Here is a 72,089-nt window from a genome sequence, read left to right as displayed (position 1 = left end):
ACTTTACTTTAATGAAATGTTATAATTTAGTCTTAGTACAATAACTATTGGTATAGTATGGAAAACAAAAGAAAATATTTGCATGTAGATCATTTTTATTATTACTCTGATGGAATTTTGTAAATAATATAACAATAAATATAAAGAGATTTTCAATGTCCTGTCCAAATCGGCGGATTTGATAGGTAGTAATTTTCAACATAATAATATCAACACATTTGTTGTGAACATATTATATTATAAAAAAAACAATATTTCACAATAAACGAATGTTGTTGAATATTTATAATATGTGTAAATTAAGGACAATACTGTCTCGGTATAAACGTCTGTTGTACATTTTACTTATTTAATATAATTTATAATAATCATATTGTTATTGTGAATTCAAAGTCCAGGCTCGCACTCGACAGTCGCACATGGATATCATACACAACTGCGATGACGGCCATTGTTCTGATTCGATAGCACATATTTTAATATAATTATATACATATATTCCACTGGATTCCACTTGGCACCAAAACAGAGCGTGCATATCATTATAATACAGTAATCGAGAACGACACGTTGTTAGTACATGCGACGATAACATGTATTGTATTATAATAGTCGAACATATTTTGGACTGTGCGTATTATATACCTACATATTATTATCATTATATTAGTTACTATGTTATAGGAGCGATAATACACAACAAGTAACCGCGTGCAGGATGTTTTAGATTTTAACTAATCACACTTTAAATCAATATTTAATTTTGTTCTTCCCTTAGAACGCATCTAACAGGTGACTAGATTTTCCATAAACTTCAATCGGTACTCGTCATGTCCATAATCGAGTACAGTATTTCTGTTTTAATTAAAACAAAAAATAAAATACTTGGATTGCCAGTGCCACTGTGGCGTCTTCCAAAACATGTTCATGTCATATTTACAAACGCCATTGCCAACACATTGGTATATATATATATATATATGTACTGCACAGGTACACTAAATTATATTATTATTGTCATGGAAAAACTATTTACATATACTCAGAAATTGTCGGTCAGTACTGTACTGCGGTATTTGCGTTGCGTGAAAACATAATTATTTAAATTAATATTTAATCGAAACGCTCAATTGACGGACACATCAGAATTCGTAGGCATAACAGCGTAATGTCTCTATTTTTTTATTTTATTTTACATTCTATTCTATTGTAATGACGATAATATAAATCGTCTAATATAGTACATACACACACAATGAGTATATACAAAAGTAACCTTGTTTGCTCAATAACGTATTGAACCCTCCACCCCCGGTCTCACCCCCTTTATTCTACGCTTTGGCCATTTAGATGTTTGTTTTTCTCTTGCCAAGTACATACTTGTGTGCGTGTGTGTCTTCTTATTGAACAAAAATAAAAATAATCGAAAACAGAGTCAAAGCAAGAGGACAGAGAGACAAGAGACAGTAAATAAATAAATAAATAAATAAATAAATAAATAATCGTTTGTGTGGTCTGCAAAACCTTTCTATAGAGAGAGAGAGAGAGAGAGATATTATTATCTATTTCATTCCTGGGCGCTTGGAGTAAACTTTAAGGATAGCATAGCTATAATATGCTTGTCTTATTATACATAATATTGCTTATGTAGACAATATCGAGCCGGGCTTATGCCTACCTCTAGCGAACCGGTGTAGATTTACTATTAACACATAACGGTGTAAAGACGAGAGAGAATTGCCAAAGGGGGAAATGATAATAAAAAAAAAAAATACCGAAAAATCGACTAACGTCGTATACGGGGTTTTTTTTTTTTTTTTGGTTTAGTTTAGTGTTATTATTTTATATATATATTTTTTTAATGCAACTCGATCCCACGCCATCATGCTGGGGCGTCCCTAGCAAGGACCAATGGCACTTACTTGCGCGCGCACTCTACAGCGTACATCAGCATTAAAATATTGATCTTTTAAATTTGTGCTCGTACACAGCCGAGAGCAGGCTATATGGATAATATATATATATATGTATAAACCTATATATATTATTTTTTTTACCGTGTACTCACGCACACACGAGAAGGCAGCACGCCTAAGTACGCGTACATACCTCCTACTTACAAGTTTTGTGCACACACAAGTCACAACACAACACACCACAGCACAGCACAGCACAGCAAAAAAAAAAATCCTACACACGATATTAAAATATAGTGTATAACATGTCGACGGTATACACAAAATATAATATCGAGTGTTTTGATGATTAGGAGGTTCGTTTTTGGGGGGGAGGGGAGGGTTTGGGATACTTAAGACCATCAAACTTAAAAACGACCGTGATCGGGTTAGGTATTAGGTTTATAATGATAATGTACTCTCCCCATCCCTCCCGAGCACTTTGTGGGTCTTGATAATGTTTTGTTGTTTTAAATAGAATTTTTATTTTCCATTTGCAAGTATATTATTATAGTTTTACACACAAAATACATTGATCATCCCCTCTTCTTTGACTTACCCTCAACTGTATATAGCTGAGCTGAAATGATGTACCTTTAGCTGTAGATGTAGCAATCTGTACAGGAATACCGCGTTAACAGTTGTAAAGGAAGTATTTATATTTAAACAAGTACTTGAATACTTTAAAAAAAATAATAATACCCATTCTCGACAAGAGGACAAATATTAGACATTTTTAATGGTTATATTCTACCCGCTTTGGAGCGATTGTTTTAGTTTGTTTATTGATGTCCAAAGTCTTCTTCAGTCGCATACAATTAATCTTGTGAACGCAACGCTTAAGTTCAGCTCGGGCAGTAAGTTTTAAATTAATTTTGGATTTAGCTGCTCCTTTGTTATTCCACCAATTCTGATACTTGAGTTCGCCTTCTGGTTGTTCTCGTCCGTTATTAATCTATCTATCAGTTTTATGTAACGTACTTAATCATAATAAATAGTTCAAATTTTGCAGCTATTTATTATGCTGTTAAATACGTTTGAACGACAAACTTAGAATGCAAATGGGTTGAGATAGTACAGTAATATATATCAGCTGTTTACGAAGAACAAATGTTGATATTTTAATACAATGTAATAAACTTTTTTGTTTTTTTAATCATTTTTCATTTAAGTTTAATGTATTATTTAAATAGATACACAATGATAGTATATCACGAGTGATTTGTTAATATTTAGATGTAAAATATTTGTGTTTATTCGTTGAAAAATACACATACATAATATAATCTTTACATACATCTCTCATAAAACATTATAATATTATTTTTTATCATTCAACCGGATGGGACTTGTTTTAATGTTATATCGGTTTGTATAAATTTTGTAAAGGCCTAAGTACGGCCAATTGGAACGGTTTTATGTATATTATGGCGTTTTTTTTTTTTTTTAATAATTATTATGTTCTTATATGCCCAACAATAATATTATACAGCTCGTTTTTATAGTATAACTTCAACTGTACATACACCCAGGTAGTACATACACTACAAACAAAGTCTTTATAGGTTTTTTTTTTTTTTGAAAACGTACCGCACAAACCGCACACAACGGATAATATATTTTTGTCTTGTGAATACAAGTGTCGTTCCGGCGTTTATGTGCAAACTCTGGTTGTACAACATAATGAAAACTTTGACTTTGTGAACCTAAGATAAAAAAACCGTTTAACTTACCCAAGGGGCACGCGCACGACAATACGGGCAACGTTAATATCGACGAAATTAATTTACAAACGACTGTTTTTAGTTTTAAATAATATTTTTTAATATTTCAACAGCGATCAATTGGAAACGTTGTTCAACCATAAAAACGTCGCCTTGGCGTTTCTCACCAAACTTGCTTACATCCTTTCTATACCTATACTTCTGTTTGCTGCTGCTATTTGTCTTGCAACCGACTCTTTAGCCAAACCCATAATATCTTCTTTCCTATATGTACTCCTACATTCCATTTGATAAGTTAATTTCTTAACAATTGCCCTGACCTCTTACTTGATTGCACCTTACCGGCACCGACCTTCTGTTTAATTCCCCGGTAGTATTAAAGGCGGCCAAATATAACACATATATATTATATTGTAGACTACCTGTATACCGATTATACTAGGTCAAATACAGATCCCCGAACGTCTGGTAAAATATTTTGATTGGGTAAACATATATTATACATGTAATACAACATGCCTACCCGTGTGTATGTATGTACAACTTGAACGCGCACTTTAATTGAACGACGCACGTCGGTAAACTTTGTACATATTGTTTGAAAGAAACAAATTTCCTTAATGGAAAGTTTTTTACATTGATCTTGTGTAGGTATGATGTATGAGCAGAGCTTTCCACCCGGCTGCATAGGTTCTAAATAATTGCACAAACATTTATACTACGGTAAATAATAATAAGTGTGCACACTAAGTAGTTTGTACAGGTATAATACAACATCAGCATTCGTGCATAGGTGCAAGTGTAACAAATAATAATAATGAAAATACACACAAGATACCGTGTAACGCGGTTTGAGCAGTACATCAAGTTTGTTTATTTTTTTCTAATGATGTGATTACAGCAGTTTGGATTCGCCAACTGTGTAAGTCACTGCAACATTTTGAAATCTTATTCAGCAAGCATAATACTATATACCTATATATACTCAACCTAAACCATACTTAGTACATGGCGTTCTTGGGTATAGACTTAGAATATGGTTTGGACCACCAGGCACAAAGTCGACCCCTTTGTTAGTTATCAACTTCTGGTTCTGTAGATGTTAGACAACTTATTAGTACACGAGACATCCGGAGCAAAGTTTAATAACTTGTACAAGTTGTACTATGTGTTTTGTATAATAATAATAATAATTTGTATTTATCTAGACATTATCCTTTATGGTATATACTCGCATAAAGTACCCCTCGAACAAATCCATACTATACTACACTAGGTATATAGACGGTTCTATCTGTTTGTTTAGCGTTTTAGCCACTGTACACATTTGATATTCTAATTGACCATTAGACGTTGGTAATGCGATAGCCAAATTGTATTTATATATATATGTGTGTGTGTGTATAATGGCTTAAGTACTGCTGTACCCTCTATTGCTGCCAGCGGTTTTGTTCCGGTTGTATATATATATAGGAAACTTCCAATACAGCTCTGGTATAGGAGTATTATTTTATAGCGTTGTATACAATACCTATTGAAGAAAATAATGCCTTCAAAACAGTATCGGGGATCATTTACACTGACTGTTTAATATATATATATATATATATATATATATATACATATGACTCTAATGCATAGTTTATTAAATAATTAAACCGACTACGTACACACACAGAGAATACAATATGAACTTTTGACAGTGTAAACAACCGTCTCCTTGTCTTTGATGGTCGGTTCGAAAAAATATCTATTTTATTATACCAAGCGGACTATATTGTAACAATATAATATGAAAACCGATAGCCATTGTACACAAACTACCCATGACGTCACATGGTTGAAAATGAAATCAGTGTGACCACACATTTGGAGCGTATTGGACGACATATTTGCATAATGACGTCACAGATTAGAATAATAATTAAAAAGCGATGATCAGTAGAGAGTTAATCTCAACTATTATCTTATACTATGTTTTCTGACAAATGTACGGGGCTCTGATCCTTATTTGGAACATTTTTTTTTTTTTATGAAAATAACAGCCTCTTTTAAACATTTATTTTGTTTGTTTGACAAATAAAAACCCCCATTAATTATGGCCTACTGGGAATTAACGTCCAAGGTCAGTCGAGAGCCTTTGCAGAGGGCTGGTCAGGGCAGGGGAGGTGCCATAAGATTTCAGCATCCTGCGGGCTATCAGGTGTTGTTTACCGTACAAATCCCAAAGTGTTATTCCTTCAGGTCTCGGAATCCATCGCCTTCTTTGATGTCATAATAGTAAAAAAAAAAAATGGCTATTACTGTCTAAATACAATCTGAATATTCTCTATTGTTTACACAACGCTTAGGCCCCAAAAATCAACAAGTCGACGCTGAAAAACCATTTCTTCAATATCAATGTAAATTTCAAGTTAAACACAATACAAGTGATAGGGTTGTTGTATGGTTGAAAAATTATTATCAAAATTGAGCTGCCCAATCAACGACTGTGAAAGTATGAAAAAGGTTAATTAAAAAAAATGACTAACACCTTTTAATAGACACTGCTTGTCTTATTCTTCAAACCGACCGGTTTAGCAGTTGAAGAACTGTGCCAAGATAATATTATGTTTTTCAATTCTGAAGGACACGGTTTTTGAATTTTCACCTATATTCTACACAAATGTTTAATTAATAATAATTATCGTTGACTTGTTTACTTACATTTCATTTTCATTAAAAAAAAAAAACGGATAAAATTTCAAGCTATTATTTGTAAAAAAAAAATAATAATTATCGCATCCATTGATACCCGTCTGTTTATTAAGGAGTTAGGTATAGGCAATTTTTTGCAAAATCTTAAATTTAAAGCTTAAATAATAATTGTAATGTGTAATTGGTGTTAGATTAGAAATAATAATCCTTTTTAGGCAGTTCATTTATTTTTCGGACTATCGCAGCGTCTATAAATATATGTTTTTTTTTAATCTAAACAACCTTTTAGAGTAAAAAAACCCCTATTATAAAAATTGTAGATGAGTACTTTTTCTGTGTTTCGGTGGGACACCAATTTTTGGATAGTTGGAGCTTTGGGGATGGAACAAATTTACACAAACGGACAAAATTACTATTTTGGTGCTATTATCATGGACTGGTCGTCCCCTTAATGCGGCACTGTAAGTGTATGTAGACATAGCCTAGTGGGTAGGTAGCTTATAGGTATTCCATAGGTATACACACAGTATACTTGAACAATTATATTGGGGGGTCCTACTGCATTATACTGTACAGGCGCTACCACCGTGATGAAACTTGAATATTATAATACATAACATTATCGTGGCGTTGTTTCATTAGAGACTCTTTTGTGCGAGCATTTGAACCAACAAAATATAAAAAAAATAAAATATAAAAAACTTCCTAATGCGCGCTTGCCAGATGCAATAACCGGCACACCACACCTGTATTTGTGTAGTTCGCCGCACGGTCTCCGCCGCCATTCATCAATTTTTTTTTTTTTTTTACTCTGGTCTCATTACCTTTGGGTGTACCTACTGCGTGAATACCGCATAGTTAGATAGAATTTGTGTTTTTACCTCTACACAAAAACGTTATGAATATTGTAAAAAAAAAAAAAAAAAAAAATGTGTATATATTATACACGGATCGGTAGCCACACAGAGGTCTACGTGTCGCATCGTAACTGTATATTATATTATATTATGACAATATTACAGTACACTAGTATATTATTATATACTATTGTATTAGGCGCAATAATAGCAATAATAATAATAATTTGTCGTTTAACACCAGCGAGCACGTGCCTTTTCTAACCGTGGGGGGGTGCGAGAACAATACCCCGGTGGTCGACACACAAAATATGCCAAAGGGACGGTTTTCGGTACAAGTGAACGCAGGGCCTGTATAACGCTTATAATATACCGTATAAGCCGTTTACTTTTGCCAGTACTTTCAATGTACATGTCATACATACATACATACATATATTGTACACGATGAAGTGCGTAGGATTTAGGGGAATTACACATGTGGGGGCCGACAGCAGGCAACTCAAAAATTGTATAATATAAAATATTCAAATATCGTCGGCGAGCAATAGGCTAATGATAAAACCATTTTACAACACACTGGTGTTGCCAAAAAGTAATATTGTTTATAAAAAAAAGTACATCCAGCACAGCGAGGGGGAAGGGGAGAACTCTGATCTAAAGTCCTAAGGGTTGGGTGGAAAAAAGAGAAATAAATTAAAAGTTTCCACCCCTTCCGGGCAGGTAAAAGGGTTTTATTTATTTATTTATTACAATAATGACGCCCCTTGGGGCAACAGTACAGACACGTTTTAACAACAAGTTAATTAATTAGTACAAATAAATACTAGGAAAGAAAAAAACCACAAACAGATTCAAGCTGAGTAACTCGAAACAAGCAAGCGTAAGTCAGAAATAATTCAAATTAAACTCAGGACAAACGAGAAACCCATTTAATAAATGAAAAAATACATGCTGTACCATCATATAGTCTTCTAGTGGCAAGAGAGTTAAACAATTGTACACCGATTAAACATCATTCTGGGCATTATCAGCTGTAACAAATGTATGTCTTTAAAACTTTCAACACTTATCTGAATTTATGCTTAAACTATTTAATCTATCCCAAATTATCCAGTTCATCTTGGAGTAATTTACAATGGCCAACTGAATTAACTGGTAAATAGAGTTTAAGATCATCAGCAAATAATACGAATTCGCAATGTTTTTAAAAACCGTAGATACCTCGTTAATAAATAACAGGAATAACAATGGGGATAGGTGACGATCATGATGGTAGTTAGGCTGGTAGATGATCAAAATAAAATTCTGTATCCCAGTTACTACCATTGGATGGGAAAATGTATGTTTTGTAGTATCTTTGTATGCGATAATGCAATTTTACTGTGAAACCCTTCGACCAGCTCCCGGGATGACCCGTATGATTTCAATTGAAACCATCCTGGACACACACCTTATCACAAACAAGTACACTATAATGTTGTAGTGCGACTGGCTATAATCGCGGTTGTTGTGGTACCGCTACAGAACTATTTTCGTCGAGTTTGCTGTTGGGTGTAATTATTGTTTGATGATAATCACGTTGGCGACGATTTAAGGTTAAATTATTCTAATTATTGCTGCAGAAGCTCAGAATTTTGCACACAATGACCACGTTTGCGGCCCAAAAGAGATACTCAGACACACCGAACAGACCGGTGCAATCTTCGGGTACACGGCAACCCTGAAGCGTTATGGGTCGACGGACAGCATGGCAGCGTGGTCACACAACAAGAAAGAGAGAGCGGGTTACGCTTTGAGAAAATTTGCCGAACCTAACGAACAGAAGCCCCCGGAGTATATTTGCCGGCAAAAGCTAAACGAAGCCTTATGCAGAGATGACCTTGCCTTTGAGTGTCCGCAAGCACAAGACGAGTGTTCGCAGTTTCAGAAACCGACAGACGCCTCCAGAATGGAACAGATGCGTCGCAAAATCCAGGTGCATTAAAAAAAAACAATTCACATTTGGTTAAGTTTGAAATGTTTGGAACACATTCATGTTGGGTGAATCAAACAAAAAGCTAAAAGATCTTAAGGAAAGAAGGGCAAACTCACTCTTACTCAAATCATTTTAATACACATATCTTCTTCTTCATCTTCGCTTTACACTCCTAACTACGTGGGTTTGACCAACCTAGTCCTACACCTCTATGACCTCGACCTCCTACATCTCGTTCAATCACTTCAGCTATCCACATATCACTCCTTATTCTGTCCATCCATCTTTTTTTCGGTCTTCCTCTTCCCATCTTTCCCTCTACATTTATCTTCATACCATCTCTCACTGCCTTTGCCTCATCCCTTCTCATAACGTCATGACCGAACCATCTAAAATTATTCTTATTCATTTTCCCCACAATTGATACAATTCCTAGGCTCCCCCTTATGCATTAATTTCTTATTCTAACTTCTTCTAGTCACTCCACTCTTCTTAGCATTCATTTTAATACATTTATAATTCAAGTAAATCGTGTTTATTATTATAGCGAAACGAAAATTGCCTTCCTTCAACATATTCCTAACCCATCTCAATGTTAATTCTCTCCCATCGTTTCTGCTATTGGCGCGTCTTCCAAACTATGCCTCGCGTCCATACAATGCTGTCTAACTTAGTCAGTAGCCACTCAACGCATCTAATTGATTCCTTTATTATCTTGCATCCGCATGCAAAGTTGCTCTACTCTGTTGGCCGCTTGCTCTCCAAGCAAAACCGTTTTTGTACATCCTTCAATTTTCCCCACATTGACATCTGCCATAGCTCTGTGATTTTCTTTATAGTCTTTATAGTCATCCACCAACAGTTCATCGTGCTCATCCCTGATGCACTCTGCTCGTTATTTTCAAGCAATTATCAGTGATATGGTTTTAGGACCAAGAAAAACAACTCAAATGTTGGCGGCTGAAGGAAGAGCGCAGGAATATCAAGAAGTCGATCACCAGAGAGTACAACCAACTGAACGAAAAAATGTCGTCCCTCAAAGAAGAAAGTCTAAGGGCGCTCGCTTGTGGCGGTAGCGATTCCGCGTCTATTGGCGATTGTGTCGACCAGAATTTGAACGAGCTGACGGCATTTTTCGAGTGCCACGTGTCGCAGCCCATATGTCCCAAATCCACAGAATCTCTGAAAAGGAAAACCATGATTTTAGAACGTTTGAGCAAATTATTACATCATAACTCTGTTCAAATGGACGATTGGGTGAACGCGTTAGTGTCCGCAGAAATCGACTAGCTAATATGATAATACATGCAAGATGACGGTCACACAAGTTGTTGATCGTCAACCCAATCGTCAACATTTTATAGGAGCGTTGTTAGGTGTATTCATTCGTTCAAACAGTGTGCAACTTTAGTTTTCCGATCCGGTGGTAGTATAATAATTATTATATTGGTTGTGGCTAATCGTACCGATGATGGTTTCTATTGAAACGTTTGGACAAATTGGGTTAGGTTAGGTCAGCTAGTAATGGCGCCGGTTGGAGGAAAACAATTGACAAAAATGTCATTATAAAGCTTAAAACGTTGAAGCGTTAATATATTTTTTCAACGGCTATTCTTCAAGTTATGAACAATCCTATACTTATATTCAAATCCCATAATTGATCGATTGTCGAGGTTAACCGAGTATCGACTTTTGATATCACTGATTCCTTATCGGTTATCGCTTATCATTGATTTCTTATCAGTTTTTCCTTATCAATCAACATTTTCGCCTAAATGATAACAATACAAATTCGTGTGTTTATAATTAAAATATTCATAATAAAATTGAATTTATTAAAGATTCAGACCACGGATAAGGTATTAATACATTTGGCAGCTGTCGTTGGTGGGTAAGGGTGATAAACACTGGCAATAATCATGTTTGTTTCGATTTTATTTTTTTCCACCGTTCGACCGACGCAAAGTGTAATGATAACAATTATCGTTGCCAATATAATAACATAATCATTGTTGTCCTATCCTATTATAGGTACAGACTACATTGTACCAATATGTGTGTATGGTCGCGCAAACACACTAGACACGATGATAATAGTACCTAATATTAAAATAGTACAAACACGTTGATTCGCCGTTAAATTTGGATATATATTATGGATATTATTATATCATTGTTGTTGTTGTGTGTAACAAAGGTAGGTAGGTAGGTAGGTAGGTGGTACTATATACGGTAATGTGTCGGCCAGGGGAATATTAGTGTTGTATATAGGTAACCCGCTGGTGTTTTGTGTACTTGTGCGCCGTTGTACTTTTCAAACGGATGTTCTTTGCCAAACATCAATATTTGTCAGCAATAAACCAGAAACGAACCGCCCCTCGCTCGCCTCACCCTCGCACATTGCAGTGGCAAAGTATGGCAGCGCCGTGTGTGCATGTGCGGGCGAGGCAAAAATAATGCGCCGAATTACCCTACGACCCACCCCTAACCCACCCCTCTGCCGCCAACAGGGGTGGATGGGTGGTTGATTCTTTAACCGGGAAATACGTCTTTTAAAGGGCCGCCGAAATGTGAAAAAAATTAGGTTTTGCAAAGACATAAAAATTTCAAAAACGAATAAATTTCCTAGCGCTACTTCTCCAGTGGCAACGGTGTAGGTATTCGATGAATAATTATTGTGTGACAAGCACAAAGCATATTATAATAATTGAGCTTATACTTACTTTAGGAATCAGCCGTTTATTCTGTATAATATTTTATTAATTATGGATTTTCAAAAATGGTATATTAAATTACACAAATTGATAACACTATCAGACATTTCTTTATCGAGCCGGTTTTGTCATGTGTTTGTTAATTACAGTGTTGCCATTTGTAAAGATTTGTTTGGAGTAAAATGTATTACAAAAAATGTATTACCGAAAGAGTACATATAACAATAATTAACTAATGTAACTTACCTACTCGAGTAGAATATAGAATTAATATATATATATATAACTATAACATTATATAACGCCCAACGATGCAATCAAACGGCCGAACGACAGTGTGACCACTTTAAGCGAAAAAATAAATCCTTTTTCGTGTAGGTCGTTATAGACCGCACACACTTTGATAATCCTCATCGACGACGGATAAATTCGAATTTCATATACGATGTGACGGTATTACAACCGAAACAAATATGGAAAACATTCACCAGAGAAATGTAGTTTCGCGTCGTTGCGGTCACACTGCAGCTAGTCTTTTCGAATACTTCAAGATATTTGACTTAAACGGTCACCCCGGGTGTGTACACATCCGACTTGTTTGCCTACGTTAATATTATACATCCGCCCGCGGTTCCTAAACCAACTGGCCATATCTTTATCTGTATATATATATATATATATATATTAAATGAATGTGTATTATTAGAGCCGTCCCCTTAACTGCGCCGTGTGTATTTTATTACCCATAACGCGCGCCATTGACTCGATTTATTGAGGTTATTAATTATTATTATTACACAGGTACAAACCGTGTATGCAACCTTGTATCTGTGCCGCCCCCCGGGGAATTGGGTCTGAAAATTGGTGTCAATATTGTCATTTCTCATTAATTAAGGCCGCGCGGTTTATGTCAATACTTCTTGTTAAACGATCGGTTGCTATAGTATTATGTCGGTAACGGGCAAACCCCAATGGGGAGAGCTGTTTTAATACCAATTGCCATTTGTCGGCTCGGCTGGCTAATGATAATATTTGGAAAATAATAATTGACAGATTAGATTCGACAAATACTGTTTATAGAAAATAGCGAGCATAGCGTGGATATGGATTCAGTTAGAAAAACTAGTCACTATATACTCTGTCTATGACTTGATTTGATCAACAAGACCATCTTTCCCAAAAATGTCTGGTCATAAAAAATGTGTTTTATCAAAGCCAAGCCCCCCCCCCAAAAAAAAAAAAAATTACACTAGGTAAGGTAAATTTGCACAGGAAATTGATAGTCCGAAAAAAATTATGCAATTGATTGGCTTGTGAATGATACTAGCAAACATAATATTATATTATTTGTTGAAGAAGATGAACCAATCTAGGGGGGCGTGGACAAGTTTTCAACGGTCAATTACACAATAATAATATTATGGCATGTTTTTTTTTTCCATTCATTTTTATCGAACCCCACCGGACTATGTATTGTGTTATACACGTTCATTTACCGTACCCATCCCATTACACACAATAATAATATGTATCCCGCCCACCTATACCTCCTATAAGGTTACTATTAGAAGAGCCGTTTATCATCAATCGGTGGTAGGCGCCAAATCTCTTAATCCGGACCCGTGAAAAACTCAGCAGTACTATATGTAAACAAAAAAAAAAGGGGTCATCCCCTGTGAAAAAAAAAAAGAAATCCATGCTTACATCTTTGTATACCATACATCATGTATAAATATATAATATTTTGTATTGTTGTTGTCTTGTGTACCGAATACTAGCTGATAAACAATTAGCTGTCAATTATTGTTCAAGTTAAATAGTAGTATTAAATCCAGGTATACATAAATTGTATAACTCCGAATTTTTAAAATATGTACATACTTTTGTTGATAAATTAAAAATAGAAAACACCGAATGATTACTTGTATTTGCTTTCTACACAATAATTTACAAAAAGCTCGTTTATTTTATTTTATTTTTTCTAAATTAAATTACATTGAGGTAATTCACTTTTACAATGAACGACACATGTTATATATGTTATACATATATTTGATTTACTTAATAAACAAGAGATAATATAACCGGTTATTGTTTTTTTAGACTGGTAGATGCCACTTTAGATTCCTCGCTTGTACACATTTAATAACAATTGCTAATAACTTGAAAAATACAACACTTATATTAGTTTATTTTAACACGAGTCGACGACCACAATTAATGGACGTGCCCTGTTTCACTGTTTCTATTTAAAAAAAAAAAGTAGAGTCTTATTAAGTACAGTCTTGAGATTAACATATCATCTAATAGTCCCAACGAGTATCGCTCATAATCACTTTTCTTTTTTTTTTATCTTTTTGAAACAGTGTACACCTACCTGTGATTTAGATTTAAGTAAAATTGTAAAAAAACGTTATCCTACATAGGTAAAACTACCCCTTATAAACACTGTACTATATTATGGTGTCGAACTGTGTATTTCCTCTGAAAGCGTTTTCGCTCTAATAACAATTATAACGACATTTCGTTCGCTCTGTATGTGCATATATATATATATATAGTTCAGTGGCTGTTTGGGTTGTCGTTGTTGTCTTTGTGACTCAATGTCCATATACAGTAATAATAATGATAATATGTAAGAACAGCAAAACGCGGGAGAGCACATGCACAGCAAGTCGCACAGCTGCTATATTATGTCTTGGGTGCCATATATATATATATATATATTATATAGCTGGAGCACTATATAACGAGACACGACAATAACAACAACAACAACAGCAACCCCCTTATGGCACGTACCAACCACATATATAGGTAAGGGCAAAAAAAAAAGCAATATATAGGTATAAGGAGAGGGCTGGCGATGGGGATGAGACACTTTGGGCCGTGCAGTTGTTATTGCAACTTCCGATATATCCTTCATAATATGTATAACTTGTATTAGCTTATACTTACATACAGGGTGATCCGCGTATGATACAACAAGGCGCAGGGCCAGTGGTAAAAACCCAGAAATTTTACCCAAAGGGGAAAAAAATAAGCAAATTTTTAACTTGCACTTCTTTAAGTAACAAATAGTATAAAAAAAAAAAAAACGGTATCATTACACTTAACAAGGTCCTCTTCTTAACTTGTTTCATTCCACTCCCCGTGTGCGTTGCTTGTGCTTGGCAAAAAAAGAGGGGGCGAACACCAGAGTTAAGTTAGACGGGCCACGCGTTTACATGGAAGTCGTGGGGTGGTGACTTAACAACGTACACAGACACATATTGTACACAGGGAGAGTGTTTGCAAACATTCGTGCAATTGCTCTAAATGCATGCATGTATATTGTGTATATGTATATATATATATTGTACAAAGGTATATAACCGGCACAAAACACACTCATATAATGGGCGTTTGTGTGTGTTTTTTTTTTTTTTTTTACCACCGACAGAGCACCTGGTACACGCGAATAACGTCAAAACGTTTCGCCCTACTTATTTGTCCTGTACCGTTGTTCCCGTAGGAACATCCCGGATCGATCCAGATGATATACACAATAGTAAAACCCTAAGAAAAAAAACACACACAATGATATATACCTAAACGGTCAAACGGTGTGATTCACTCGCACACTGTCGCACATATAACGGCTACAATATGCACAATGAATTTGTAGATAATATTGCAATAATGGGCAAACGGTAAACACACATAACACAACACTATATACTATAATACATAATAGGTAATAATAATAATTATTAGTATAATATACCTTGTACGTTGTAGCGCCGTACAATATTGGATTTGGCAATTTATCGTTTTTCTGTCGATAAAACGGTCTGTTACAAATTTATTATATGCAGTATGATAACAACAATAACCATAGGCACGATTAGAGAGAGACAGCTTAAAAGATTATTAGCGTCCTCAATAAGTACCCTCTCTTATTGTGTATCCATTAAAACCTCTGTTTATGAAAATGTTTAATTTAATTTTAAAAAAAATATACTACTTACAAAGTCGACAACGGTATTTCTTAATAATTCACTATCGTTTATCAATTTCAGGTGGTTCTCACACTTGCCGTGTTAGTTGTACATGTTTACAAATAAACACTCTACTTAGGGTTTCCATAGGGCTGGACAGACTAGCAAGTTTGTCTATTTTATTTGCAGAACATCAAAGCGTAAAACTCTTGTTTAAATTACCTGTAATTTGTTTAATTATTGTATTAATTTTCATTTATATTTTGTTATAAACCTAATAAATATGACAGCTAAAATTTACATCTGCACACAATTTGATAGTTCTTGTTATAAAAACCTAATACTAGATATTTTTAAAACGATAAACAACATTTTTCACACCAAAAAAAAAAGAAATTGTCACTTTTTATGTAGGTAATATTTTTCATAATTAAAAATCATCTCGAGATAGGAATTTTTAATTTTATTTCTATATTGACTGTTTTGTTTACATCAAAAAACCGACAAGCATTGCAGTCATATACCTACTCAAGTTTGATAGTTTTTAAGTAACTATATGTATTTAAAAAAGAAAGCGGGATAAGGGTAACAACGGTCTAACATAACTTATGTAATAACCTAACCTAAATAACAATCCCATTAAACATACAATGTCTTTGTACAATATGTGTGTACTGATAATATTTTATTTTTACCATAATTTGTATGTTTTTTAGAGATTATTATTAATTCCTATCGTTTTGCAAGTATTTTTTAGTGACTGATATTATCTTGCTAGCTTTAGGGATAATAGCAGTCATAAGGAAGTAAAAAAAAATACATATATATTTTACTTAATTTTAAAAATCTGAAACTTACATACATATTACCTGACAGCTTTATAGTTCCAATTCAATAAATAAGGACATTTTTGGACTTTTAGTCCCAAAGATATTCTAATTCACGTTTAGGTAGCCGCTATTCCCCCAACTTTCCCTAATATTCATTTTGAACACACATTTGCTCATGTTATACCTAATCTATATTAGATAATATTCAAATTTTAATCTCCTTTATTATTTTCTATATGAATAATTTTTTCCAAACAGCGTGTCGACCAGTAAAAATTTCCAGAAAATTATTTTTAATTTAAAAAAATATATCATATCATTTCATATCATTGCTATCTGTTGATTGCTCGTAACCGAGATAAAAAATAACGTTATGTTTAATTTAATACCGTTTTAATCGCATCTTAGACTTTGGCATACTCTTCCACCATCAGATGTATTATATTGTATTGTGTTTTGATGTATTGACTAGCGTTAGCCAACATTTTTAACAATAATATAATATAATTTCTAATGCAAACACAACAATTTCGAAAACATAAATGGCATTGATTTTTTTTAAATTTATTTTCGTTACAACAGTTCTAATTACTACTATATACACTGTCAATGACATAGGTATACTTTTAGTTTGATAGGTATAGTTAACCACTTATGTGTTCTCTAATAGCCGGACGACTAAGATAGATAAGACCAAGTAGAAAATAAATACACAAAACCAAACATTAGTGGTACTAGATTAGAGTTAAGAGATGTTCCAGCTGGATGCTTGAGGTGAGGTAAGATATTAGAGATAAAACATTCGATATTAGAAAGTACCGGGGTCCTCATTTTAGCACACTCGAAACGGTGGTCGGTGTACAGCGAAGGAAAGGGCACAAAGGGTTAAAAATCAACGCCCTTTTTTTTTGGAACGCCCGTTAAGTACCCGTGTAAGTATGTATAATATTATGATGCACCTAGGTAGGTGTTCGCTCGCTTACCGATTATGATATTATTATTATTATTATGCTATTTATTAAAAGGGAAAGGCGATTCGGTACGGTTTAAACGAGGTCACTTTTGGGTCGGCCGTCGCGGTTTTCATATTTATATATTATTATATATTGTAATAATCTCTCGGTCGTTAACTGCAGTTTGATACGGTACTTACGTGTACTTAGATGCATGCAATTTACCTTTGGAGGGGAGAGGTGGGGTTGATCCTATTTCATACCCCCACATAAAGGTCGAGCACAGAAGGTTTATAATAATAATATCGGTGGTGTGTTTCATTCGCGCGCGGTGTGTGTATATACCTATATATTATGTTTAACACGTGTCCGTGGCTATGTGTGTATAGCTATATATTATACACCTTTTGTATACTATATATTAGTGAGTATAAACCCGCAGTATTACACTATGGATTATACACACCACCACACTATTTACACCCCTGTGCACGGTCAATTAGGCGATTTAACAGCACCGTTATGCGGTAGGTACGTACATTGTGTTAATTTTGTTTTTTTTTTTTTTATGAATTAATACAGCATCTATATATTATATTTTTTTATATTATCATGTATCTACTAACATCAGCGGTTGACAGAAATATGATAATAAATTTAGTTTAAAGCGACCTAAACGTACCTAGGCACAACTAGAGAGGGAGACTTAAGGGATATTATCACCCCCCCTCCCCTATTTTAAAAATAATCTATATCTAATGATTAAACGTTATGTTTATGAAAACTTTATGAAATTTTAAAAAACTTTTTACAAAGTTGACAGCAGTATATCTTATTAATTCAGTATCATTTATCAATTTCAGGTGGTTACTTACACTTGCCACATAAGTTGTGCATCTTGAAAAATAAACACTCTAATTAAGTTTTCAATGGGGCAAGACAGACTTGCAGGTTTCTCAATTTTATCTATTGAAACAGTTATGACAAATTTAATTGATTTAACATAAACATAGTTAGGTATAGATACATTTGCAGAACATCAAAGTGTATAATTGCTCAAAAAAATACTATTGACTTTATTAATTTTAATTTAAATACCTACCTGGAAAATGCAGAGCTTAAGCACTCTTCAATTTTTTTTTTTTTATTGAAATTGCGCCTATGCGCATACAAGTACACATTAAAATGTATACAGAGTAATCAAATGATTACTTTTTAGTGATTTTTTTCTGTAAAATATCATTTAAATTAAAAAAAAAAAAACAATATCAACCGAAACATATTAAATCATCAAACCTATTTCACGGTTTCGAGTCCACCGGGCAGGATATAATGAGAATGTTTAATTATCGCCAATGTACACAGTAGCTATTTCCTAGTAAACAACATTTTTTTTTTTTGTTGACACTCGTTAGTTTTAATTAGTCCAAAGGGGTAGGTCGGGCATAACAAACCCAGAGCTCATGCGGAATACGGTTAATCACCTAGTGGTAACCGGTGGCGGATCATCCCCGAAGGGAGGGTGGCACAAAGAGGATATTTACACATCCCCCACCCCCTGCGTCCGCTTAGCAAACACTTCTTTTGAAGTATATTCAACGTGCAATCGCCAAATACAACCGTATACATGCAATATAAATGTGGCGTTTTTGTTTTTTTCTCATTAAAAAAATATACACATAGTATAGCATAGGTTTGTATTATAATATGGAAAGTAATTTTTTCTTCTATATCCAGCAGTTAAAATTATAGTAATGAAAATAAAATGATTGTTGAAATTTATTGTTGTGTAAAGATATAATTTTAGGAGAATCGGCCATGTGGTAGCAAAGTTATAATTACAGTTATTATTAACCCGCCACAGATGTTAAAAAAAAAAAAACCAAACACAGTCCTCGACGAGTTGGCGAAAGACTCAAAAAGCAGAATTAATTTAACATTATAATATTTTGGTTATTTTTTTATAGCTATTTTATTATAAATATACAATTTTGATTTCTAAACAATGTTTGTTCATTTTTTAACAGTCGTCACTTTCTTAGACTGATATTAAAGTATTTAATGCTCCACAGCAACATTATATTATTATAGTTTGAAAAATAGTATTTTTGGAATATCGGAAAATTACTACTAAGCAACGTTACAGATTTCATCTAAATCATAGTCCCTTCTCTGCCTATAGAAGGAGTGGAAACTCTGTATGTATTTATTTAGGTGAAGTTTTAGGACTTGAGGTCTGAAAATTCGATTATTTTCATTAATTTGTTAATTATACGATATACGGTGGACAACTATGGCAATAAATCATTACAGACAGATGATCGATATTCAGCCTAATGATAAAAATACATTTTCAAGCACATTATTGACATAACGCGCAACGCTTTTATCTATATCTGTACTTCTACCATTACAGAAGCGTTTATTTCAATGTGATTCAATCACTTTTCAGACCTTTGACGTCCCCCACCCCCTTCCAATATGATGCGTTCCCGCAAAATGTAGTGTTTGAGTGATTTAGTGGCTTTTTCCAAAAACATGATCCCGGCGTGAAGTGTGAACTAATACTAAAATTTACTGCAATTTTTTTGTAATTTATTTCCAATATGCCATCTTACTTGCACTGTGTACTAAGTAATTTTTGCCTGGCGGAAAATTGTTTTATATTTTTTAAATCCTGAATACTTGCTCTACAATATACCTATGCATTGGCATGATGGTAAAAACGGGTAAATGCAGAGTAACACCCTAGAAAATCAATAAAACATGGGAAATATCTCATACTGTTTCACCACCACTCGAGGTCAGGTCGTTTGCTTATCTCTCGTGTACCGAGTGCACCGTACCGATTATTATTCAACAATGTATTACAGTGGCCGGCTTCTATTTAGGTGGCACAATATTAGGCGGCGGTATTATAACATGTATTATTATCAATTATTATTATTATTATATACGGTCGGTTATTCGTTATGGGTGGCCACCGCGGCGGTTTAACGCGTGTTTGGGTTCACACTCTATATTATATATAATATTATCATTATAATACTCTGTGATCTACTCTTTAGCACTAATCTGCAGTACGGTTTCACAGTCATGGATCCTGGCCTCATTGTGTAAACCAGAAACGACGGCATCCGTCAACCGCACACACACACACACACACCCTCGGTGCTCCACTAGCTGCGATATCCGTATATATTATATATACATATATACTAATATGATATAAATTATGTAGGTGAGCCTTCTTTTGACGATAAGGAGACTAATCACGGCCGTGTTGTAAATACAAGGAGTTTGTGACCGTTGATAAGGGCACACAAGGCACTACTGCTGGGGCTCTGTATCTCTCTGTCTCTCTCTCTCTCATCCATCATCCCGGTATAGCGCACCCCGGTTCCCGCATAATGTGTGTTCGGTCGCCTCCCCTCAACGCATATAGTTATAATATATATATATATATATATTATAGGTAGAAAAGGGGCTGCGCTTCCCCAATGTTTACCCGATGATTCACATTATCTCGTCGGCTCACCAAACACACACACACGCGTGATTAGGTGGTAGGTGGGGGTGGGGTGTGTGAGTACACATAGCAATGATAACGAAACTAAAAAACCGAAAAATAAAATTGGTAAAAACAAAAAAAGAACTACCCTCCCCTAACGACCCGTCTTCCCCTCCCCACCGACCCGATTCGGAACGATACAATGTACAGCGATAATAATTTTTTTTTTACCGTACCTGCGGGGATTAAAGGCCTGACGACCCTTTTTTTTTTTCTGCATTTTTTACTTTAATATTTTTGCACATTCGTCGATTCGGGCGCGCGAAAAAGACAAAAATATCGCAATATGAGTGGGGGCAAATATAACATGGGCGACATTTGTAACGTTCAAAAAAATTAATTTAAAAAAATGAAATATGTGCCGAAACAGTGCTCCTCTTTACGGTTGTATTGCTCGTGTTTGCACTGCTGCGCGGCAGATTTATCAAGGCTTAGCGCTTTGGCAAAAAAGTTGCGTTAAAAGCATTTTGAATTTGGGGGATTTTTTTTTTTTGTTGAAAAAAAAAAATTATGGTTGCATTTTTTAGCTTCGGTGCGATAGCTGAAAAGGTAATTGTATCATTACAATGATGTGTCATAGTTTGGGTTTGTGTTAGATAAAAGTTAGACCAATAGTAAATCTGGAATGGGGCTATAACATATACAATTTCCTCCAAAAACAATTAGTCATCATTCACCAATGAATACAACAATAGTCTATCCTTCGAAATAAATCGAAGAAGATGTGCCGAATCCCTAAAGAATTGGAAACATCTAAGAATCGGGAAAATTCGAATGCCATGTACTTATTTTATAGTAAAACTATAATTTAGCCTAATTTATTACCTTTTAATGGGTTGATACAGTTATAAAATATTAATTTTAATTTAGCCACAGGAATTTTAAAAAAATTGGGCCTTTCTTATAATCAAAACTTTTAAAATTGAAAGTTCATATTTATTTAATGAAAAAAAAACCCTTGTTCTATGTATGAAAATATGTAACATTTTTATTTTAAATCATGCACAATATTATACTAACGTTCTTAAAAAGGAAGTGTCGTATAGAAAACAATATAAATTTGAGAATATTACAACGCTTAAAAGTAGTTATCATAATATTTTACTTTGTAGGACTTTTTTTAAATCACAGTTGTACTATACACTGTTGATCTATAAAAAAACACTTATTAGGCCCTTTTTAAAATAAAATAATTTTTTTTATTACAGTATGCATACTGGGCCGATTTTCCACCGCAATATCAAATAAAAAATTAGTAAATACATTTTTTTAAGAAAAAACCCATTTTGTAAAAAAAAACTTATTGGTCCCTTGTTTTTATACAAGTGTCCCAATTACCAAATGGAACTGGATAATTATTATCCAAGAAGACAAATACTTTTATTTTATATATGCATTTTATTTTTTTAATTGTAAATGTGACACATTGAAAAATCCCACCCCTTGCAAAAAAGAACCGGAATTGGGCCCTATAAATTAAGTTAGGTACATGTGTAACTAAAAAAAAAAGACTGAAATAAAAAAAAATCTAGTTATCAAGTAAGAAATGTAGTCTTGATTATAATATTTTGATTTGCTGAATTTTGTAAGCTTAGGTCTTAGCCATTGTTTCATTGCTAAATTACTTGATTTCTGGGCAGTTAGATAATCAATAAAAATTGTAATTAAACCTTATTTGAATTTTTCAAATTTTTAATACTCACTTCGTTGGTCCTTTTCAAGTAAATAAAACAGTTACTCAAAAATCTACTTCCACAACAACTTGGCAAAATGGTCGATCAGCTAGGCGTAGTTTTGTCCGGCCTTTTAGGTCTAATTTGCTTTCTTTTAGGAACAAAATGTCTTTGAATCGTAGAAAACGTTGTATAAGTTAAAAGTTATACCCGCTGAACCTTATAGAAATTAACCTGAAAATATGCTGACACGGTCAATGAGTTTTTTATTAAAACTGGCCCTTAAAAAACCATCCGCTTTCAATGCCTTTGAGTGGGTAATAAAAGAAATCTTGAGATCGAGTAATAAAAATTCACGGAACAAAATATATGTTCAAATAATAAAAAATCAAGCGTAAAATTATTAAATAAACAAAAATAATAAAATACAAAAAAATACCATCGTGGATTAGTTGGATTTTGTATAACTTGATTTTGGAATGATTTCATTAGCTGATTGCTTGATGTTTAAGCAACGACAAATCGAGTAATGAAATAATGGCTTTATCGAAGCGTTGCCTTGAATGCGATTCCCCCAATTCGCTGACCATCTCCAAGACATGGTTCTGCTGGTCGACTTATGTTGTACTTATACCGGTGAAAAGTTCTTACAAAATTACTTAATGAAGGGTTTTCACTGCGTTTTTAAACTTCATAATCACCTATACAGCTGCATTTGTAGCTATTCTACTAGTTTTTCAAGTATTGTACTCTCTGTACTTGCGAAATTCCTTGCTTCCCCGTCAAGTTAAGAGATTATCAGACCAACCTTTTAGTTTTAATATGAAGTTTATTCTTTAGAGTGCCATGACTAGTATTCATATTTAACATATTACTATGTCCGACATAATCTAACAACTGCTGTAAAACTGATGGAGTTGTAGTGTTTATTAAAAATGTTCTTTCTTGTAAAAACGTACACCTACGACTCTAAAAACATGTTTTATAAAATGTTAGCCAATCATTATTATGTCTATATTAAGTATTACATATTATTATTTATCAATAGAGATATTAATATATTACCTTTATTTATCATTTTTTTTCCACTGTAAAACGCCAAACACGACCTCGGTTGAAAACAAAAATTTTTTATTCAACAAAAAGCAAAAAAGACAATTGTATTCGTGTATTAAAAGGTTTAAATTATAATATAGTTAAGTATAAGTTTTTACTGCTAAGCGTTTGAGGTAACAACAAAGGCTCGAACAAGGTATGTTATCCAATACCTATTTGAATTCCTTATACCTAACACCATTGACTCAATGAGAGTTAAATGCTTACTAATAATGAGAGTACATTTATATGTATACAGAATGATCATTTTATCGTGAACCACTCAATAACCCATAGGGTTTAATAAGAAATTAAATTTTTTTTTTTAATAGTGTATAAAATACAATCTCAATTTTTCACATTTTTTTTTGGCTTTTTATCCCCCTCCAAAAGAAGTTATTTTTTTATCAACTTTTGAAAATTAAATGGTAAACTATATAGTTTATTAACTTTTTAAATTAAGAATATTTTGCTAACAATTTTGACTGGTTGATGACCAATTTTGAAAATGTATTTTTAAAGTTATAAGAATTTAAAGTTTAAACCATTTAAGTTGCATTATTTTCAATTAAAAAAGCCAATGAAATGTATGCGTTACCGTTTATGTTTCAAAACTGGATATAGAAATAATTAGTCTGGGAAGGAGTTAGGAAAATAAAACATTATGGAAAAAAAATGCCTTTATCAATAATTCCACCCAACCTAACCTAACCTTGTGTACAACTGTACGTACTCTGTCTCACGAGAGAACGGTACCGGGTGCATAGGATATCATTATAAATGTAACGTTTGTTTTTGTCGGTCATTTCTCTGCGAATGCATATTTTTTTTTTTTTTATTAGCAGAGCGAGTGCAGTGTACCTATGTGTGTGGCGTGGGTAATATTCTTGCTTTCTTATTATCATTATTACTCTTCTTCCTATATTTTAAACACCAACAACATCCGCAATATGTGTACGCTGTTACTGTTATGTGTGTCCTTTGTTATGCCGGTCCGGATCCTTTGACGTGCCACGTTATTTATCATCTCATTGTTAATATTACCAAATTTGTATTGCCTCAGCTCTGATGCTCTGGTGCTGCTGCTGATCGTGTCCGGCTCGCTAAACCATTGTCCGACACGGGATGGTAGTTTAGACAGTAGATAGACGGTAGCTATACCCGGTGTAACCTGGTGCGGTATAGTAACACACACACACACATAATATAACAATAATAATAATAATAATAATAGTATAATATGTGTCAGTGTACAGGGGGGTAATAATCGTACAACGACGTGTGTAACCTTCCCCTGGGCGTTTACAATTGACCGTGAAATTCGTACCCATTGTGACCGTTAAGCTGCGTTTATAATCGCAATACACGTGTAATATTGTATAGCCTGCCTACCTACCTATATACCTATTCTAAAATATACAAGCTGTTATGCGAGGAGTAACAATAATAATATATTATTGGCGACAAGAAGTCATTCGTCCATCTCTCTCCGAGTCTCTGCCTTTTCCCCTGCAATAGGTGCTACTGTTGGGATCACAACTACATAGGTAGGTACACGGGACTATACACCAAAGGAACGCGTTAAATTTTTTTATACATATATATATATTATTATATTTTATAATAATATTATATTATATATATTATATTGTACTTTCCGACCGCCGCCACTGCCACTGCCACCAGATTAACTACTAAACGACGGTGTATACTTACACTTCTTTTTTTTCTTAATCCCTAACACTATAATATATCATATTGACGGTAACAAACGCGTCACCGCAACAAAACTATATCATAAAAAAAAAAATGTATAATATTCTCGCGGTTACCGTTTTGCCAGGTGTCGCCCTGGCACATGAGAGGAATGTATAATATATATATATATATATATATAGGTACAAGAGGATTTCCGATGTACGATGCAATGTAGGGTGTAATATTATATCATTTGATTGTTATGTTTTGCTAAGAAAACACACATCCACATCACACAGAAGTATACACTACAATAACTGTAAATCAAAACTGATGGACGAAAATTATTATTCAAATCATGTTGATTTAATACAATTTATATTATAAGAAGAAAAATCTAAGTCTCGATTGAATTTGCAATAGAATTTAGAGTATATTTTACAGGGGTGGCCTAAAGCGTAATGTAGTTTGTGTGTATATTTTTCAAAACAAAAAAATCATTTTGTTCTGATAAAGTTTGATATGACTTTCAGATATGGTTTTCATCAACTACTAAATAATATATTTATATTTATTTTTTTTTTAGAAAATGTCTTTATTATATTGAATATTTACATCTATTTTTATATTTATATTGATAAAAACTAGAGTATTAGACTTAACTATAGAAAACTAGATTAAAAACTATACTAGATTCACTATAAACTCTCAATACCAATGTACCTAACAATGGACGAATTGTCTTGAAAAAATAAAAAGTATGCGAATGCCACTATGTCGTTTAACCAAGACTAGGACTTGCCGAAAAAACACTGTCGTTTGTACTTATTTACCGTGAACCATATTGCCTAACCCTCTGTCTATTACTCTAATTGATGGGGTGAGAACCAAGAGGGTACACGTTTTTTCTTTTTTTTTTTGACGTTTGTTGATTTTCTTCAACATTCCTTTCAGAAATTGATAAACAAACACGGATAGAAATATGTTTCATTCATTGACATTGTAATGATCGGAAACTCGTTACAAAAAAAAAAAAAAATGACATCTTGTACTATTTTCTTTCTCATCGCTTCAATTTAGAAATTAAGGTTCAACAATATAAGCCACTCTCTGTCCCTGGAATAACTATGTGTGTGTAGTAGCTGTATTCCTATACAACAAAAAAAAACTCACTATGACCTCATAAATATGAAAAAAAGTAGATACAATTGTTTGCTCAAGATTAAAATAGCACTAAAAAAACCGAAAATAGACAACAGTATGCCTACAAAAATGTTAAAAACAATTTATTTTTAATCATTCGTTTAAAAAAAAATTAATTACGTTTAAAAATTGTAATAAAATAGTTTAGGTTAGGTTAGGTTTTATTTGCTTATGTACTATACATTTACATATACCTATCTAAAATAGTTTTATGTCATTTCCAAAATAGTCCAGTACAAATCTAAACAATTACCTACCCCTCTTAGTGATGGTATTGATAAAAAAACCAACTCATTTTAACAGTAATTTTGGGGTTTTCAGAAAAGTAACTAAAACTGGATTTCCCCAATTCGCAGCAGGACAATTTTAACTCAGTCGAATGTGTAAATTCCAATATCTGACTCGATCACACTGTACATTTTTCTTTCGCCATGACACTTTTTTCTTCTCCGCCTTGTTATTCCATACAAATGTGTACGGCTAAATCCTGTCCCTCCACAAATACATCTTCACCAATTTTCAAATTCCCTTCAACCGCTTGTTCGTCTCTTAATCGCAGTTCAGATAAAACCAGACGGTGCACTCTCCCCATTAAAACAATTCAATTCTTTATGAGAAATTACTGGTGTAGAACAGCTGGGAAACACTGAATGTATTGATTGTCATCACTGATACAATATATTATAATTATTCTATACCATATATTATGGTGAAATGTTTTGCACGATAATTTCATTTTTACAATGTGGTCACACATTAAACTGAGGAGGGTTTCGGTTATCAATAAATGACATAAGTGCACCATCCAAATTCATCTAGGCCAATCTATCTTGCCAGCATATTTTGGTGCAGTACAAAGTCAAATAAAACATGTCTAGTGCACTATAGTAGTAAATTGAAAGAGCTACACTCTTATACCCAGTCAGGACTTGGGTTGTAGTAGTGAAATGTAATTCGACTAAATTCAATAACGATTGTTTTACGATACCCACGGCTGTATTAGGACCTTTTTTAAAAAAAAAAAAATATATATATATACATTGTGTGTACAATATTGCACAACGCTAGAAGGCTTAAGTATAAGTATACACATATACCCGGCGCTTGAGCAAACAAACCGCGTGTGTCCGTCGCTTTTGTTTCCATATTATTATATATTATAGGTTTAAAACGGTATATTATGATGATGATATACTAGGTACCTATGGTGTATACTACTATGGTATATTATAGCTGTTGCAGTAATAAAGCATTTATTATTTTAATGCAAACCTTGGGGACTGAGCCGCGTAACCGGCGCATCACTGGGCCACGTGCCGGTCACGTGCGTTTCCCTGAGTACCGGATATTAAAAAATATAAAATGCCCACTTGTCTCTGTACAAATGTCATATTATAATATATTATAATAATTTCGCGTACCGTATTGAGTCTCCACATTTGAGTGTGTTCGGCCGCCGTTGTTGATCGTTAATAACGATATTGTCCGTTAATTATTTACCGCAAGTCCGCCAAACCCATGTGCGTGTACGAACAATTAAAGGAAGAAAAAAGCTAAAAAAAAAAAAATTAAAGCGTCCAATTATAAAATGTACCAATTGTATTAGGGACAATCACTATTATTGCACTTGTCACGAGGGTTTGTGCACATACATTATGTTGGGCAAATCGCTTGGATATACGAGGTGATCAATGATCATGTTATCGTGAACCACTCAAACACTCATGGGGTTTAATTAGTAATTGATCTTTTTTTTTCATAGTGCTAAATTTTCCACAAATTTGTATGTTCCTAACTCCTTCCAAGACTAATAATTTGCAAAAACTCTTAAAACTTTAATAATAGTTATTTTAAAAACTGGTTATCGACCAATCAAAATTGGAGGGGGATAAAATCCAAAAACGTTTTTGAAAAATTGAGATTGTATTTTATACTCTATTAAAAAAAAAAATGTAAATTTCTTATTAAACCCTATGAGTTATTGAGTGGTTCACGACGAAATGATCATTCTATATACATATACATGTACTCTCATTATTAGTTAGCATTTAACTTTCATTGAGTTAATGGTGCTAAGTATAAGCAATTCAATTAGATATTAGATAGCGTACTTTGTTCAAGCCGTTGTTGTTACCTCAAACGGTTAGCAGTAAAAACTTATATTTAACTATATTGTAATTTAAACCTTTTAATATACGAATACAATTGTCTTTTTTACTTTTTGTTGAATAAAATATTTTTTTTGTTAACTGATGTCGTGTTTGGCGTTTTACAGTGGAAAAAAAAATGATAAATAAAGGTAATATATTAAAATCTCTATTGATAAATAATAATATTTAATACTTAATATAGACATAATAATGATTGGCTATCATTTTGTAAAACATTTTTTTGTTGGGAATTGAAATATCTTTGGAACTAAAAGTCCAGAAATTCCGTTCTTTCTTGAAATCGAACTACAAACCTGTTATGTGTTATGTATATGAGATTCAGATTTTTATAATTATGTTAAATATTTTTTTTTTTACAAGTGCAAATGACCGCCATTACCCACATAGCGGGGTAATACCAGTCACCAAAAAACACCTGTAAAACGATAGGGAAATATTTAAGTTCAATTTGAACAGATCGCACGTTTTGGTTCAAAGACATTGTATGTTTAATGGAAATATTAGTTAGCTAAGGTTATTACATAAGTTATGTAATAATCGCCGTTATTACCCCGTCAGTTTTGACCGTTATTATCCCTATCAGACTTTTTTTTAAATGCATGTACATATTTACTTATAAGCTGTAATATTTAGGTATATTATGAGCAAATAAATGCAATCCTTGCCAGTTGGTGATATATTAGAAACAGTCAATATAGAAAAAAAATAGAAATTCTTAATTCGAGATGAGGTTTATTTTGGAAAAATATCATAACAAAAGTAATGAAAAAAAAATTAATAATTACTTTTTGGTGAGAAAAACAACAGTTATCAAAAATTATGTGCTCATCTAAATTTTAGCTATCATATTCAAGAGATATTCCATTGACCGGTATTACCCACACACTGTATTCCCTCGTTCTCCTCTAACGTTGACAATAATGGTATATTACCATAATATTATTATCTATCGTTGATGTGGTACCTATATTAAATTCGACTCGATAATATAGTAGGGTTTTAAATTTAATAATTTTTATTTCACACGAGCGTGATGATCCTTTTTTTATGTATCCGGTGTGTGTGTGTGTGTGTGTGTGTGCATATTTAATATACATATTTTACATTATTTAAGTATATTGAAATCGTAGGTTGAAATGCTACTCGGGCCCCGGCTCGGTTGTAATTCGATAATAATAAAAAATTATTAAGTACCTGGGGGGGGGGGCCGAGAGGGGCGGGCAGGTTTTTTTTCTTTCCGTTCTTATTGTTATTAGTGAGGTGTATATTTAATATTGTACAGCCGGAGAAGTGTGCAGAGTGACTGTGTAAATAAAATAATAATATTTTTCGAGTGTCGGAGAGTGTCCAAACAAAACCGCGTCCTCGGCCGACCGTACAGCCAGACCCCACACGTCGACGGTTGCGCCGGCTTCTTAGACACATATTCGTTAAGACGTCCCATACAGGTCCCATATACCTCTGCTATATAATATTTATTTGTTTTTTTTTTTTTCGGTAGGTAATACTCACAATACCGCGCACTAACCCCCGTATAGTATAATAATAACGTATGTATATAACATTAAAATAATAATAATATATGCGCGAGTACGATGATAATATAATTTTTTTTTCATTCATGAATTTTTTTTCTCTTCTTTTCTTTTCAGACACTATACCTAGCTGGATAGAAGAGTACCTACCACCACCTCTATATTATACCCACAAGACGGCGACGATGATGACAAATGAAAACCGATTATCGCTACAAGCAAACACCGTGTTAGGGGGGACTCGGACACGGCTAGACTTATAATAATAATAATATGTAAGTATATTATACTCAATATACAGATATATACCTATAGTATAATATATAGAGTGGCCGACAACTTTTTTTTACCACGTCCGATAAACCAGAATAGGTGTACCTACCTACCGGTTTTTATTCTTTTTTATTATTCGACGAAGGCGTTCGACACTTGTACGAAACAGTCCGGAAATGAGTTTCAATAAAAAATTAAAAAACCATAATCATTATTATTATCAACGCCATACTCAACCCCCCCCCCCCCGTCAGCACAAGGGGGAGACTAACTTCAGAAGACATTAAGGACTATGTGTTGACGCTTATAGATTTTTCAATGATTATTGTGTTCAATCGAAGGAGTATATTTAAAAAAAAAAACATTTTTATTGTTATCAAAAAAAAAAACCTTACAACTAAATACTACTCATCGATTCCGCTTGATTGTTTTTAATTAGATATTTACTTTTTAGAAATAACCAACAGATACGTTCTCAAAATAGTTCTAGTTTCTTCAGACTACAGACTACACAAACCTTGGGCACATTTTTTTTTTTAGTTTATTAGTTTTAAGTTACTGTTACTATACACTACTGACAGTATGGACTTGAGGACCTGAGGTAATTTTTATGCATGTATTAATACATGTTTTAATGTATACCTACGCTACAATGATTGTAGTACAATCTCATATGTTGACTATAGTCAGTACAGTGTACAGTGTGATTATGTAATATGTCTACACTTAACACTATACAGTATTATGTATACATAAAAATAAATAATAATTATAATAGCAGTTAATAAACTCACAAGTGTAATTTATGAATTAAGCCAATACATTTTTTTTTTCCCCAAAACTTTGCTTTACCAAAATTATTTTGCGATTTCTGAACTTAGGTAAGTACTTATAGTTCCAGTAACAAGCATGTATGTATTCATATGTATGCTCTAAATTGAATGGTCTTTTTTAGATACCTGTTGACTGTTGAAAATTATACATGTTATAACTCCACTCTATCTTCAGTTGAATTTTCAAACATTAAGCCTTCAAACTACACCTAAAAAAAAAACAAAATAAATAAAAAGTTTCCACTCCTTCTAAGGGGAAAAGCTTTATAGTATATTTTTGGTTTTGTCAACGTTTATCCATTGTACGTCTAAGTGCTTACCTTAAAATAGGTATTAAACTTTTAAGTGTTTGTATTAATTGAGAAAAAATGTTTTTAGGACATTTCTAAGAAAGAAGATACGTTAAAAATTCAATTGTGTTTAAAAAATAGGTACCTAGGTACTATATTTACCGTAATAAAATAGTAAATACCTATTAGAACAAAACAAGTATTATATTATTTATTATTTTTATAAAATTTTAAGTATTTTAGGGGGCCATGTATCTTTTTGGATACAAGCAATAATTCTGGTGTACCTTAGTATATTTTAGGATACATGAGATTTTATACTTAAAAATAACTAAATAAGTGATTGAATTTATTTTAAAATTAATAAAATATTTAGACGTACGTGATCTTATTGAAACAAAGCTACTCTCTATATAATCAACTTTTGTCGATCAACTTAACCAGGATCTAGATTCTAGAGCTTTGGAAATACAAAAAAAAGGGAAATACAAGAGGGTACCACTCTAGGAAATCATTGTACAAATATTAAGAAAATGTTGGAAATCTTGAAAATCTGAAATCTGGAGTACAAATTATTTAATAGTGGTTTACCCGCTGGGAAGTATTTAATAATCTTATAGTATTGTAAAGCAACAAAAAGAAAAATGTTTTCAAAAAGAAACACTAAAAAATTGCAACTGTTTCAAGAGACATTGAGTGTCTTATCCCCAATGAATCACAGTACTGTACTATAGTAAAATAATATTGCCAAGCATATTTAAAATCTCACTCTCACAACGACCATAGGACCAGCGCACATTTAGTGGTCAATTTTTTTTTAAATTTGTTGTAATATGTTTTTCATCCTTAATATTTGATACTGTAAAAATACTATAATTGGTTGACTTCCCACTAGTTATGTTCCCACTTGTTCCAGCCACTTTCGAATTGGAGTGTCTCAAGTACCTACCTAATAAAATAGTTGATCTAGATTTCTCTAAAGTAGGTATATATTATTATTGCGTTCCAATCGTTTTGGCAAACATAATTGAAACCTTATGTAAACACAAGTAATCATACCGAATGAAACTACAAATAAAGAGTTATAATATTATTCTGATTAACAGAAATATATTTTTTCATAAAAGTTATAAAAACACTTTACAATAAACGCTTTGGTATTCGCATCGAAGCTGAAAAAATCATAAACATTTGTTAGGCATTGATAGAATTTCAAAATTTACATACAGGGTAATTCATTAAAGATAACACAGCAATTTTGTAGTTTTTCCTTTTGGAGACACTATTTAGTTATGTTGTTTTACACATTTTATACGATATTGGAATGTATACTTAACCAACTTTTTAAGTTAAGAATAATTTCCAGTAAATGTCTACCACTCATTTTTAATTAAAATAACACCTACTACACTCTGCCCGTCTTAAATTTTAAACTCAAACAATATAAATAGTACCTAATTATCCAAAACTGGTTATCGACCAGTTGAAATTGTCAGAAAATTATATTCTTTTAATTTATTAATTTGATTAAATATATAGTCCATAGTCGATAGAGCACTGGAAAATGCTAAAAAAAAAATAAACATATAGTAATTTTAGAATATTTTAAATAATAACATAAACAAACATGTTTTTTTAAAAAGAAACGCTACAAAATTGCAGTTATTTCAGTTTAGTTTAATCAACCTGTAAAAAAAAAAAAACGTAAACATTTAAATCAATAATATCAAATGTCTTAACCTAAACGCCGTTAATTATTGTACACTAAAATTTTTGGCATTTTATTAACTGCACCAATTTTTTAGTAGACAAATGCAATTCTTATAAAAGAACTTTTTTTTTTGGACAAATATAATATATTATTATTATACAACTTGGGTCGAATTCGGTACCTAAGTGAATATTAGATAACATTTTGAAAAAAAACGGTTAATGTCCTCCAAAGACAGCGATTGCGGTTTAGATTTTTTAAGGGTTGTCATTTATAACAAGTTCAATTTATTTCCAGAAATATTTTAACAATCATTATTAAGGTCTAGTATCAATAGATTCATAAATTATTGACATTTTGTAGGGGGCTTTATATTCTTCAGACAACATTGCTATTGTCCTAGGACTATAAACTAGGATGTTCAAAGTAACTAAATTTTTAGATTTTAATTTCTCATGAGAGCCGTGAGACACATGTCGAGTATGACCAATTTATCAATCTTAACTTGAACTTGCAGTGTTTCGACCTAGTTGTTTCTGGATGTCCGTCGATGATTGTTACCTATTGCTTATATCAAAATGATATTTTAAGAAATATACAAAAAAACAATGACGTTTTTATTACATTAGGTAGTATAGAAATTATAAGAAAGTATTTTAAGTTTTCATCAGTCAGTGGCACACACGGAAAAGAACACTTTTACTTACCAGGCCAACGCCATAATGGTACAACTAGAGCGAAGGAGCAAGCTGGCAAAGTCCAGTCCCTTTGAAAACTGATGATTAAAAACGTACTACTTGGAAGTTATGCTTGGCGAAAGTTTAGAAAAAATTATACATCCCCATTGCCACTGCCGTTGTACCCCATGGGCTAAGGCTATGGATAGGTTACATGTTATATGTCAGTACAATCCACCCCTTTCAGTGGGCACTTTTTCTTTATTAGCGATTATTTCTAAAACAACACCAACATGCTGAGGGCAAAACTAGGCGGATAGGTAGGTGGTATATAGTTTGTTTTCCCAAGGCTTTTTCATCTGCTATTTTTTTTCCCATCCGGTCAAGGTGTTTTTGTTTAAGTACCTACCTACCTATACCATATTTTATAGTTTAGACTATTCTTAACCTAACGGCTCATATATAAGTATATATATGTGTGTGTGTGTGTGTTTGTTGTTTTCATAGCCCCGGGGGCTGTTTGTATCCAATATATAGGATTTGTTTCGGATATCTACTCACGCAAAGACCAATATTGGCTTTGGCCAGCACTGACCACGGATTCCATTAACGGGCAGCGACTCTTTGAACCTCGAAATCCGATACCACCGCACGTACGGCACGTCCCCCGGGTCGGTTCACATGGAACCGTTTACTGTTATCTACTTAGTAAGTCAATATTTCCATAGGTTTTCGTTTGACGGCTTAGGCGTGGCCGATTATTATGGCCGTGGTGGGCAAACCGTAAACGATCCTCGAGCACCGCCAATATGCCGGTTATAACTTATATAATAATGCCTACTACCTACCTCTACACCAAGTGTTGGAAATTATTTAAACAATTTTTCAGTCCAAGTAGCCACTCCCCCCCCCCCCGCGAAAAAAATGGTTACAGAAAGTCAGAAAAATACATTTTACCAATCGACCCCACCCCCCCCCCCAAAAAAAAAACCAGCAAAAATCAAGCTTTAAATCTACGGGAAAACAAACAATTTTGTAAACAATTTACTCGAGCCTTTTTTTACCTGGGACCAAAGATATTATTCTGATTGACAAAAATATTTTTTTTCATAAAAGTTATGACACACTTTCCAATAAACGATTCGGTATTCGCATCGAAGCTGAAAAATTCACAAACAATATTTGTTAGGCATTGATAGAACTTCAACATTTTATCTCATTTGAAATAAAAACACCCTTCTAAAGCCTCTTTAAAAAGAGCTGAAATTTATAGTAAAAATACAAACCTTTTCATATTTTCACCGAGTTAAACTCCAATTCGGCTTCCTTTTCTATTCTTAATTTCTTTTGGACATTTTCAATTTGTAAAAAAATTGCCACCTTTGTCAAATGCTACCCAATAGCTAAGTGTGCATTGCGACGGCACTAAACGGCTGTACATACAGGGTGATTCATTAAAGATTACACACTCATTTTCATTTAAAACAATTGCAATTTTGTAGTTTTTCCTTTTGAAGACACTATTTAGTTATGTTGTTTTGTAAATTTTAGACGATATTGGAATTTATACTTAACCAAGTTTTTAAGTTAAGAATAATCTCCAGTAAATGTCTACCACTCCATTTTAATTAAAATAATACCTAATACACTCTGCCCGTCTTAAATTTTAAACTCAAACAATATAAATAGTACCTAATTATCCAAAACTGGTTATCGACCAGTTGAAATTGTCAGAAAATTATACTCTTTTCATATTTTATTAAGTTGATTAAATATATAGTTCAAAGTCGGTAGAGCGCTGAAAAATGCTAAAAAAAAAAAGTTAACATTTAGTAATTTTAGAATATTGTAAATAATAACATAAACAAACATGTTTTTTTCAAAACAAACTCTAAAAAATTGCACTTATTTCATAACATATCAAGTGTCTCATGATTAATTAATCATCGGTTTAATAATCCTGTAAAAAAAAAACATAACAATTAAAATCAGTCATAACAAATGTTAACCTAAACGCTGTTTATTATTACACTTACATTTTTGCAAGTAGGCAAAAAAAATGGTTACCAAAAGTCAGAAAAATACATTTTCCCACTTTTTTCATTTGTTTTTAAAAAAAGTATCAAGTAAAGTTATAAAAAAAAAAAATTTTAAACGCTACCCCATTGATAAAGCTGTTTCTCTCTATACATTGTAAAAATTTGGTAAATCATCAACTGGCCTCACATACATGTCTTGCTCAAAGCACTTTTGATGAGAAAAAAATTGTTATTCATCCAATAGAAATTACTATGTGATAGTCTGACAAAAAAAAATATGACAATAAAGTGTCTTCATTACTGTTATAACAAGTATACATACGGTACAAGTATAGTTGAACTCTAAATTAAGATTTTTCGAAAAATTGCCTATACTTTACTCCTTAGAAATGGCCTGGTTAGCGTTGTCTTAAGTACAAAATATACAACCATTAACAGCAAAACAAGTTTTGTGTCGAACAAACTTTACAGGCCCAAAGTGTATTTTAACCAGAAATTGTTGTCTTTATTCTAAACTTGGGTTTTAAAAAATAGTGCACTGTTCACCTAACACATGAAATATTATAAGAAAAAAATTTCATATTTTTGTAAAAAAAAAAAAAACCCAAAACTATATTAAAACGGTTTTTTTGTTTGTTTTAAAGCACATTATTATTGAAAAAATTATAAACGGATACGTCAAACAATGTTACTGTAAAGTGCCGCAATTAAGCCGAACACAGTTCTAAAGAATAAACATATACATACATATTATTTTGTATTGGTAATTAATAATTCTTGTTTGTACTAATTTTGTTTTCGTTTATAAATATTAGATAATATAAATTTATATTTTTTATGGACACGCCGGTGGAACGTAGAATGTATCGACACAAAATATAACGCTTTACTAGTTTACTGAAAGGCAAAGCGGCACAAAAAAATGTACCAGTTAAGTATAGAATAAGAATTTAAATAACTTTATGTATGAATTGCTTAATTTAAGTATTAAATTTGTGATATTTGCTGCATTTGTTTGCTACTGATTGTTAGAGTCTAAAAGAACGCGTTGGTTATTGTTATAGAGACAAACAAAATGCTTCCCCATTAGACATTTTCTACTAAAATACCCGTTCACAATATTATACATTATCAATCAAATCTGGTTTTATTTTATACAAGTAATAAAATAAAACTATCTAATAAACTGAAATGTGTTCACATACAGAAAACATAAAACAGAGTTTTAATTACATTTCAATTCGCATTAACTAGAAATTATTTTTAATAAAACCCACTAATGACTACAATCTAATCTCACCAAGGTGAACACAGAAAGGAGATTGATAAACGTTTGATTTTAAAAGTGTATTTCTTATAACAATCGACTTAGTAAAATTTTAGTCGACTCTTGGAAGTGAGTCGGCCATTGAAGGGTTATCATAACAGAGGTCGATTATTATATAAAAAAAAAAAAATTAAAACATCAACACAGTTAAAAAAAAAAATGAGTTAAACACACAAGTAACATTACTAACTAACAAAACTCATCAACAACCATAAACCCATTGGTACGAGAATTACAAAATAAATAAACGACTAATAGTTTTATCCGACAAATTTTGTGTGCGCTCCTTTTGCTATGATAACATTGTCGGCTTTTCGGATCATTGTCACTTCAAGGAAAGCTAAATTTCTTCCTAGTTTGGTTGTATCGGCATTGATAATTATTTCATCTCCAATTTTGGCCGATGCCAAGTACCTGTGTAAAAAAAAAAAAATGTAATTGTTAACAAAACGGCTCTATAGTTAAAAAAAAATTAATAAATATACCAATAAAAAAATAATGATTAAAGTTTATTATAAATATATCTTTTAATATGTATTAGTGTTAAAAAGGATAATTTGGGTAATTTTAGCCGACTCGTACAATACGGTTAGGTTCAATACGGAGTAAGGCTTTGAGGCCAGGCATGTGTTTTGGTTATGTTGTCAACATTTATTGGAAAATATATTAATATGATTAATACAAATATAAATACAGATATAAATGTAACAACAAACTTATTGGAGACTTTTTGCACAATCGTACAGCAATATTCCATATCAATAATAGACGTACATTATATACAATAATATAATTAACGTGCTAAGACTACAATCATTAGAACAACGGCGCAAGAACTTCAGCTCATTTTATTTTGGGTTTGATAGAAAGTTGTGTTGACGCCCCTCGACTATTGCATCAGCTGAGTATTCGTGTCCCGACTAACACTAGGCTCACACACTTCTTTACCTACGGATAACTACATCTAATTGTGCTGAAAATGCCCCTCTAAATTGAATGATGGACATATTAATGTTACTTTACTTTTTATTATGTATACTTATATACATTTTTTTCTTTTTAATTTTTTTAGTTAATTTGTTGTACTTTTAAATGTCACTTTTTTTGTTTGTAACACCATTATAAAAAGCCGTTGTTTTTAAATTTAACATACTTAACATGAATATCAACTGAAACACCACTTCCAACACCCGAATCAATATCTTCAAAGATTTTCGGGTGTGTCAGTACGGCTATACTAGAAAATAAATCTATAGCGGACGCAGTAAATCCTCCATGAAGCGTACTGAATCCATTGGTGTGCTGTTTTTCGACTACCATTTCTGCTACACACTTGCCATCTCCGGCCGATATTAATTTCGTCTAGATAAAAGAATAATGCTATTATTTACTTGACAGAATGTAATGTAAAAAACAGGAAAACTTTCTGTCTTACTCAAAAGTAATTTGAATAATTTTCTTGTAAAAAAAATAACGATGGTAATTTTGTTACAATTTGATTTATGTAACAAAAAAGAAAATTATTCTAATTACCGTGAAAATAGCTTAATGAGTAAGGCATTTTTTAAAACGTTATTTGAATAACTTGCCCATCAGTGAATTAAATTGTAACAAAATAAATAATTGAACTATTACTTTTTCGAAGATTCGATCAAATCCACCACGTTTGATTGAGAAATCCAAGAACTTCTTCAACGATTCTAATGCTTTTACACTACTCATGACTCGGAGGTAGAAAAACTGGTCGCTACCTAGTAACAAAAATTTGAAAAACGTATAAAATTATAATATCAATTGTAACAAGCAAGATGTGTTGATAATATTATTGTGGACATTAACCTTATTATTTTAAAACGATCCAAATCTGTTTTAGAAAATAAATCACTTGATTTTTAAACCTCTTTTACAACAATTTTGCAAACAACTTGCCTTAACTTACAACTACTTACTTACTTACTACTTAACTTACTTTTCTTCTAAATACAAATTGTATAGGTACACGATTTGTGAAAACTAAAAAGTAAAGATGAAATAATTTTTTTTTTAAATTAACCATGTCAAACTATTATCTTGGTTTTTTTATCAGTACTTACCGTATGTAGTTACCGCATTTCAGGTAACCATGGTAACAGCGGTGATAAGAGCTGTTTGGTTTCACTTCGGTTATACGTCGTCCGACAAATCCCCGCCAAAAAAAAATCGCCTCTCAGAGACGCCAATATTAACAAAATGTGTATATAATACACACTTAATAATGGTGTCTGTTGAACGACCAGCATCACATATTATTAAGGAGTAAATAGTTATGATCCATCTCTTTTGAGACCATACTGGTTTTCAACCAATTATAAATATATTTGCCGATTGTCGAAACTATAAAGTTAGTAATGTAATATGTTGTAATATTCCAATAATATATGATTATAATTTTATTTATTTAATATAATATTATGTCTTAGGATTATCTATCTCAATTAGAGAAGACACATAAGCGAAAATAAATTAATGAAGTACAGTGTTGGTCTGGTGCAAGCAAAAAGAGTAGACCGAATACCTAGTAATGGTCCATCTCATTTGATAATATTGATTTTTCGAGCTATGTACAAGTAGAACCAATTACTTTTTAAAATAAAAAATAAAAATGTATTATTTTAAACAGCCCGTTCCGCGTTTCCCTTAAGGTCAATAGAAAAGTGAGGTGTGTAAACTTATATGATATTTTATTAACTTTTTTCATTTCTCGTTTAATCTGATAATAATAATTTATAATTCTCTATTATAAAAAAAAACATATTTTATATTTTATTATTAGTAACTGTCAGCTAAGTAGAAATTTAAATAACGCAAAATATGATAGTTGATTTAAACATCATACAAAGATGTCTTTGAAAAAATATCTATCTTAATTAAAAAAATATAACCACAAAGCCAAGTCTACAAGTGCCGTAGTTGGGATGAAGACAGTCCTAAAGAATAAACATAATTACATATTATTACGTTGTATTGGTAATTGATAATTCTTGTTTGTACTAATTCAATTTTCGTTTCAAAATATCAGGTATAAATTTATATATTTTTTGAACATGCCAGTGGAACTTGGAAAATGTTGACACAAAATATAACGTTTTACTAGTGTACTAGTGTACTGAAAGAGAAAGCAGCACAGTAAAATGTAACTGCTAAGTATAGAATAAGAATTTAAATAACATGATATATGAATTACTTAATTTAAGTACCTATTAAATGTTTGATATTGTTGTTGTTATGAAGACAAACAAAATGCTTCCACATTAGCCATTTTCTACAATACCCATTTAAAATATTATGCATTATTATTAGAATTTAATTATTTTATACAAGTGTAATAAAATAAAATTATCTAATATACTGAAATATGTTTACATACAGCAAATATAAAACTGAATTAAAATTATACTTCAATTAGAATTAAAATGAAATTGCTATAAACCCACTACCTACAATTTGACTTCACAAAGGTGTCTACTGGTCCACATACAAGTCACCATATTGATTAACAAAACTTATCACCAACCATAACCCATAGGTATGAGATTTACAAAATAAATCAATGGTTAGTAGTTTTATCCGACAAATTTCGTTTGCCCTCCTTTTGCTATGATAACATTGTCGGCTTTTCGGGTCATTGTCACTTCAAGAAAAGCTAAATTTCTTCCTAGTTTGACTGTATCGGCATTGATAATTATTTCATCTCCAATTTTGGCCGATGCCAAGTATCTGTGTAAAAAAAACATGTAATTGTTAACATAACGACTCTGTAATTATAAATTCAATAAATAATATAACTTATAATATGTATTATGTGTTAAAAACACAAAATGGATAAATTGGGTAATTTTAGCCGACTCGTACAACATGATTAATAAAAATATAGATATAAATGCAACAACAAACTTAATAGAGGCTCTTTGAACAAACTTACAGCAATAAATCATATCAATAATACATGTACATTATGTACAATATTATAATAGACGTTCGTTTGTATAAAACCTAAAATCGCAATAACTACTATTAGACCATAACTTTTAAGCATTCATAAATACTACAAATATCTTGAATTACTTCTAAAAAAAAAAAAAAAAACACCTAACGCAGAATAGGTTTTTAAGTTAAAAAAAATTGTTATAATAATGAATTACATTAGAAATTATGCAATCGACCAGTTTATTTTCTGTAGGTTATTCCCATCGTATAAGGTCATGACAACTTTTTATTTATTCATACTTTTTTTTTTTTTTTTGTAGAGAAACCTTTACAAAATAAAATATAAATGATTATTGAACATGTACTGTCTAAAAAATTATTTATATAAAATAGTTGTTTCAAGTTTGTGCTGAAAAATTTATTTGAAACCACATTCAGTTATAATAATTACCGAAGACTTGTGACTCATCCTCCAAAATGCTCCGCCACCCTACTGTACTGTTTTTTTTTTTTTTTGTTAAAAATAAGCACCTATAGTAATTTGTTTTTAAATCATTACATACTTAACGTGAATATCAACTGAAAGACCAGTGTTATCCAAATCAATGTTTTCAGTTATTTTCGGATGTGTCAGTACGGCTAGACTAGAAAATAAATCTACAGCGGACGCAGTAAATCCTCCATGAAGCGTACTGAATGCATTGGTGTGCTCTTTTTCGACAACCATTTCTACTACAAACTTGCCATTTCCGGCAGATACTAATTTCGTCTAGACAAAAAAAAAAAAAAACAGAAATGATTATAATTACCGTAAATGCAATGGTATGTAAATGGAACTTTTACCTTTTCGAAGTGTCGATCAAATCCACCACGTTTGATTGCCTTATCTAAAATCTTCTTCAACGATTCCAATGCTTTTACACTACTCATGATATTTTGGAGGTAGATAAATCGGTCGCTATAAAAATTATCATATCAATTGTAACAAGCAACATGTGTTGATAATATTATCGCGCGGACATTAACCTAATTATTTTAAAACGATCCAAATTCCAAACCTGTTTTATAAAATAAAACTCTCGATTTTAAAATCTCTTCAAAAGCACTTTCTCTGTACCACTTAGGTCAAGTATCGCAAGTCCAAATCTAAAAAAAAAAAAAAAAAGGTGTTACGTACATAATCAAAATATTCGTTTAATGATATCATTGGAGGTATTTAAACTTATGTCCAATGTTTCATAAATGCATAGATAGCAAATTTGATTTTTGTGACTTACCTTATTTGACCTCTGTGTGGTAGATTTAAAAATGAACAATATTACAAACAACTTGACTTGACTTATAACTATCTACTTAACTTAGTTGCTGACTACTTTACTTACTTGACAACTTAACTTGACTTGTAATAGCAAATTGTAAACACGATTTGTGATTTGTGAAAATGAAATAATAATTAATAAAAATTAACAAAGTCATACGGTTACACCTCACAGAGGCACTCGACACACAAGGCCACTCGACAAGGTACTAACACATTACATATTATAAAATATTTATAAAAAATGCACGATTATTATTCGTGTATGTTGTGCGACTAGTATTTTGTTTATTAAAATGGGAAAACTTGTACATTTCATAACCAATGCCACTAAGGCTTCTTAGAATGTTTTTAAATTCACTGCATGACCGTCTCCTGTGTTAGTTTCTTTATATTTAAGGGGAACGGAAAGCGTAAAATGTCTTATAGATAAAGACTAGACTACACTTTCTGAAGTGCCTAACGGATGAATTTCAAAAAACATTTTTTTTGTTATAAAGTTTAACATCTTTTCTATGGAGGCTAAAAAGCCGATTTTTTATTTTTGTGGTCAAAAATAAATGTATAAGTATTTAGATTTTTACTTTTTTATAGTTTTCTTTCTAATAAATCTAACTAATTTTCTAATGGCTAAATCAAAAATCGACTCACCAGCCCCCTAAAAAAATAGTAAGCTTCACATAAAAATTAAAAAAAAATTCAATCCGTTCAATAGACAGGTACGCAAGAAAATAACTTCTACAAAAGTCATTTTTTATCAAACTTTCGCCATAACTCGGATAAAAATAACTTTAAAAGTATTATAACTAGAAAAACTTAATATTATTTCACCTTAAAATCAGTCGGCATATTGAAAATGACAACTAGATTAATTTTTGTCAAATATTTCCTATCTTTTACCACTTAATAAATAGCGCTTGCCGACCCCTCTAAGTACGTTGTCGAATTCTTTTCGAATTTAGCATTTAAAAATACATTTTTGAGTTTTTTTATTTAAGTTATACTTAAATCAGTTTTTATTATTGAAGTTTATAAAAAAAAAAAAAGCTAAAAGTATGTAAAACAGTATGAATTTGCCCCCCCTGAACTTCAAATATAATTTTTGCAGTAGAACAACAGCGGAGAATTCAGTTTTTATTCAATAACGAATAAATAGTATATTACAATTCTGACACATTTTATGGTTTGAAAAGAATAAACTTTTTTTTATGTACTTTTTGGTGTTTGATTTCATTATGCCCATCCCTGATAAATTGTCTGCGGGTACCTATGATTATATTATTATAATAATAATCTACCAACAATAAATTATCTCTTAGGTTTGTAAAAAAAAAAATGTTTTTAAAAAAATACACGTTTCATAAAACATAAAACAGAATGTAAAACATATTTTTTTCCCCATATATATATTTTTTGTATTTGTTTATACTTGGCTTCACAATAGTGGATTCAAACAGGGACAACCTATGGTGGACTGGCGCCATGCCGATGCTGAATAAAATGTTTATATATTATTAAGCCGGCGGTAGTTTTGTGGGGTCAAAAATAACCCGTATGGTTCTTTTGGATTTAGAAATGATACAAACTCATCAGACTAATGTCCAGCTAACACATAAAATAGATCACTCCAGTTAATGTGTATACATGGGCGGATACAAGGGGAAGACTGGAGTCTAAGATAATTTTTCTAATTATCATTATAATTTATTCAGTTTTTACAAAACTTAAAACACAAATTTCACTTGTATCGTTGATAAGAGCCGCTTGGTTTTGCCAAGGTTTGCTGTATGTCATAAAGTAAAGTAAAACGGAAAAAAGGTTTATATTGAAACGTCGCCGGACAAATCCCAGCAAAAAAAAAAATCGCCTATCTTTGACGCCAACATAACAAAATGTGTATACAATACACAACATTATTAATTGAGTTTGTTGTGCGTCCAGCATCACATATTATAAAACCTTAATAATACTCCTTAATAATTAAGGAGTTAATAGAAATGATCTATCTCATTGGACCATGTATTGATTTTTAAACATTTTTTAATATATTTCACAATTGTAGAAACTATCAAGTTAGTAATGCATTGTTGTAATATTCCAATATTGTATATTTATAATTTTATTTATTCAATATAATATTATGTTTTAGGATTATCTATCTCAATTAGAGAAGACACATTAGCCAAATTAAATTAATGAAATACAGTGTTGGTCTGGTGCAAGCAAAAAGATTAGAGCGAATAGTAATGGTCCATCTCATTTGATTGTATTGATTTTTTAAACAAAAATTATTACATTTAAATGATTGTTAATAGCATATAGCTGTGCTTCTAAAGACATTTTAGGTAGATACTTGACTTAAAAATTTAGTAAGTAAATTCTTTCTCATGATTTTTCATTTAAATAATTTTTTGAGCTATGTATAAATAGTAAGTAGGTACCAATTACTTTTTAAAATTATAACTAGGTACAACTTATTATTTTTGTTTTTATTGACAATATTCTCTGTTGGTAAATTTTATTTCACATTTTGTTTTATTTATTAATGAGCCAATGAGGCTGTTTTTAAAAATTATTTCACAGTTGTAATTTAATAGATAATTACTTCATACGAGTAAATTACGTGCCAAATCGCCATAGAGAAAAACGATTGACCGACAATATAATATTACAACTGTGCAGCATTAATTAATTAGTGTACAATTGTATTCTTAATTCTGAATCTAACTTAAAAAAATAGGTTTTGTCATTCGCATACGTCATGTAATCAAATGATTATTTGAATTTCTATAAATGAATTTTTAGTCAGAAATCGAGCCCACGAAAATATTTGTTTGTAGTAATTGAATTTTAATTCTTTGGTTGTCACTGGGTATACTTAAGACCTGCGGTATATTATAAAACATTTTAATCCTATAAGCAATAGTATGTCTGTTAACCATTGATTATTCTGAGGATGATGTCTCCGGTATCCCTTTGTATGCCTAGTTATTTTACTTGTGGTTTACCACTGTATATCCACATCATGAAGATAAGACACCAAATACCAGTGCCCCCATAAGCAAAGGTGTCAGATAGGTCTGGGATCCTGGGGCTCTTCTTTTTAGAAAAAACATAAACTGCACATTATAATCAATATTCGAACTGAACACCAACGTGACATAAGATGTGCTACATTTTAAAAACTTTTTCCACTAATCATTACAACTAAAAAAAAACTATCGTTTAAATAGGAAACGGTTAAAGGTGTAAAAATTAATTTACCGTATACAAATTGATTTTAACAAGTCTAAAGTGCACTGTTTACCTAACACATGAAATATTATAAGAAAAAACCTTCATATTTTTGTAAAAAAAAAACAACCCACAACTATATTAAGACAGTTTTTTCTTGTTTTAAAATAAATATTATATTATTAAAAAATAATTAAGGGATTCGTTGAACAATGTTACTATTAAGTGCCGTAGCTAAGCTGAAGACAGTCCCAAAGAATAAACATAATTACATATTATTATGTTGTATTGGTAATAGATAATTCTTGTTTATACTTATCAAATTTTCGTTTTCAATTATCAGATATAGATTTATATTTTTTTTTGACATGCCGGTGGAACTTTGAAAATGTCGACACAAAATATAACGTTTGACTAGTGTACCGAAAGACAAAGTAGCACAAAAAAATGTAACTGCTAAGTATAGAATAAGAATTTAAATAACATGACACATGAATTACTTAATTTAAGCTTACATTTTTGATATGGAGACAAACATAATGCTTCTACTTAAGCCATTTTCTACAATACCCATTTAAAGTATTATACATTATTATTAGAATTTTTATTTTTATTTTACAAGTAGAATAAAATAAAATTATCAAATATATTGAAATATGTTTAAATACAGCAAATTTAAAACTGAATTTAAATTATATTTCAATTAGAATTAAATAGAAATTATTAAAAAAAAAACACTAATAACAACAGTCTAATCTCAATAATGGTAAGGTGAACACAGAGAGGCGATTGATCAGCGTTTGGTTTTTAAAGTGTATTTCTTATAAGTTATAACAATTGATTTAGTAAAATTATATAACAAATATAATTTAATAACAGTAGTCGCTTATTATATATAATATATAAAACACTGTGTTAAACATACAAAATATAATATTAACTAACAACAAAAATCAGTAACAACCGTAAGCCCATACGAGATTTACAAAATAAATCAATGACTAGTAGTTTTATCCGACAAATTTCGTTTGCGCTCCTTTTGCTATGATAACATTGTCGGCTTTTCGGATCATTGTCACTTCAAGAAAAGCTAGATTTCTTCCTAGTTTGACTGTATCGGCATTGATAATTATTTCATCTCCAATTTTGGCCGATGCCAAGTATCTGTGTAAAAAAAACAAGTAATTATTAACAGAACGACTCAGTAATTAAATATTCAATAAATAATATCAATAAAAATAATAATGAATTAAAAGTTTTATAATAAATATAATTTATAATGTGTATTAAATGTGTTTAAAAAAAAAATGGATGATTTGGGTACTTTTAGCCGACTCGTACCATATGGTTAGGTTTAATACGGAGTCGGACTTTGAATATGATTAATAAAAATATAGATATAAATGCAATAACAAACTTAATAGAGACTCCTTGAACAAACTTACAGCAATATTCCATATCAATAATAGATGAACATTATATACAACGTTATAACAGACGTTCATTTGTAGAAAACCTAAAATCGTAATAGCCACTATTAGACCATCACTTTTAAGCAATAAATAACTACTCAATTTTTTATCCCACAAAAAACAAATATCTTGAATTACGTCCAAACTTGGATAATAGCGAAACTGAGATGATATTTGATTTACAATGTATTTTTTACAAATTTGGATCCATAATACATGATAATCAATCTATACTTAAGACACATTTATTTTTTTTTGTAACTAATAATAATTGTGCAAATTTTGTATTTATTATTTTGTTTAGTTGTATTCTAATTGTTTTTAGTATAATTAATTATATTAGAAATTATGCGATCGACCAGTGAATTTTCTGTGAGCTATTCCCATCATATAAAGTTAATGACACACTTTTTTTTTTCTTTGTAGAGAAACCATCACAAAATAAAATATAAATGATTATTGAAACATGTTATGTCTAAAAAACTATTTATAGTTAATAGTTGTTTGAAGTTTGTGCCGAAAAATTTATTTGAAAGGGATTTTACCACATTTAGTTACAATAATTACTGAAGACCTGTGACTTATTCTCTAAAATGCTCCGCCATCCTACTGTACCATTTTTTTTCGTGTTTAAAAAAAGTTCTTATAGTAATTTGTTTTTAAATTAAACATACTTAACGTGAATATCAACTGAAACACCACTTTCAGAATGCTCATCAATATCTTCAAAGATTTTCGGATGTGTCAGTACGGCTATACTAGAAAATAAATCTATAGCGGACGCAGTAAATCCTCCATGAAGCATATTGAATGCATTGGTGTGCTGTTTTTCTACAACCATTTCTGCTACACACTTGCCATCTCCGGCTGATACTAATTTCGTCTAGATAAAAGAATATTGCTATTATTTACTTGACAGAATATATTGAGAAAAAAAAAACAGGAAAACTTTCTCTCTTACTCAAAAGTAATTAGAATAATTTTCTTGAAAAAATAAATAATGAAGAAAATTTTGTTACAATTTGATTTTTGTTACAAAAATGAATTTTTATCATTACCAATAGTTGAATGTAACTTTACGAGTCAGATATTTTTTAAAACATTATTAAAAATAACTGGCATTACAGTGAATTAAATTATAATGGGAAAAAATTGGACTTTTACCTTTTCGAAGACATGATCAAATCCACCACGTTTGACTGAGAAATCTAAGACCTTCTTCAACATTTCTAATGCTTTGACACTACTCATGATTCGGAGGTAGATAAATCGTTTGCTACCTAAACAAAAATTTGAAAAACGTTTAACATTATAATATCAATTGTAACAAGCAAGATGTGTTGACAATAGTATTTTGGACATTAACTTTATTTTTTTAAAACAATCCAAAACTTTTTTAGAAAAAAAACCACTTGTTTTTAAAATCTCTTCGCGCAATTTAAAAATGAACTATTTTACAAACAACTAGACTTGACTTATAACTACTTACTTAACTTACTTGCTTACTACTTTAATTACTTATCAACTTAACTTGTAATTACAAATTGTGAACACGTTTTGTGAAAACTATAAAGTAAAAATGAAATAATAATTATTAAAAATTAACCAAGTCATACTATTATCTTGGTTTTTTTATCAGTTCTTACCGTGGTTACCGAAGTTTTGGTAACCGTGATTAATAGTGGTATCGTTGATAAGAGCCTGTAGGCTTTTAATTTATTCGGTTTGTTGTATGTGATAAGGATAAGGAAAACGGTAGAAAAGAAATGCTTTTAAATACTTATCTACCGTCATGTTAATTCAGAAATCTTGATAATGACTCTAAATAAGGCTAATGTCTGTGAAATTTATGAACTGTTAATTTGTTTCGGTATAAGAGCGACGTAAAATCTAGTTAAATAATAAAATCAACACAATGTTTTTCATACAAAATATATTCAAAAGCGTACCGTGTTTTCAGTGTGCGTCGTACAATCGTGCGTTAAATACATTAAATCGAATTTATAAAACGCCGCTTAGAGCGTCGAAATGTTTAAATAAAAAATACATCAGCAACAAATCAATATTCGAACTGAACACCAACGTGACAAAAGATGTGCTACTTTTCAAGTCGTCGAGCGACAGAACCTATAAAATTATCAGTATATTTGCCGTCGTGCAGTTTGGATTTTGGCTGACAGTCGCCGATTCGTATTATGCCTTGTTAAACAAAAATGTTAACGACAGCAATGAAAATCATACGGTCTGGTGGATGGATAAGTTAAAAACTAAAGGAAAAATTGTTACTGTCGGCATACCCGTTGGTTGCATCTGTATGGGTGAGTACTTTGACATTTTTTTTTATTTTCAATAAATTGAACTATTAATAAATTTAAAATGTTGTTAAACAGGTGCTATTCTAGTAGCTATATGTGCCGTTTATACGATGAAATCTGTGAAGATGTTAGTACTGTGTAAGGGAGGTGAAAATCTAAATATAACATCCTTCGGACCTTTCAATAAAAACATTGTTACAACTATTCCATTGGACAAGGTTTGTATAAGATTGCGTAGGCTATTTAGTATACTTTGTTTGTGTAGTATTTTTTTTAGATATTTTTTAAACTGCCCACTCAGTTTTTATTTTCATTTACACTTACAGCTTGCCCAAACCATAGTTTGTCAATGATGTATAAAGCTCGCCAACTAAATTTCTAAAATATTACCGTGTACGAATATAACTAATCAATGTTTTAATTTATATTATTTAGATTAGCTGTTCTGTGGGGAGAAATACCAGCAACCAGACCATACCGTTGAAAGTTAAAGGAAAATGGTTTTTCTACACATTAGATAAGAACGGCACAATCTATAATCCCCAACTATTCGACATAACTGCTGGGTTAAAACGGAAAATTTAGTTATGATTAGTTAGTATTCGTTTAGATTGTTTGTAATTAGGTATTTTTAATGTATTATATTATTAAAAAAATGAACTTTGCTTTAACATTGTGTTTGTGTATATCGTTGACAACGATGCTGGCTGGTATTTCAGATTTGTCTCTTGTCGCTGTTTGATGTACATTTTGGAATATTAAAATTCAATAAATACAGTTCTCAAGCAATAAAATCATCAATACATTTATTTGGAATTTGTACTGTAATTGTGTTTTGGTTTGTTGAAACCGAATGAAGTCTCCCGGTAAAGGTACTTCATTTATCTGGGTATTAGATAAAAAAAAAAAATTTGTTAAGTAATCTTTGGCGTTGTGATTAATGGTCGGATGTATTTAAAACCTACATTTAGATCTCTATCATAATAGCTTTAACAGTACGTATTATTCGTACTAAAATTCATGATCATTTACCACGTTCTGATGTTTACTCTTAAAGACAAGCCTACAAGTTAGAAGCCGTACAAAAAGTTAATCATTTTATTCTTTGTTAAAAAAAAAATGAACCTTTTTATCTTGTGTTGTTGACCATTATTAAATCCATCAGTAACAACTTTATCCGATTTAATCTGAACTCTTTCGAGTTTTTCTCGACACTTCTTCATTTCGACACAAATTTTTTTAATTGGTATCATTTAAGTTGCTATATAAAAATATTTTGCCTTAAAGAGATATTCATTTTTTTAATACCTTTTATCACAAAATCAATTCAATTAGAAAAATAAAGTCAAGGACAACTCCTTTCTGCAGTAAACTTTGTACCATAGAAAAAACATATAATTCTTTTTAAATATCTAAATATTGTATTATAAAAGTTGAAACGACAATTTAAAATTTTTAAATTATAACAAACATTTTTTTGTATTTATTTATATGTACTTAGTAGAAAATCAATATTAAATTCAATTCGTCATTAATATAATCAAAATTGATAAAAATGGATTGTTTCCTTTCGCCAATTAGCAATCATTTTGTTGTTAGGTTTGTGTACCTTTTCTGGCTTTTCTGTCCAGTCTTAACATGTATTTGAAAATATTTTCATTTTAATGTTAATTAGGTATGTGTTAGCATACTGTAGCATTAAACTATTATGTACAGAAATAAAATAAAGCATCTATAGTATAATAAAGCCTGGACACGATAAGAAGAAATAAATATATACAGATGATCAACCCAATAAATACTAAAATCTGTTATAATCTAATCTGTCTGATACAAGTATACAGCTAGTTTACTAGCTAGTAAGTGATGGTTATGTTAAATCGTGAAAAAAGTTTTAATGTATGATTTGACTGTTTGTTTTATTTAAGTTGATCGGTTATATCTGAGCAGGAAAAAAGTAAGCCAGGACTCAAGAACGAGAATTGATCCAAGACAGTATAAATAGATGGATGGAGTGTGTAATGACCTAAAACTTACTAGAAATAAATAATGACGAAGAAATGGCTACAGAAGGGAAAAGATGCAAAGGATAAGTATATTTTTATTTTTAAAAATGTTTCATACCAAATTATGTATAGTATGGTAAAAAGTATTAGGAGCCTCTTTAAATCTACACATAAGCAACAAATGTAAGTAAAACTGTTTATTATGGAATACAATAAATGATTTAACAATTATTATTGCAACATGAAATAGGATATCAGTGCTTTATAAAAATATTATTTTAGTACAACAACAATGGTGTTATATAATTTTAGAAGAGTTATACCATTGATTTCTGTTCTAAATTATACTAACTGATCCTGTAGTCGTTGTAGTTCTGTACCGTTTTCGTTAATTTGTACCCATACACCACGATTTTTCCTGTATATTTTTTCTGTAATTCCATTCAATACGATACAAGTACGATTAGATAAGTCAATCTGAGTATATGTTATATATGATGTTGGAAATTGTGCACTCATGTATAATCCTATCAAACAACACATCCTTTTTAAAGCGCCATCATCCGGTATTACCTGAACAGGTTCATCTAAAAAATTAGAAACGATTTTTGTTTATTAATTTGCTCAAATTAGTTTACTAGTTTCTTCTTTTTTTTTTGGTGTAGGACACCAAAGTCATGTTTGTTAAAATATAGTAATAAAATAATATATATGCATGGTGTCCGTACTGGACAGCTATGCTGTTTGTATTACAAGAAAGTATGTATCATCACATGTTAGGTTAATTGTTAAAATTAAAATTAGTCGTATACTGTTATTTTGTAGTGACTTATTTCCATTAAATACCTAAACATTTTTATAAATGGTTCATAATCCATACAACTTCAAATTTATATTATTTACCTAATACACGATTGATTATATTTTTTAAAGCTGGTCCAGTAACATCTCTTCTGTCCTGTGCAAGGGTTGTTAAATCTAAGCTTCCAAAATCTACGAAAATAAATATTTAAATGACCGTGAAAGAATAATAAAAATAAAAAATATTTTAGTTAAATTAAAATGAAATTAAATGTCGAGGTATAAGTCTCTCTCCTCAACAAAAATGATTTTATTAAAATTAAAGTTTGACATAAAACATTACATAAATAAAATGAAGCAAATTTCAACTCTAAAACAAGCAAGGCTATTTACGACTACCGAAAAATTTGTATTTACCTTGGTTGTTATTAATATTAGGATTTGTCATTCCTGTAACAAGGACATCAATTAATCAGTACATGTAAAGTAATACAATCCAATGTAGGGGAAGATGGGGTAGACTTGCATGGCAGGTACATTTGAATAATGCTGACAGAACTATTTTCACGTGAACATATAGCAAATTAAAAATATATTTAATAGTCATGCTGCTTAAAGAATTAGTTAGTGTCATCAATGGATATTGATTTCCGAACGTTTGTGTGATAAATAAAAATCTTAAGTTCAAAATAATGTATAACGTTGATTTATTTTATGTTATGCAAAAAATTATTTTATAAGGATAATAAAACATAATATATGTCTTATTGATATAATAAATATATCAATAAGACACATTCAAATCTGCTCTCTTTCAATTCAAATGTACTTCATAACCGAGAATAAAAATAAATATTCATTTAAACATTTATAAATGATAAATTACTTGATTGGCGAGGTTGGGAATATTATTATTATGTGTGTAAATCTTTATACTACATGTTGGAAATCTCAAACATTACATTTTTTATAGAATAAAAAAAAAATATAATATTATTTTTAATATGAAATCTACCCAGTCTTCTCCTATATATTTTATATAAAGCAGTCACTCTAAAACTGCGATTAATTAAACCAACTATTTAATGCAAAATAATATTGTATACATGTTAATTCGAACGATCATCAAAAGCTTAAGCATAAAACATACATACTAGTATAGTTATCAAATATAAATTATTTTTTTAAATTTATATTTACTGAATGCACGTCTTATTTTCCATCCCATCACTTCCTGGTAATCAATCAATTCTAAAATTTTAAAATAAAATAGATTTTAATGTACCTCCTCTTATTGGTATTTGTCAATAGGTATTTCGGCGATTGTTTTCAAAGAATTTATGTATAATGAATATGAGTTAAATATAATAAATAAATGATATATAAAAATGTGGTTACTGTCAATATATGACATGGGCCTCCAATCTGAAACTAAAACAAAAATGTTGTGTGCATAAAGAATATCAAACTTCACTGTGAGGAACCATGTAAATGAAAATTATTACCCGGTATACAGTTAAGAATATTCAATTTGTCTGGAATTTAACATTACATAAATTAATGATAATGCATTTCTATTTCTATTATTTTATAAACAGGAAGATCAAGATCAAGGTAGAAATAAACATGTGTTACATTAGTAACTTGGAATAATCGTGCTGCACTGTATATTCAACATGCTAGGAATTTCTGTGGAAAACCAAATAGGAATGAAATATTTGAAATTTTTTCATAAAATTCTACGAAAACTATTACCTGGTGCAGCGATCATAAAATTAAGTTTGCCTGAAATTGACATTACACAAATTAATAGTAAAGGATTTGATTTGCTTTTATAAACTATTACATTACATAATTCTAAATTTGAAGTCAAAGGTCAAAGTAGAAAAAAAAACCCATATTAAATAGACTAGATAGAATCTTTATGAAAATACTATGGATGAATTGAAACAGTTGTGAGGATGAGAACAAGTATATCAATCACACAAGGTTAACAGAGCTAATAATATCAGTTTTTCCCCATAAAGATTCCATTTAGATTTCGAAAATATATTTAATATTTGCATCACTTATCAATTGCATAAAGATAAATTCGAATTTTTATATCGTTTTTCAAATATTTTTTTCTATTTTTCAATTTTTTTTTTAATTTTTATTTTAACTAAGACTACCGAAAATGTTGAAATTATCGACTTCATTAACCATTTCTTCAATTATTCGCTCCATTCTATCTAGAGTAAACAAAAAAAAGATTTGTGCTATACTAAAAAATTGAAATTAAATCTAATTAAGTACAACATAAATCTTTAGAAGAATATTAAACCACGCTTTCAGCTGTCGTCATTTAACTCAACACTACTCCTTTGATAAGGTTATTAGAAATTGCTACCGACTTTAAAAATTACACTGTTGCACTTTGCACTATTAATAAAAACTATACTTAAAATTTGCAGAAAATTTGAAAATTATATACACATAAAAAACATTTATGTATTAACATTTAAATTTTAGTCATATCTTACTTATACCAGCTTCCATGATGGATACATCTGTAATATGTACATAATTAAAAAATATGTATGAAAAAAATACAATTTAAAAACTTAAAAAACTATTTTTATAAAACAAAAATGTTACTGACTTGTAACAAAAACCTGTTTCCTATATTCAGCTATCAAAAAAAAAGTGAGGTATTGTAATTTTTTTTTAAATTTTTATTTCCTACCTTAAGTTTGTAATTGTGAAAATAACATAAATACCATCATAATCTGCCGTAACATTGACCCAGATAAATGATAAAAAAAAACAGATAAGTTTCATTTTTATCTGCAAATCATAAACATAAAAGGACTTCATATAATATACATCATCATATACCTAATTCAAAATTTGGACCGACCCCCCGCTGAGTTTTTTGAAAGTACACTGCATGTCTGATACGATAAAAAAATTAATCTGAAGTTTTTTTTGATTTTTTTATTCAATTATTTTGGCTATAGTCGTAAAAAGCACTTTGAGTTTTTATCTTGACACCTATTTTTTTTATCGTTATTTTTTATAAAATAATCTCAGCTTTTTAAAAAAAATATTGATTATTTTTTCGAATAACAGAATGTCATTAGAATTGAGTTTACAATCAAAAATTTTTGTTTTTTTCGTGTGGCAAATTTTTTAGAAATGTTTTCAGAGAGCTGAAGAAACTTTACATAAAATCTATTATAGAATTCTCTCCAAAATATGGATTGTGTAATACATAATATATTTGTATCTTTTTTGGTAAAAATAAATATAACAAAACCGTTCGCTCAAAAACATTGTTAATACCCAATGAATAAAATAACTAGAAATAAAAAATATTTAATACTGTTATTTTTACACTAAAATGTACGGCTCGTTAGCTCATGCCTTTTTAGTTTTAGCGTCATTGCAACTTTTAGGGTTTGATATAGAAATACTTACTGAAATTGTTGAGCTGATTGAATTGCTTAGACAATATTCGACTTGATCGGCTTTCGATAGTAAATGTTCTTTTGCTATCTATGGATAGGCTTATATTTCGACCGACATCTACGAATCTAAGTGGTTTTTGCAGTGAAACTATTTTCGTTTACACAGCTGGTTAAATTTTTTTTCAGTAATTCGACGCAAAGTTTAGTTTATAGGTATTTTTCTTACTTCTGGGATTTTACAATCACTCATAATATAATATCTTGTTTATGCATTAGAGAGTTGCAGTTGAAATTTATTTTATTTTTGGCCAAACTATATAGACTATGCCGAAATGTATAAATGAAAAACACTTAACGAGTAAAATAAGTAATAACAATAAGTAAAATAAGTACTATATTACTGGACGCATTATTTAGTAGTAGTATATTTTTTTTTGAAAAATATACCACGGTTTTACAATAATTGTAGACCCTTTAATGTTATGCTTATACCTTTTAATACCTTAAGCCATTTATGTGTTTTTCGCAGATTTGGTATATTTTACTACTAGATATGTACTACAACGGTCTTGGCCGACACTCACGGATAAGATTTTAAAAAAACGTTGACCAAAAAGAGCGTATTATAATCACTTAATTTAACATAAATACGTTAAATCTACAAAAAAAAATTGTCATACCCGCCAATATTTTTTATTGACATCTATTTAGAGTATTTCTAGTAAGTTATTAGTAGTAGTTTTTTCACTTAAGTTTTGTTTTGGCCTTGTAAAATTGAAAACTGTTATCAAATTCAGAATCAGTCACCATAAAATTATATAATTTGACCACTATTGAAGTATTTTATACAAAAATCCAGAAATTTTTTTTAGCTTTGATGTGGAGCAGCGATGCTTTTGGTTTTACAATTATGTGGGTTTTTTTTGTTTGTCTGTGTACATTGTAATTTATATATAAGTAATAAAGTTTCAACTTTTACTGGCTATAATTTCGAGAATTTTTTAACGATTTATTGAGAAATCTTAAGTAAGTTTTATAAAAAATATTTGGGCTTGAGGCAATGTAAGAATCGAAGCATGCTTAATTAATGTTCCATAGACAGTTTTTTGCAAATTTATTGTAATACTATTGAGGATACTTTTTTTGTTAGTTTTTTTTTACCAGATTATGATAGCTTTTGCCCGATGTTAATAATGGTGAAAAATCAAAATAGTTGACATGTGTTTAGTTGACAATACAACTAGTGCACTGTTTTATTATTTGACTTTTTGTTTTTATTTAAGTCGATCTGTTACATATGAGCAGAAAAAAAAATTAAGCCAGGACCCAAGAAAACCAAGAATAGAAAGAAGACAACGTTGACGCCCCTGACAGATAAAGATGGATGGAGTGCGGAATGACCTAAAACTTACTAGAAATAAATAATTACGAAGAAATGGCTACACGAGGAGATAGATGCAAAAGATAAGTACATTTTTATTTTTAAAAATGTTTTTTATTGAATTCTGTATAGTATGGTAAAAATTATTAGGTGTCTGTTTAAATCTACACATAAGCAACAAATGTGAGTAAAAATTATTTATTATGGAATACGTTAAATTATTTGACAATTATTAGTGCGATATGAAATAGGATACTAGTGGTTTTTAAAAATATTGTTTTTAAACAACAAAAATGGTATTATATAATTTTAAAAGAGTTATACCATTGATTCTGTTTTAAATTATACTAACTGGTCCTTTAGTCGTTGTAGTACTGTACCGTATTCGCTAATTTGTTCCCAAACGCCACCATTTTTGCTGTATATTTTTTCTGTAGTTCCATCCAATAGGGTACAAGTACGATTAGATAAGTCAATGTGAATTCTTTTTATATATGACGTTGGAAATTCTGCACTCATGTATAATCCGATCAAAGTACACATCCTTTTTATAGCGGCATTATTCGGTATATCCTGAACAGGTCCATCTAAAAAATTAAAAACATTTTTTTTCTTATTAATTTGCTAAAATTAGTTTACTAGTTACTTTTTTTTGGTGCAGGACACCACTGTCATATTTGTTAAAATAGAACCATGAAAAAAAATTGAATATGCACGGTATCCGTATAGGACAGCCATGCTGTTTGTATTACAAGAAAGTATGTGTCATCACTTATTTGGTGAATTGTTAAAAATAAAATTAGTTGCATCCTGTTATTTTGTAGTGATTTATTTTTATTAAATACCTAACATTTTTTATAAATGATTCAAAATCCATACAACTCCGTATTAATATTATTTACCTAATAAACGATTGATTATATTTTTTAAAGCTGGTCCAGTAACATCTCTTCTGTCCTGTGCAAGGGTTGTCAAATCTAAGCTTCCAAAATCTACGAAAATAAATATTTAAATGACCGCGTTGTGAAAGAATAATAAAAATAAAAAACAGTTTAGTTAAATTAAAATGAAATTAAATGTCGAGGTATAAGTCTCTCTCCTCAACAAAGATTATTTTATTAAAATTAAAGTTTGACATAAGACATTATATAAATCAAATGAAGCAAATGTCAACTCTTAACAAGTAAGGCTCTTTACGACTACCGACAAATTCGTATTTACCTTGGTTGTTTTCAATATTAGGATATTTCATTTCTGTAACAAATACATAAAATCATTACGCAGTAAATAAATATATCAAAGTGGAAAATAGGGTAGATTTGCAAACGGGGTAAATTTGAATAATGCGGATACTGATTACTGAATGATTATGAGATACATAAATATAACTTCATTAAATACAAAAAAATTGTATTTAAGTCCAAAATTTGGTTTTCGATCAGTTTAAATCAATGTAATACAAAATATTAACAATTATAAAGTGCGGTGGATTTGAATATTCTATCCCGTAGAATATCCATAGTTTTATATTTTCTTTAAACACAAATTTTTAAACATCCATCTTACCATAGGAAAAAAATATATTGATAATTATATATTTTTTTCAACTTTTATAACGCATATAGGATCTATTTTTGTACAAAAACACATGTTTCTACTTCAAACGTACTGTCCTTAAGAATACATAGTTTTTTAAAAAACATTTAAATTCTTCACAACATTTCAAGGCATCGGTTGTGGCACAATTTTAAAACTATATTTAGTTAATTAATGTATAAAAAAAAATGCAATTTTGAACTTTTTTCAACTGAAATAATTTATTAACTGAAAAATAGTTTTAAAATTGTGCCCCAACCGATGCATTGAAAATGTTATGAAGAACTAAAATATTTTTCACAGCTTAAAACGCAGTATTCTTAGAAACAGTATATTTGATTTAGAACGAGTGTTTTCAACCAAAAATACGGCTCTTAATGCAAAATATTATTGTTTATATTATAATTCGAATAATCATCAGATGCTTAAAAATAAATTACATGTACAGCTATATGACTTTAAGCATTAAATCGTTTTTTTTATAGTTTTTCTTTAGAACTTCGAACTAGTATAATTATAAATGTTTAAAATGTAATATTTACTTAATGTACGTCTTATTTTCCATCCCATAAAGTCCTGGTAATCAAGCAATTCTAAAATTTAAAAAAATAGATATTTTATTGTACCTACCAAAATGTCATACTGGTATTTGTGAATAGGCGCTAAGTGAATGTTCTAAAAGTATTTATGTACAATAAATATGCGTTAAATATAATAAAAAAATGTGGTTACTGTCCAAAATTGGAATGGGTCTCAAATCTGAAACTAAAACAAAAATGTTGTGTGCAAAAAGAATATCAAACATTACTGTGTGGAACCATGTAAATGAAAATTATTACTCGGTATACAGATGGTAGTATTCAGTTGTTCTGAAATTAACATTAACAAATAATGGTATTGCATTACATTTTCTTTTATATTATTAACAGAAATATGAAGATCAAGGTAGAAATAAATATGTGTTATGTTAGTAATTTGGAATAATCGTGCTGCACTGTATATTCAACACGCTAGGAAGTTCTGTGGAAAACTAAATAGGAATGAAAAATTGGAAATATTTTCATAAAATTCTACGAAAACTATTACCTGGTACAGCGATCATAAAATTAAGTTTGCCTGAAATTTATATTACACAGATTAATAGTAAAGGATTTGATTTGCTCTTATAAACTATTGCATTATATAATTGTAAATTTGAAGTTAAAGGTCAAAGTAGGAAAAAACCTATATTAAATAGACTAGATAGAATCTTTATGAAAATACAATGGCTGAATTGAAACAAAGTATAATAATTACACAAGGTTGCCATTTAGATTTCGCAGAAAAATGTAATATATGCATCATTTATCAATATTGCATAAAGATAAATTTGTTGCAATTTTACAACAAGTTGCAATTTTTATATTGTTTTCTAGTATTTTTCTCTACTTTTATCTTTATTTTTATTATTATCATTTTAACTAAGACTACCGAAAGTGTCGAAATGATTGACTTCATTAACCATTTCTTCAATTATTCGCTCCAATCTATCTGTAATAAACAAAAAAGATTTGGGCTATACTAACAAATTGAATTAAGTACCATATAAATCTTTAGAATAATATCAAATTACTCTTTAGGCTGTAGCCATTTAACTCAACACTAACCTCTAACACTCAAACTCCTTTGATTAGGTTATTAGAAATCGCTACCTACTTTGAAAATTACACTGGTGCACTTTTTACTATTGATAAAAACTATACTTTTAAATTTGCAATAAACTTGAAAATTAGGTTCACATAAAAAAACATTTATGTATTAACATTTAAATTTTAAATATATCTTACCTGTACCAGCTTCCATGATGGATACATCTGTAATATGTACATAATTAAAAAATATGTATAAAAACATTGGATTCTAAAATCTTAAAAAACTTTAAAAAAAAATAAAGATGTTTCTGACTTGTAACTAAAACCTGTTTCCTATAATCCGCTGTAAAAAAAAAGGTGAGACATTGTAATTTTTTTAAAATTTGTATTTTCTACCTTAAGTTTGTAATTGTGAAAATAACATAAATACCTTCAAAAACATCTGCCGAAACATTTACCAAGATGAATGGTACAAAAAACCCGATAAGTTTCATTTTTTTCTGCAAATATTAATCATAAAAGCAGTTCAGAAGTGCAGTAAAAAAGGTTTTTGTTTCGCAAGACTGTTTGTTATTTGATAAATATATTATATATGAGGCGCTAAGATGCCAAACCGATTAACTCCACTATTTTTTAAATTGCGAATAATAGCATGGTCGGATTACAAAAGTGTATAATTAACAGTGGCAATGATAAATAACTCCATAGTTGAATTTTTCACCACTAGAGTGCACCAAGTACATTGGCAATTGTACTTACATTGTTTCAAATAACATTAACTACCTGTCCTGAAAAATTTCATTTTATGGATTTAATCAGTTTGGCTTCTGAGCGCCTCATATTTGAGTCAATACGCCAAATATGAACGTATACTAACACATAGTCAATGTCTTGTTAAATTTATTTAGAATGGTCGACGATTCATGTTTCAGTCGTTTGTACTCGATAGTTTAAATTATAATCGTTTATTCTCAATGAAATTAATATTTATGTATTATATACTTCCATTAGAGCAATCTCACACTAACTGTTTATACTTCATAGATTATATTCTTTCAGAGCTCAATTATACTTGTATTTTACTAGACTGACAATGTTCAAAACAAAATGCAACTAAAAAAACATTTTCATAGATCCTTAAATTGTAAAGGGTGGGGCAGTGAAACGGGCGATTTTCCCATTTTTTTAAAATTTAAGTATTTAATAATGTAAGAAAAACGAATCTGATGTACCTTGCGTGTTTAATGATAACTAGGCTCGATTTTTTAAAGGTCTTATTTTACAGGCAGATATTTAAATAGGTATAACCTCCAAAGTGTCTTGCAGATTGTTTGTCACTGACCAAAACTTAGTGCACAAAAATACTGCATGATAACGCGGTTCTTTAAAAATTAGCGTGGGTTTTGTCTAAAGGATTGCTTTAGTTATGTAGTAATTCACATAATTATGCATTTTATTACAATTACGATACCTTCAACGTATAAATTCATATTACAAGCTTATAAGTTTATTAATTATGATTTATTTGAATAGGACTAGTTCGGTTTGAAATGATAATAAAACGATGTGTCGGGTCGCGGCCATGCAGATATAAAAATATGAATAAATCCTAAAGCCGGATATAATATTTTATGACAACGCCCATAAGGGAAACAAGCAAAAAACAGTATCTAACCGTAAACTCAGGCCTTTACGGCGGATATAAACAAGATAAAAATTCGAACGTTGTAAAATAACATAAACCAAAATATTTTCAAAAATAAAAACAGCAAAAAAACGTGGATTTAATCGTGGATATGTTATCTCTTATCACTTATATTTTTCTCTTATATCTTATTACTTGCTCCAATCGACTAATCACCTAATTAACATCAGTTGACTTTTCTGGAAACCCCACTAGATGCAATGACCTAACTGCAAAATTTGGTAAAATGGGCTAAATGCTTCAACGTGTTGAAAAATATCGAATGCATAGGGTAGCGAAATGATGTACCTATAGTTGTAATAATTTCTCAAGCATTGCCATTCCATTAAAATTACATCCCATAACATTTCGGTGAAAATAATATGGTTTTGTAAAATTTCAATTTGTGCTGCAGTTGAGTCATTGTTCTACCGGGGCGGCGATATAATATATATTTTTTTATTACTGCGTTAATGCGAAATAATTCAATCTGCTAAAATGGTTTATAACGTTTCAATTGATCTTAATAAGACCTATAGCCTGTCATGTTGGCGAATAAAAAAAATCCACGCCAAATGAACAAACAGTAGCGATTTTACCATTAGAAGTAAACACACTTCCAAATGTCAAATGAGTCAACCGTTTCACACAGACCTTTCTGCTTGAGGACGAATGTGTAACTCTTCGTACATGATATATTCATATTTTTTGTACCTATCGCGTAAATAAATAAATATTTCAAGCTGATAAAATGTTTTTTAACGTTTCGAGTGATCTGTTATTTCTATTAACCGTAATCGAACTCGCATCGTTTTCGCACCAATTTAAACCGATTGAAAAATACATCGACGGACTAAATGCACTTTTAAAAAATTACGGATGGGACCGACTCAATCACGTGCAAGTCCAATATCACGATAACTCATGCACTCGGTCTTCGTTTTCGGGAAATTACCTGTTCATAGACCCCAAACAGCCCGATCAATCGAATAATGTCACTAAAGAAAACGTGGAAAAAAAATATTGCATGGCCAATAAGCTGTTGGGATGCGTGTACGCGAATGCTTTGTTTGAGTTCCTACTTTTGACTAAAAGCATTATGGACGAATGTGGTTACGAGATACGTCTTGCGGATCAAAGAAAATATTGCAAAAAAAGTTACTACAAACAAAAGCGTGCACCAGGTGAGGACAGCAGTAGTGAGCCTGTTCAAGTAAAACCCGATAATTATCGGAAATCCTTTAAGCTATTCCACACCCTTATAGAACAATTCGAAAAAAGCAAAAACATGTTTGATCACATGTCGCGTGCGTTGAACTATTTGGTAGAACCGTTGACAAAAAAGAAAACATATGTTTTAATCCAAAATCGTATACAATCGTTCGCAACTAGCGTGATTAAGATTCGTGATGTTAAGACCACACTGCAGTATGCATACACCCACGACGCCAATGTAAAAGTTAACCAATATTTTCAAGGTCTAAAAAAAATTTTAAACCGTCAAGTAAGAGACGCTGTGTTACCTTTAATAGATAAATATTGCATACTACCGAGAAATGCTGATGCTAATGATCTTGGTCTTAGTCTTAGTCTCGACCAAAGTTCTTCGAAGGACGCCGAAGAAACGGTAGAAGAAGATGAAACAACCGACCAGTCCCTTGAGGAAAGTGAACACACTGAGGCCGTATTGGAGATCGAAAAACACGTGAGAAAGGTCGTAAAGGAATACTTTTTGGATTTAGGGTTTGAGCACGTTTAAGTTCGTAATTATTTATTTGTAAACAAATAATGTTTAACACATCTTATTTTTCTTTATTTAAAATAAAAACTTGGTAGGTATTACCTAGTAAAAATTTGTTTCTAACTAAATTTATAATTTTTCTTGTACTATTATTTATGTTGCTAATATACGGTTTTTTGTGTGGGGATTTATATATTTGTTATTTAGTATACTTTGGTTTTCAATCAAAGTATTCATTTATGTAAGAAAAACGAATCTAATGTACCCGCGAGCTCGAAAATAACAAGGCTCTACTACTATGACGTTGCGATCGATGAAGACAATATGAGTTATATGTATGCTTGGAAATCAAATGGTTCGTATATTCTATGGTAGAAAAATAAATAAACGATAAATATATCAATATATATATAATAATCTTTAAGTACTGAGCAGATAAGCATAGGTAAGGCTCATTCAGATTGTTGAATTTATTGCAAGCACTTGCATTTGCACTTATGTTATACATTTTAGTTATTCAGCTATTTTAGTGAAAAAAAAAAAAATTTTTTTTTAAATTAAGGTTGATGCATAATATAGCACCGAGTAGGTGTTCTAATTTATATTATTATTATTTATTAAAATATATAAATAGGCATATATTACCTATATTATCATGTAACTGCAGAAATTCTATTTTATTTACATATAATGAAGTAGAAAAATTTCTGGAGTTAATTATGTGTAATTAATAATAGTATAACAGAAAATTGCTCAAATTTGTCCATTTTTTAATTACAAATTAGATTGTAGGCTTTTTAAATTATTTTCTTAGCTTTTAGCTTCGATGCAGATTATTCAATTTTATCACTTTTATTTACAATAATTCCTGTAGACCTGTGGCCTCCCCGTCCACTAGTTGCTTTGATTCCATTATGCCTATACTCTACTGTACTAGTCCTCTCGGATACAATCACTTTCAAATTAACGCTTTAATGCTTATTTGCATCTCAATTTAATATTTTCTAACTTTGCTGGCTTACACTGTGCTTGGTTTGGACTGTACTGGCTTGAGAATACTGACTACCGATTTGCATCGAAGCGTTTTTTCAAAAGTGATATTATCACTTTCAGATTCAAAAAATTCCTGTAAACCCACTGTATTGGTTTTTATAGTATCTTTGGCGATTAAAAAAAAAAATTATTAAAAACCAGGTTCTTATATAAAATTAATTCAGCTTTCTATTTTTTTAATTAATTTTTTTTTTTGACTAATAGAAAGTCATTACAATTCAGTTTATAACCTAAATTTTTTTTCGGTGGGTAAAATTTGAGAATTCTTCTAATATAAAACTCAAGAGCTGAATGTTAGCCTGAAGATAGATCTTTGGTGAGTCAATAACTGAAAAAACACGAAAAGTCATAAAATTTGGAGTAGCAACTCTATAAATCACAAATTTTATCTAGTTGGTACTTGGGGGGGGGGGGGGTAAAGTTGAAAAAGTTTACTTCTTCATAGACGAAATTTGAAAAAACAAAAAAAAAACCGTACGAGTTTTTAAGTTAGAACTTTTTACTGGCTATAATTCCGAGAAAAAGAGTTGGATCTAGTTGAAATGTATAAGGAATAATGATTTGGCATGCCCGCACACGTCAGTTGTGTCAAATGTTGACGTGCTAGAAAAAATCTCAAAATCGGATCAAGCAAAAAATTGATGTTTTTTGGTTATTGTTTGTCATATATTTAAGTGGTTTAGATATTTGTATATTGTGTTTAATCCGGCCAGTTTGTTATTGCATACATTTTACTCACCAATTCGATTGATATTATTCACACGAGCCTATTTCAATATAATATAATATTGTGTGAAATTACTATTATTGTTAATATCGATGTAATATCCGAATTATCTTAAAAGTAATAATTATTATTGTATTTGATTGCGTGGCACAAACAGTAAGAGCTAAACTATACTTCCCATGGACGTACAACCTCTATAAAAAAAATAGATACAACCAAGTTTTTCGCCGGTCGGGCTATAGAGGGCGATTTTCAATCTATATTCACCATAAAAAAATGTCTTTGGAAAATTAAGATCCTTCACCTTTTCCATGTCGAGTCCGTTCGACACATAAACTCCCTGTGTAAGAAAATTATAAAAGAATATTAATTATAGACCAAGTTTGAAAAATCTGTTCAACATTACCGGCCTTCTTGGGCAATCAGTACTAAAATTAAACGCTTTCTTGTATGCACCAAATGCATTTCCCAACAGCCATCTCAATTTCGAACAAGCTTTGGTCGTCGTGAAAACGTAATAATTTTAGCAAAATTAAGTTCAGTCTAAAAAGTATGATCAGCTTTAAAATATATATTTAAAAAAAAAAACAGTACATTGAGGTAAGGTCTTAGTGAAGCGGTGAGTTAACAGGTCTACTGGACTGATTTAAACTGAATGTTATATAAAATTACTTTCAAGAAACGCTTCGAAGCAAATCTATAAATTATAAAAAGTGTTGAATATAAATTAATTAAAGTCATTGTAATAGTGGTATCAATTACAGTTGCTTTTTAAAATGGACTTGATGAATTAGTAAATTTATTATATTATGTATCAAAACTATTTATCATCATAAAATAAATAGCAATTATAGTTAGTCAAAGTATAAAAAAAAAATGCTGATATCGAAGTTAAAATGTGTAAACATACAAAGCATAATTAAAATACAACTACTAATTATAAGTAAATAAAAATTGCTCACAGTTAACGAATCGTCAAATTGAACCAAATATGTTAAATTGCCTTTTATTTCATATAAATTAGCACTTGTTCTACTTACGTGTAGGTTAACCTGTACCTTGGCGTGCTCAAAGTGCTCACATGGAGTGCATGCCTTAATTTTTAATTTATATTCCCCCTAAAATTATTTCGAGCATGGTAATTTTTAAATGGTGATACACAAGGTGATCCATTAAGAACAACACACTCACATTCTCTTAAAATAATTGCAATTTTTGTGGTTTTTTTTTCTTTAGTTTATGCTGTTACATAATTTTAGACAATACTTAAAATTTGTATTTTTTATTTTTTCCCAAAGCTCGAACATAAGAAAAAATGATTAAAACAAAAAAACCCTAAAAAATTACAATTATTTTAAGAGAAATGGACTGTCTTATAATAATAATATTTATTTGAAACCCTCAAGGAAATAGAGTAAAAGTAAACAGAAGAACTAAATGGACAAAATAATCAAATACAATACGAAAAATAAAATACAAAGTACAATACAAGTAAACAAAATATAGTGAATGAAAAACAGAATTTGGATCAAAAGAAAAAAATTCCAAAACTAATGAAAAAAAAAATGGAATTTTAATTTAGAAATTTTATAATAAATCAACCTGTCTTGATAACAAGGGTGGTTTTTGTATTACCATTGGAAGATTTGGGTAGTACGTTGGCGGTTTAGTTGCTGGTGCCGTTATTTTTTCAATACAAATCAAAATCATTATGCTGTATCGAAGCATTTTGCTAGTAAGTTGTATGTATTACTCAAACAGCGTTAAACCGATTGGCTCAATTGACAGTAGGTCGAATGTGAATTACTAACGCTGGAACTTGAACTAAACTGCCAGTCGACCATTGGCTTATAGTATTGTAGTCGATCACTTCATGATCAATTTATGATGCTGAAAATTGCAATTACCAAATTCCGATAACGGAAACATATAAATACAAACAAAACACATGCTGCGGTAGCAAAAACAATAGGAATATCAGTTAACGTAGAGATTGTTGAATTTTGTTCGTTGAATAAAACCATCTCGAATAAATGATACAATTGTTTTAAAACTATGCATTCGGTATCGGTTCGTCGGATTGGTTTGTTTTCGGGTCGCATAATATTAAAATTTCCTGTAAATAGGTTAATTATTATTAGTGTAGGTCGTTGTAGAAAATAATTATTATGTGTTTTTTTTACATCGGATTTTTCCCACAGAAATCTTCTGTTATTATAGCGGTAACAAAATTTGTTCGATTGTTTATACTTTTGTTACCGATATCTGTGGTTTTTGGTCAATGTCATACTCACCGTTAATATTCAAATTTTAATTGGTACCAGTTATGTTCATGATTTTCATATGCGTTTGTTTGCTGCCGGACAACATGATCAGATTTAAACGCAAGCCGTATAATTAGATAGATCCCCTTTAGTTATGACCGTTGACTATAAAAGCATAACTTCCGGGTGGAGATTTGGCTCATCATACAACCTGTGTTGTTAAGCTGTACCTAGATTTTCAATTCAAATTCTTCTGGTTTTTTCCATATGTATAGTATCGTAATTCAGTGTCATAAATAAATAAAGATCTCCAAAATGTTCATATATTATAGTATTGGCAATTGGCATTGCATTTTCTGCGATCAGCAGTACCTAAAAGCGTTTGTTATGCTAGAGATATATACCTAGAGAGCCTACCTCTCTTTTTCTGTACAGGGTGATCCATTATCGTGAACCACTCAATATCTCACTGGGTTTAATTAATAATTGAATTTTTTTTTTCCAAAATGTTTTTATATAATGTGATCATGATAATCCCAAACTAGTTATTTTTATATCAACTTTTGATTTTCAAATAGCAACACATTTTTTAGCTTCGATGCAGAGCGGCACTACTATGTAACTTTTTTAATACTGAACCAATTCCTTCGAGTAGACACTACTGGGGGTAAAAGTTGATAAAGTTTACTTCTTCGCAGTCAATTTTGAAAAAACAAAAAAAAAACTGTACGAGTTTGTAAGTTAGAACTTTTACTGGCTATGATTTCGAGAAAAAGAGTCGGATCTAGTTGAAATTTATTACAAGTAGCTATTTCGTTTGCCCTCGCACGTCAGTTGTATCAAATTTAAATTATACCCATTTCCCACCTTCCTAGGAGAGGTATAGGTTTTTTTGTTTTTTGGGGTTTTTAGCCGTATGTTTAAGACCTTTAAGTTGACAATTTGTCAGTAGTAAAAACTCATATGTATTCATAACATATTAAACTGAAAAAAAATTCGGCACAACTGTTTTTTTTTAATTGCCGGAAAACTGTGTTTTTGCAGATATTTTAACAAAAACACATAAAATCTTAAAAAAATAACTACAAACACGGTGTACCAGATGTGAGAAACGTAAAGACGCTAAAAACTTTCAGTTGGTAACGTCGACCCTTGTTAGGTTAGGTTAGGACCCAACGGTCGGTATCATAATGTTGTGTTTATTACATGACATCACAGACGACTAAATCGTGTACCTGATTACGGTAGATACACGATTTATTGGGAAAAAAACCGATCCGTCTACTTTTTAAGACATTTTAAGTTCTAACACGGCAAAACCACCGACGTTATTTCGTTATTTTATCGCCCGCGGACGACCGTACCGAAGGTCAACTACGAGTATATTAGGTCCAACTACCTGCAAATTATGAAGAGGACTGTTATTGTATATTGGATTCAGATTAAGTGTTGGTTTTTATGCAGTCTACCGACCCAAAATGTATTTCATGTTACACAATTTTTTAGTGTGAGATTGCTCTAATGGAAGTATATAATACATAAATATTAATTTTATTGAGAAGAAACGATTATAATTTAAACTATGGAGTACAAACGATTGAAACATGAATCGCCGTCTACTCCAACTAAATTTAACAAGACATTGTATATGTGTTATTTGGTCCGCTATGTTTTTGCACAAAAAAAAAAACCCAGTACAGTGGGATCAGGGCATAGTGGGAACGGAGCATAGTGGGGACGGGGAGGTCACAGATTTACAGGAATTTTTAAATCTGAAAGTAATAAAATCACTTTCGAAAAAACGCTTCGATGCAAATCGGTAGTTAGTATTTTCAAGCCAGTACCGGGTGATTGGTTAACTATGGACCACTCAATATCTTAGAAGATATTAGACTTTTTTAATTATTTTTTTTTTGTACTATTATAGTTATTAGGTGGGACAAATTTAATGTATTTTTCAAAATTTTAACACCATCCCTTATGCGTTAAAACCATATCAACTTTAGATTTTTAAATGGTAACCCCCAATTTTTTTTTGATGATCGTGTTTATTTTTTTTAAATTTAATTTTAGGTGTAAAAACTAGCTAAATCAGACAAGTACTTTTAAAGTTATAGCTTAGTACTACACTATTATAGTTATATGAGATGCTTTTATAAGTTTTACAGCTAAAGAAAAAAATCGTTTATCGCCGGATCTCACGTTTCACAAAATAAGATTGATTAACGACACGGTTGTAGATTAAAGTTAATAGTTGACGGTCGTCGGTCACAATGAAAACGAACTAATAATAAATCTATAATAATATTTATATAGGTAATGTCTTCTTATCTGTTTTTTCTGTAGTGTTCCTAGCGGTGCGGTGTACCTGTACGTATTGAATATTAGGCATTAGCTGCTGTTAACAAACAATATTATGAGCCCTAGTAAATAGTTTTTTTTTCAATTTCAACCATAGGTTACCGTGGTCTAATCACGGTCTTATATAGAGTATAATCTGTGGTTCTACCAAAACGATTCGTTACTAGTGTAGATTAATATCAACAGAACAAATTATTATAAAAATACGACTACTTGAAAACTAATCAAAAAGTTCATTATTCTAATTTTTCAATTATTATGGTTATTTAGCGTCTTGGTTTTTACTTTAAATATTTAGCGTCTTGGTCTTAATAAGTGTTACTTGTACTGGTGTCTTAACTAGTCAAATTATTAATTCTGTTAGTGAAAATATTTTTAAAAAAACTTTAATAAATAACATTCAATTTTTTATTTTTTTAGTATAATATTGTATTACATACAGTTAATAGATAATATGTACAGAATATATACAAAAATAAACAAAAACTAAACTTAATATGTACAGAAACTATTTTAGCATTTGTTCGAACTGGTTTATGATAGGTACATAAGATGTCAAACAACATCTTTATAAGGCATCTATTGTATTTATTAAAATGTTTAGATAACAAAGGATTCCATAAGAAATACGTTCATCCAATACTTGTGCACTAAAATAAATTTTCATTTTTATAATTTAAAGTTGTAACACGTCAATTTTAACTATTTCTAGTTCAGTATTTTTATTTATTAAAAGCTGTATTTATTTATTAACTCTTTATTATATTACCACCTTATACTGTATATATTTAGTAGTATTGACTATTCTTACTTATTTTAATGTGTTCATATGAACAGTAAAAGTATGTTTTTTATTTAATAAATGATTGTTTTTTTCGTTGTACGAGGTATAAACAAAAATTTAGAGTGACAATGAAAAAGTACAATTTTTTTTGTTTTTGTATGGCTTTTTAAACAGTCATAAGCTTAAAATTCAATAATAATATTACTAACAAACATTTTAATACTATATTATATTATGTTTATTATGATAATAGTAAAATAAAAAAACAAGTAACAAGATAAATAATACGCTTATAAGATACGAATAAACATTTTTATTTGCTAAATCATATTGAAAAACTAAAACTAAATAAAATTAACATATCTATAATTAACTTGTAAATAATAGAGGTACAACATATTGCTGTATATAGTGATGTATTTATAGGAAGTTACCTAGGACGGTAAAGTTTGTTTGATGATTTCCCACTAGAAGAAATCCATCTCCATTTACATATTTAAGTTAAAAAATATTTATAAGTAT

At 30.6% G+C, this 72,089-nt stretch overlaps 4 protein-coding genes across 18 annotated transcripts; 1 reads left to right on the top strand and 3 right to left on the bottom strand.

Annotated features, from left to right (window-relative positions):
• Positions 1–37,930: 37,930 nt before the first annotated feature.
• On the bottom strand, positions 37,931–40,141 carry LOC126842089 (acyl-coenzyme A thioesterase 13-like). Of its 5 annotated transcripts, none has more exons than XM_050578964.1 (5): positions 39,878–40,141; positions 39,738–39,797; positions 39,420–39,535; positions 38,938–39,146; positions 37,931–38,198 (listed from the first exon to the last, which is right to left on the bottom strand). In XM_050578964.1, exons 3-5 carry the CDS (start codon positions 39,504–39,506, stop codon positions 38,045–38,047), a joined length of 450 nt encoding a protein of 149 aa, XP_050434921.1. In that variant the 5' UTR covers positions 39,507–39,535; positions 39,738–39,797; positions 39,878–40,141; the 3' UTR covers positions 37,931–38,044. The 5 variants fall into 5 exon arrangements, with proteins under 5 accessions (XP_050434921.1, XP_050434919.1, XP_050434918.1 ...); XM_050578962.1 differs by having other exon boundaries at positions 39,754–39,797; XM_050578961.1 differs by lacking the exon at positions 39,878–40,141 and having other exon boundaries at positions 39,754–39,871.
• A 27-nt stretch (positions 40,142–40,168) lies between these two features.
• LOC126842091 (acyl-coenzyme A thioesterase 13-like) lies at positions 40,169–49,390 on the bottom strand. Of its 8 annotated transcripts, none has more exons than XM_050578972.1 (5): positions 43,133–43,260; positions 42,777–42,896; positions 42,594–42,708; positions 42,314–42,519; positions 40,169–41,540 (listed from the first exon to the last, which is right to left on the bottom strand). In XM_050578972.1, exons 3-5 carry the CDS (start codon positions 42,678–42,680, stop codon positions 41,387–41,389), a joined length of 447 nt encoding a protein of 148 aa, XP_050434929.1. In that variant the 5' UTR covers positions 42,681–42,708; positions 42,777–42,896; positions 43,133–43,260; the 3' UTR covers positions 40,169–41,386. The 8 variants fall into 8 exon arrangements, with proteins under 8 accessions (XP_050434929.1, XP_050434930.1, XP_050434928.1 ...); XM_050578973.1 differs by having other exon boundaries at positions 42,809–42,896; XM_050578971.1 differs by having other exon boundaries at positions 42,809–42,896; positions 43,028–43,246.
• A 149-nt stretch (positions 49,391–49,539) lies between these two features.
• On the top strand, positions 49,540–51,000 carry LOC126842085 (transmembrane protein 223). Of its 2 annotated transcripts, XM_050578955.1 has the most exons (4): positions 49,540–50,092; positions 50,165–50,307; positions 50,525–50,683; positions 50,809–51,000. In XM_050578955.1, the coding sequence occupies exons 1-3, from the start codon at positions 49,690–49,692 to the stop codon at positions 50,672–50,674; spliced, it is 696 nt and encodes a 231-aa protein (XP_050434912.1). In that variant the 5' UTR covers positions 49,540–49,689; the 3' UTR covers positions 50,675–50,683; positions 50,809–51,000. The 2 variants fall into 2 exon arrangements, with proteins under 2 accessions (XP_050434912.1, XP_050434911.1); XM_050578954.1 differs by lacking the exon at positions 50,809–51,000 and having other exon boundaries at positions 50,525–50,760.
• Positions 51,001–52,289: 1,289 nt separating this feature from the next.
• On the bottom strand, positions 52,290–64,893 carry LOC126842086 (uncharacterized). Of its 3 annotated transcripts, none has more exons than XM_050578957.1 (11): positions 61,384–64,893; positions 61,267–61,296; positions 61,149–61,175; positions 60,793–60,852; positions 54,652–54,681; positions 54,402–54,431; positions 54,295–54,327; positions 54,097–54,147; positions 53,314–53,346; positions 52,999–53,088; positions 52,290–52,682 (listed from the first exon to the last, which is right to left on the bottom strand). In XM_050578957.1, exons 1-11 carry the CDS (start codon positions 61,445–61,447, stop codon positions 52,438–52,440), a joined length of 693 nt encoding a protein of 230 aa, XP_050434914.1. In that variant the 5' UTR covers positions 61,448–64,893; the 3' UTR covers positions 52,290–52,437. The 3 variants fall into 3 exon arrangements, with proteins under 3 accessions (XP_050434914.1, XP_050434913.1, XP_050434915.1); XM_050578956.1 differs by lacking the exons at positions 52,290–52,682; positions 52,999–53,088; positions 53,314–53,346; ... (2 more) ...; positions 54,402–54,431; positions 54,652–54,681 and adding exons at positions 57,909–58,313; positions 58,629–58,718; positions 58,948–58,980; ... (2 more) ...; positions 60,162–60,191; positions 60,409–60,438 and having other exon boundaries at positions 61,384–61,872; XM_050578958.1 differs by lacking the exons at positions 52,290–52,682; positions 52,999–53,088; positions 53,314–53,346; ... (3 more) ...; positions 54,652–54,681; positions 60,793–60,852 and adding exons at positions 57,909–58,313; positions 58,629–58,718; positions 58,948–58,980; ... (2 more) ...; positions 60,162–60,191; positions 60,409–60,438 and having other exon boundaries at positions 61,384–61,900.
• Between the last annotated feature and the right edge of the window lie 7,196 nt (positions 64,894–72,089).

This window comes from Adelges cooleyi, unplaced genomic scaffold, assembly GCF_023614345.1.
Source record: "Adelges cooleyi isolate 19-005CV unplaced genomic scaffold, UGA_ACOO_1.1 ACOO_flye_CR_arks_rails_tigmint_CR_PRNA_446, whole genome shotgun sequence".
NCBI lineage: Eukaryota > Metazoa > Arthropoda > Insecta > Hemiptera > Adelgidae > Adelges > Adelges cooleyi.
The sequence above is the reverse complement of the archived record's forward strand: the minus strand, read 5'-3'. Positions and strand labels throughout refer to the sequence as shown.

What these genes read in the sequence shown, in the direction of transcription:
- LOC126842091 (XM_050578968.1), bottom strand. Translation starts at nt 49,025, where the DNA reads ATGAGTAGTGTCAAAGCATTAGAAATGTTGAAGAAGGTCTTAGATTTC. An exon ending in TTGATCATGTCTTCGAAAAG is followed by an intron (nt 48,658 to 48,938) that starts GTAAAAGTCCAA and finishes TCTTTTATCTAG; the next exon opens with ACGAAATTAGTATCAGCCGG. An exon ending in TCAGTTGATATTCACGTTAA is followed by an intron (nt 47,467 to 48,448) that starts GTATGTTTAATT and finishes TTTTTTACACAG; the next exon opens with ATACTTGGCATCGGCCAAAA.
- LOC126842085 (XM_050578955.1), top strand. Translation starts at nt 49,690, where the DNA reads ATGTTTTTCATACAAAATATATTCAAAAGCGTACCGTGTTTTCAGTGT. An exon ending in CGTTGGTTGCATCTGTATGG is followed by an intron (nt 50,093 to 50,164) that starts GTGAGTACTTTG and finishes GTTGTTAAACAG; the next exon opens with GTGCTATTCTAGTAGCTATA. An exon ending in CAACTATTCCATTGGACAAG is followed by an intron (nt 50,308 to 50,524) that starts GTTTGTATAAGA and finishes TATATTATTTAG; the next exon opens with ATTAGCTGTTCTGTGGGGAG.
- LOC126842089 (XM_050578964.1), bottom strand. Translation starts at nt 39,506, where the DNA reads ATGAGTAGTGTAAAAGCATTAGAATCGTTGAAGAAGTTCTTGGATTTC. An exon ending in TTGATCGAATCTTCGAAAAA is followed by an intron (nt 39,147 to 39,419) that starts GTAATAGTTCAA and finishes TCTTTTATCTAG; the next exon opens with ACGAAATTAATATCGGCCGG. An exon ending in TCAGTTGATATTCATGTTAA is followed by an intron (nt 38,199 to 38,937) that starts GTATGTTAAATT and finishes TTTTTTACACAG; the next exon opens with GTACTTGGCATCGGCCAAAA.
- LOC126842086 (XM_050578957.1), bottom strand. Translation starts at nt 61,447, where the DNA reads ATGAAACTTATCGGGTTTTTTGTACCATTCATCTTGGTAAATGTTTCG. An exon ending in TTCGGCAGATGTTTTTGAAG is followed by an intron (nt 61,297 to 61,383) that starts GTATTTATGTTA and finishes TTTTTTTTACAG; the next exon opens with CGGATTATAGGAAACAGGTT. An exon ending in CATCATGGAAGCTGGTACAG is followed by an intron (nt 60,853 to 61,148) that starts GTAAGATATATT and finishes TGTTTATTACAG; the next exon opens with ATAGATTGGAGCGAATAATT.